The 60,948-nt window shown below is 40.4% G+C and overlaps 2 protein-coding genes across 2 annotated transcripts; one reads left to right on the top strand and one right to left on the bottom strand.

Moving 5' to 3' along the window:
- Nucleotides 1-377: 377 nt before the first annotated feature.
- On the bottom strand, nucleotides 378-49,223 carry iqgap1 (IQ motif containing GTPase activating protein 1). The gene is made up of 37 exons (XM_034116213.1): nucleotides 48,962-49,223; nucleotides 47,661-47,763; nucleotides 28,800-28,956; nucleotides 28,171-28,248; nucleotides 27,338-27,414; nucleotides 25,741-25,808; nucleotides 25,257-25,370; nucleotides 23,444-23,622; nucleotides 22,811-22,898; nucleotides 22,552-22,709; nucleotides 22,367-22,451; nucleotides 22,125-22,288; nucleotides 20,715-20,875; nucleotides 20,458-20,582; nucleotides 19,697-19,860; nucleotides 14,712-14,802; nucleotides 14,435-14,602; nucleotides 13,458-13,600; nucleotides 13,207-13,377; nucleotides 13,029-13,112; nucleotides 12,360-12,431; nucleotides 11,973-12,042; nucleotides 11,515-11,879; nucleotides 10,560-10,723; nucleotides 10,241-10,465; nucleotides 8,862-9,002; nucleotides 8,667-8,751; nucleotides 7,066-7,298; nucleotides 6,819-6,951; nucleotides 6,564-6,666; nucleotides 6,060-6,195; nucleotides 5,881-5,968; nucleotides 4,559-4,768; nucleotides 4,310-4,476; nucleotides 2,160-2,276; nucleotides 1,649-1,757; nucleotides 378-1,157 (listed from the first exon to the last, which is right to left on the bottom strand). Exons 1-37 carry the CDS (start codon nucleotides 49,005-49,007, stop codon nucleotides 1,044-1,046), a joined length of 4,956 nt encoding a protein of 1,651 aa, XP_033972104.1. The 5' UTR covers nucleotides 49,008-49,223; the 3' UTR covers nucleotides 378-1,043.
- A 7,796-nt stretch (nucleotides 49,224-57,019) lies between these two features.
- cartl (cocaine- and amphetamine-regulated transcript-like) lies at nucleotides 57,020-59,250 on the top strand. The gene is made up of 3 exons (XM_034117007.1): nucleotides 57,020-57,250; nucleotides 58,340-58,417; nucleotides 58,930-59,250. The coding sequence occupies exons 1-3, from the start codon at nucleotides 57,128-57,130 to the stop codon at nucleotides 59,035-59,037; spliced, it is 309 nt and encodes a 102-aa protein (XP_033972898.1). The 5' UTR covers nucleotides 57,020-57,127; the 3' UTR covers nucleotides 59,038-59,250.
- Nucleotides 59,251-60,948: the final 1,698 nt, after the last annotated feature.

Raw genomic sequence — 60,948 nt, 5'->3', positions numbered from 1 at the left:
ACCTCTCCTTTAATAAAAAAAGAATTGAACTCAATATGAGCAGGATGCAAATTTTGTTGCAATGTCTTTTTTATCACTTATCAGATTGCTATTTAGGGAAAAATGTACTTAATATGTTATTATTAATAGGTTATTGTTTTTATTATTATTAATATCATGTTCTTTGGATTTAATGCAAGAGAAATTTAGTAAATTATATAAAAATGAAGTAAAAATATAATACCAAATATTTTGTGATTTTACAATGCACCATCAGAAAATTCATTTAGAAAAATTGATTGAAGACATTTATAAAAACAAATAAGGGTCTTTCATTTGATTGAATTGAAGATTTTAACGATCTTCTGAAACCTTGGTGTGTTAAGTATGCGTTCATGTGGGTCAAATCTCAAGAGAGTTTAATCATTTTCCAATCAAAGCATGTGAAAAACACTTAAATAAAACAAAAACACGAGAAGTAATCTTCTCTAATCTTGTTTTTTCCCTCGACAACTGCTCCATTTTTCTGTCCAGTTTGAAGACACGAAGTGGCCCAGAGAAGGTTTTGAATCCAGCCTGACCGCAGCCCTGCTGAAAAGTACACTAGCACTTTTTTTGTGTAGTTTTGGTGGAGGAGATTTTCTGAAAGCATTTAACATTCAGGTGAGCGGATAAACTATCAGCTAATAAAGACACAAAACGTTATCTCTTTACATAAAACGTACATTTTATAATTAATCAAGGCCCATGCACGAGATTTTCATAATATTTAAAGCAAAACATACAAATCTTAAACCTCTGACCTATACGCAGTTACAGACAAAAAGACAGTGAGAAAAAAGACTCCAGCAAGCTTCTGTGGCCTACTGGCTATTCTATTAAGAATAAAGCACATTTGGTGATCCACATAATACAAAATAATGCACATACATTTGCATAAGGCACATGAGAGAAGTGCAGAAGGGAATGTGTAGGAAGCAGGGTGGTTCAGGTCAGGGCTTTCTGCAACCCTCAAAGTGGGCCTTGTGGTTTGAATCAGTGTCCGTAGCCCTTTTATCCTCTTTCTATTTCCCGTAAAATTTCTTGTTGAGCAGGAAAATGAGCAGGTTGACATTGATGGTGGCTCTGTCGAAGAGCTTCATCACCGCCACACCTTCATACTGCAGCTGGAGGAGATCCTGAAAAACAGACGGGGAAAGAACAAATTAGCCACAATAAATCAACCAAATGTGTTTTCAGGTTTCAGACAGAGGGTGAAAAGAAGTGCTGCAGCACAGGCAGTATGAGAAAAATAAAGAGCTTTTTGAACATTGAAGCATGGAGACATGTCACAGTAGAGACACTAAATACAAATATGAACCTGAAAATGAGCATAATAGGACCCCTTTAAAAAGAAGTCCTAGAATTACTGTAGGTACATTTAATTATTGACAATAAAACGCACTCAAGGCAGAATCGAGCTCAATGGATTCTTCCACGCATTAAAAGTGGTATTCTCCATTGAAGTCTTAATTAAGCTAAATCTAAAGTGTAAATCTGAAAAAAAGCTGGATAGGTAGTTTAACAGTCACCAAGGAGTTTATAATGAGCTTACATCAATGAATCCAATTCAGTTAGTCCATCTACTTCACTGGTGGAAAGATATAGAGATATGAAAGCGAAACAATACCTGATATTCCAACTGTAACGTCTCCAAGTGCACGCCCATGAACTTGGCCTTAACCTCGAACACGCCGACAGTCTCTGCTGGAGAAATCTCAAAAATAGCATTTTTAAACCTGTGAGGGGAAACAGGAAGGACAACATATCATTAATGTTGAGGAAAGATAAACCACACAATAAGAAACTGAGCAATAACAGCCATCTGATTTTTAAATTGTCAATAATTTAACTAAAAACTACTGACAATTTTTCATGAAGGTCTATGACAGCAGTTTAATATGAAATTCATGTTTTGATATTTAACATAAAAAAGGGCTTTAAGTAGCACGCTGTACAACAACTGATTTTATTTTCCATAGGCAGTTTTTAAACCTTTTCAAACAAATCAAAAGTTAAAAACAGTAATTGCCTCAAAAATACTGTCCAAAATGGCAAGTAGGAACTATTGATTTTGCTGGAAATCACACATTTTTGACCGTGACGTGTAGGTGTTCATTTTGACGCCTGGCAGAACTCACTGGTTGGGCTGCAGATCCTCGATGGCGATCAGCACGCCCTTCTCGTGGAGGCGGGAGGCGGTGTATTTCTGTGAGACCTGTTTACTCTTCTTGGCCTTGTTGTTGCCTGGTTTCGCCCTGAGAAGAAGACAGAGAAAGACAAGTGTACAGCTTGATACCATCTCTCAGCACTTAGTGTGAATGATTCTTCGAGTCTTGTTCAACATGTTTGGAAATGGGGTTTTCCAGAATGACACTAATGAAAAATGAACCAACCATGTATTCTGGCCTTCATCCGGTGTTTACTTTGCAGAGTATACACTGTGGCTCTCTGATAAATACACCGTCAGCTGTTTCATGTGTATGTGTTTTGCTGACACAGAATAATTCCACCTCTGACTAACAGATGCCTCATAAAAAGGAAGGATGATCTACTCTGAGATCCTGCTCTTCAGTTCCCACAGGTTTCCTATCTAAGCAGGCAGCAGCTGAGTTGAGTTGCACTCTGCACTCCAGCAGTAAAACGGCACTGGATTAGAAGTCCAAAATCAAAACCAGCGGGAGTCCGAGGATTAACTCTGTGACCCACAGCCTGTTACCCATGACCCAGTTCAGATTTTTGGCACAATTCGGCACGAAGCAAAATATGCTTTGAAAAAAAATAAAAAGAGGATCACAGAATGCTATATTTCGTTCATTACGTATGGGGGAATAAGTCTGATAGAGGTCAGATATCTACATGTACAGTGTAGGGCTGCACAAAAAATTGTTTTTATATAGCCATCTCAATATTAAATTGCGTGACAAACACATTGCGAAAAGCCTTAAGGGACTTTTTTTTACGAATTAGAGTAGAAAACTGCCCTTTGAAATATAACCTATATTATTAACCAATATCGGTTCATTTGTGCATTTGTGTTCGGTTCCATTTGTTTTATTTTATTTTTTTAAATCAACAACCAATGTGTTAAGTGTTAGGGAATAATTTGCTTAGGTATTCAACCTTTGACACAGTTCATCGTTTTCTCTTTTCACTGTCTCTTTTCCAATGGCAATTGTTGCTATCTCTCTTAAGGAGGGGCAGCTTGGGATCCTTGTTGAGGCCAGTCTATGACAGAGCACAGCTGCCATGAGGTCGTTTATTGTTCAGGAACGTAGGTTCCCTGGCGCACATTCTTTTCTATGTACGAGAGCTCTAGTTAGATTCAGGGTCCATATTTGTTTAGTCTTGCTGATGAGGAATGTTGATCTCCGAACTAGTTAAAACCTCAAACTACAGAAGAGTTCTTCAGAATTGGTTTTGCAACCAACCGCTGTGTCACCTCGTGGCACAGCACATGTCTTGTCAATTTTCCGGCCGTAACTCCATAATAAACCATCAGTGTTTGCCATCAAAGCTCGAGCTCTCTCCGTGTCTCTCTGAGTTCGTCTCCATTGTTTCAGAAGTTTCCATCACAATAAGCACCAAGCAGTATACTGAACGTAGCATAACGGCAGAACTGTGTACACTACAATATCTGTTTTGTCCCAAGTAATATCATTGTTGCAATTTCAAACAATGTATTTGCATATATTCCCTGATATAGAGTGGTGCAGGAATAAGTCCTAAAACCCGGACATGAGTTAGCACTAAAGCACCTCCGGTTTGCTCGTTTCAACTTAATTCTTTGTTTTGGGAAGATGCCTCAAATAAAGTCTGTGGTTATCCTTAAGAGATGTTAATGTTATGATTTATGACATAAGATACATCAGTAAAATACGCCACTTCTGAATGTGTGGAGAACAGTCTCCTTTGTGCCCTAAAAATGTTGACTTAATCTCATAACGCAGGACAGTGTTAATATGTGAAGACCCGCGTGTTTGGCACAGAGCTTATTTTCCACTTCAATCCAATGGAAAGTAGGACCTCCACCTTGGATGTAAACACCAGCCCAACCCCAGCTGGAAATATAATCCCTGTCTTTTTGTGTAAAATAAAGATGGTAACCGTTACTGCTTCTGTCTGCAGTTCAATCATGCACACATGTGGGTTGTTTGGCCTGTCAACAGAAATCCTATATGACCCATATTTCTACGGTATATGTAAACAAGAAGCCAATAAATAATAAAATATGTTAAAGAAAGTTCTCCACTGCATTACATTTAATTTAAAGCTAAAACAGGTCACTCACTTGCCCTTGCTGGCCAGGTTGTCCATGCAGGTCTTGATATACTGATTGTAGGAATCGATCTGGACATTGAAGAAGTTGGTCTTTGAATTGAGGGCGGTGTTGGTCTGCTGAAGTCTCACCAGCTCGGCTTTCCTGCGCTGGCGATACCGCCTCTGATTCCTGATGTCCTGTAACACACACATCACATTTATGTTAAACACTGAAGAGTTGAATTGTCTAAATCCAGGGGATGATTCGATGTTTTCTTACCTTGGCTATGTCGTTGATGAGGTCCTGGTAGCGGTTCTCGGGGTGCACCTTCCCCAGCTCGGCGAGCCTCTGCAGGTTGCTCTTGATCTTGTCCTTCTTGCCCTGCAGCGTCAGGCTGTCGTCCACCACCGGCTTCACCTGCTTCATCTTCTCGGGGGTCTTGGCGTCTCTGATGGCCCTCCTCTGCATGGCGCGCTGGTACTCTGCTTCCTGTCATCCAGGGAAACAGGAGGAATTAGTCCATGTTAGTCCATGTTAGTCCATGTTAGTCCATGTTAGTCCATGTTAGTCCATGTTAGTCCATGTTAGTCCATGTTAGTCCATGTTCCCATTGAATGAGCTCTAAAAAGCACTGTATCTTTAAAGTGCAGGCAACTATTTCAACACTGTTTGCAGCTTACACCTTATTTACTTAACATTAAATGAGTTATGGCAAGTAGTGTCTATGATTTGGCTGATTTGCTACAGCAGCTAACAGATGTCCGTCTCTGCAGCTGCTGCCTGCTCTGCTCCTGGCAATACGAGTTATGTTCACGCTTCCTTCACTTTATAGGCTTTAATTCAATAAACAAAACTTTAAAAAGTCAACCGACTTGAGTTCTGTAAATATGCACTCACTTGATCCTCCTTAACAAATGGATGTGTGTCTCTAAAACCAAACTAAATTGGAATCACAAGAAATTAATTTGGAAATAAACTGTAATGACAGTTACATTTCCAGGCAGCAACATATGAATTGTATTATATTACACTCAGTTTTCAAGTTTATTGGGGTTGAGTTGTCTCAATATTTATGATTTGCTTCATATTTGTAACCGTAATTTAAACAATGTTCTTTCCTAAGTGTCACATTTTGGATGTCTGCTAAAACTGCTTGCCATTTGTACTTCCCCAATACATAAATAAAATAAACATTATCTATTATGAGGAATTGGTGTTCTCATAGTTAAACAAATAGATTGTGAAGAAAACAAATGTTAGCAACAATACACCTATCTGGTATTTTAGTAGTATCATTAGCTATAATGATGATATCTAATATTGCCATTGGCCCATAAACACAGCTGCATGTGTTACAAAGAGGATTTTGCCATTGAGGTATTTTCAGTTTGTACAAATTCCGTGAGAAAAATAGGAAATAGAATAACCTTTTCCTGTTTTGTGCCATAAGAAAAAGCAGTTTGTACACCTGTGAAAAAGCTACAGGCTTACCATCTTGTGGTGAGGGTCTAGAAGGTTTACATTAATTATAGCAATTTCTTCACATTTTCACTCAAATATGATCAGTTGTCGCTTCTATTGCCCTGAATGGTTTGTCTGACCTGCTCTGTGCTTGCTGACAGGTCCAGGATCTCAGTGAGAGTGTCCCCAGGCTGGAACCTGATCACATCCACGATGAGCCTCTTGGTGCTGAAAAGAAACATTTATAAGAAACAATTAGATTTTCTGAAACAACCAAATACAAATCTACTCCGATAGCCATGAATGGACAGTATCTTACTTGAGCAGGAGAGTCCGGGCGTCCATCTCTGCATTGGCCTCACCAGGGAGGTCAAACTTGTTAGTGAGGGTGAGAGACACCTCCGTCTTCCCCATCAGCTCTTTGTTGGGGTCGTTGGGAGGAAGAGGATTCTCCCCTGAGAGTGGATCAGATGGAGAGAGATGTTGATTTACAGTAAGGCAAGTTAGACATTCACAGGGCATTATATGACATAACATGTATATTGTTAAAGGTTAATGGGATAACAAAAATCTCTCAGTTACAAATGTATTCTTTCTGTACCTCAATCTTTTTCTATCAGAGCATTTAAGTACATGTTTCTTAAAAAGTATCCAATTTTCCCAAATACACATGATTTAGTTCATCTTTATCGCTCTTTAATGAGCTTGTAGCGATATTTGCTTCACTACCGTCTACTTTTTTACTTACGTGTACTTTAATGTTGCACACTGCGATTTTCATTGTTCTTAGCCTTATGACAATAAAGATCCAATATATTCTCACCGATGAGGGACTCCACGGTGGGAACCTCCCCCAGGTCCTCCAGCAGCTCGTGGATGGGGTCATTATGCTCTGGAGCGATGGCGTCCTGATGGTCCAGCAGCAGCTAACAGGAGAGAAGAACAGGCAGTGTGTTAGCCAAACTTAAGAAGACCAAACCGTTCAAAAACATCTGATCATGAAGAATCCAGGCACCAATTGATGAGAATACATATAAGCAGTTGGGATAACATGAGGTGGAAGGAGGTCCAAACTCACAGTGTGAGTGTTGATGATCTCTCCAATGGAGATGTAGATGACAGGTTTGGTGACGGTCACCAAGTCAGAGTACTGATCCACATTAAACTTATCCTCCAGCGAGGGAACATCACAAGCTGCCAGGAAGAAACGCCTGCGATGAAAGAAGGAAGGATAAAGTCAGATGGTCCAAGAAACAAAAGGGACGAGGTAAAAAGGAAGGAATAGGATTTCTTGAAAGGTATCTCTACAACAGCTAACAACAGACCTGAACTTCTGGTAGGAGTTGCTGAGATATTCATTGATGGGGTTGAGGTGGGCGTTGTCTCCCAGGAACATCTTGTTGGAGGCGGCGTGCTGCAGCATCTTGGCGACGGAGCCCAGGTTTCTCCGCTGCTCAGTGGTCAGCTGGCCCCCCGCCGATACCTCGATGATGTCGAAGGCATCGGGGGCCACGATGGCTGGGTTCATGTAGCGGTAATACAAGAGGTTCCCCACAATCTGGAAAGCCGCAAATAGAACGAGTTAGTTAGTTTAAATTATAACTATGAGATGTATTTGACTTCTTTTTTGTGCTTAATGAGAACAATGTTAGGAGGAAAAAATAGTTGAACAAGCATATAAAGGCTCTTATGATTGGAAGTATTACCTAACGGATCAAATAAAAACTCAAGCAATGTTAGTTCAGTTATATTAAAAAGGTGTTGTTTTGTATGGAAGCCCTGAGAGGCAAGTTCAAAAATAAACATTTTGGTGAGAGCATTTTCTCAGTCAAAATGGTTTTATCTGTAGGTCGTAAAAGTTTATTTTCATCTGTGAAACCACAACATTTTTGCCTAGTGAAAATAACTACTTTTGGCAAGATCATACTTCAGGTTATTTATATGATTTACTCTGTCAAAACAAATATTTTTTTGTTAGAATAATTATATTAGTTTTTGCTGTTGTCATATCTGGAAAAAACACAAATGCTTTTTATCTCATTTAAAACATGGTGCAGTTCAGCCTAGTGTGGCCAAAACGAGTATTACAACAACAAGCTCTGTCACAGACCAAAAAGGAACTTCGAAAGAATACAATGCCAAAGATTTTTACCCCATGTAATTAACACAGGTCATAAAATCATTTAGATCAGACTTACAAAATCAATAAATACAAATGATTAACTTTTTTGCCTCTCTGGGCTCCCGTAGTAACATACAGCCACACACAAATACTAATATATGCAGTATCACTGAATTAAATAGGCAAACAAGTGAATAAATCATTGAATTAGGATTATTTTCTAAACATTTTAACTTTGCCATTCAGGGAGTGCACTTGTTGTCATTCAAAACAAGGAGCTGCAAATGACATATTTGTTGGCATCATTCTATTTAATTACTATTCAGATTCATCTTGAATTGGATGAGTTGAGATTAAGAGGTTGGTAGGTTCTACAGAAAAAAAGGAGGAAAGGCTCTTGACCATGTCAGGACACAGCTTGTGGAGGAAGAAGAGGAAAGCCAGGAGAGTGTCAGGGCTCGCCTTAATGTCAGCAGACACCCCCGCCCCGACAGACAGGCTGCAGCTGGTCCAACAGGCGGGTAAAGCAGAGCGAGAGCAAGAAAGGGGAAAAAGGAGAGTCAGGTTTAAGAAACAGTGAAGAGGGAGCCAGGCAGAAGATGGGAAAATACTTTCAACAAAGAGGCCAGAGAAGGGAAGATTTCAACACAACTTCTTTCTATCTCAGTATGTTTTAAACTATCTGTGGGCTGGTTGTGTCTGAGTGGACTGGGAACATAAATATATATATTGTGTGATTCGAGTGAACTGATCCTTACCCCTAACCCTATGACAAGTATAAACACTCAGAATAAAGAAGCGAACCTTGAGCAGCTCGTCCTCAGTGGCATCAGGGAATTTCTCATGAAGGGTGTCTTTCAGCACCTTGGAGACGAAACGCATCCCGTATCTGACAAACAAAATAACAAAGTGTGAGACAGGCAGGGAGAACAAATAATGATTACTGCTTTGAGAAAGCTGATGAGGATGGTGATGCTGAGGACGCAGGGAGGAACGTACGGGATTTTATCCACCGAGACGATTATGGCCGACAGGAATTTGTCTGTGATCGTCTTCATGTTCTTGATGGACGCCTCCAGTCTTGTCCTCACCTCCTCGTGGGCCATGGCCTGCTCTGGAGTCACGTCGTAAGGCAGCTTACTGTTGAGGACAGGACAGCAAGAGATGAAGACATATAGAATCTAGTGCTCATAATAACCTACTGAAGACTTATGTGCTTTACTGTGTAGTACTGTAGACATTGAGACAGCATTGAAAAACAAGCAAAATTATTGCCAGTATCAAACATTTAACATCTTTTAGCAACATTGAGCCCCATTCACAAACTGCTTTTAAGAAATGTATTCGTTAAACCCTCTTTAGCATAAGATTGTGACATTCACTAATGTTTCTTATCTAAGATATGTTTTAACAGGAGCACATTTGAGAGCGGACCCGTTTTTCCAAAATAATTGGTTATTGCATTTTCTTTAATTAAACATTTGATAATAATAATAATAATATATTCGTTAATTTAATGTTGCGACCATGCAATCACTTTTTGCCAACTCTAGCTGTAAAACAGATGAAATATCTTGCTTAGAAAAAAAAAAAACAATGCTTTGGAACAAGTTTGATTAATGACTGAATGGTGCTTCATGAGAATATTAAAGGGGCCCTTTTATGCTAATTCTCAGGTTCACATTTGTACATTCCATTAAATGTACAAGCTCTACATATACTGTACCATGTGTCTCCTCCATCTGACAGTTGTTGCACAGGCAGTGGAGGACTGTAACTACATTTACTGACTCACTGATGCACAATTTTGAGGTATTGAAAGGGTCCCTATTCTGCTAATTTCCAGGTTCATAATTGTATTTTGTGTCTCTACTCTGACATGTCTCCATGCTTTAATGTTCAAAAAGCTCTTTATTTCTCTCACACTGCCTGTGCTGCAGCACCTCTTTTCACCCTCTGTCTGAAACCAGAGCCCAGTCTGCTCTGATTGGTTAGCTGGCCAGCTCTGTTGTGATGTTTAACCGCTTAGATATGTCCCGCCCCTTAGCCTATCACGTACAATGTGTTGGAGGGCTAGCCAATAGAAGCGCAACTGTTACACAGTGATGTCATTATGTAACAGAAGTCAACTTGGCAGTGTGACAGACAGGGGGGGGTGGAGAGAACTCCTTCTGGAGGGAACTTTAGGATTTTAACCTTTTCTCGACCATTTACATGCACCAAACCTATATAACACACTACAGGAAAGGGAACCCTCCAAGAATAGGACCAATCAATATAGACAGTTATAGACCAATGAATTGCTTTCCTGTTTTTTAGCATTGATATTGCAGTTATGTTTTCCATATTATGAAAAAACATGAACCCCTCCGGCTCACCTGGCCTCTCCAGTCTGCGTCTCCATCTGGTTCACCCAGCTCTTGTAGATGTCCACGGGGTCGGTCTTTATGTTTAGCGTTTTGTCATCCATGATCTCCTTGACGACGGGGGCCAGGATCTGCCGCAGAGCGTTCTGTCCCCGCGCCCCTCTGTGGAAGCTCACCACCATCTTGATGACGGTCGGGTTTCCTGTGATGATCTCCTTCATCTCGTCCACCTTTGACCTGCGAAACAAAACATGATTACACAGTGTATTCATCAACCAGGCCTCGTGATCCTGTGGGTATGAATGACTGTGTTTCAGTGTCTGCTTCTCACTTGATCTCCTCCTGCAGGGCAGTTTTGAAGAGCTTGGTCAGCAGGTACTCCTCCCTCTGGTTGGAGGCGTAGTTATACAGGGTGAAGATGACGGAGTCCATGAACTTAGTGGACTTATTCTGTGGCATCTGGAAGATCAGCTTGGCGAGATACGTGGGGTTGGTCTAAAAGGAAGGATTATTATAAGAGAGTTTAAGACCAGGATAAAAATCTGCTGTGAGTCTGTTGTTCAGAAGACAAAGGCTCCTTTCACATGTGCAATGCAACCTTAAAAATATTTAGAAATGACCCGGAGGAGCTGTATGTGAGAACAAAAAGATCCTTATCGTTCTGACAGGATATTAAACAGGCTTTTCACAGCCAGCTTCCTAGTACTGAGTCTGAGTCATGTTCAATGTGTGAATAGAGACCCTTATAGCCCAGAGAATACATAGAAAATAAATGGCTGCGTTGATGACTTTTCTATCGTGGTTGGCAAACATATTGAAAACACAAACAAAAATACCTTTTCCCATTTTGGGAATTTCTTTCTTTAAAAGGCTGACAATAAAACATTCAGACAATTTTAAGGAACAGTAAGAGACCTGATTGTTAAGGACAGGGGTCTTTAAAAGGGGATCCTGAGTGTTACAGCAGGGGCTCCACATTCCTTTTGTTGGATAATATTTGTATTTTGAACATCATAAATAAAACATAACATTGAACTCTTACAAAGGTTGGAAATTAACTCTTTGAATAAAAATTGTACCGTCTCTTGAAATATTAATATTGTTTGTTGGGCTGTTGAATGAAGCTAATTTAACAGCTACTTGTATATTTTACCAGCATTTGGCTGAAGCTAATTTCCGAGACTGCTCTTATTAAAGGGGCCCTATGATGCTCATTTTCAGGTTCATATTTGTATTTTGTGCCTCTACTGTGACATGTTTCCATGCTTTAATGTACTGTAACGTACCTGTAACAGATAAAAGAGGAACTGGTAGGCCTCCAGTTTGACCCTCTTCTCCTTGCTGAGGGCCTTCAGCCCCCCCCTCTGCTTGTTCATCATCATCATGTTGGACAGCTGGCCCTTGTTCTTCCTGGTCAGCTTCTTGCTGTGGGACACCACCTCCTGCAGCGTGATCTTGTTCTTCACCAGCAGGCCGATCTTGATGTCCATCAGGTTCAGGTCGTTCTCCAGCTGCTGGTTGGAGCGGATGTTGGTGACCACCTCCTCGCGGAGATGCATCAGCTCCAGCTCCTCCTGGAAGTCCTGGTCGCTGTGGTCCAGCAGGTGGACGAACTTCCTCACCACCGCCATCGGAGGATCCTCGGCGCTGACTGCGTGAGGAAGGAGATTTAGAGAGTCAAACCACCGCAGACACTAGAGAACAATCCAAAGCACTATAAAAGGTCTGTTGGGATGCTACTCACTCAGCGTCTTATAGTCGTCTCTGGCCTTGTTGGCTCTAATGAAAGCCTGAATCTTCACCACCTGATTGATCTGCAGTAGGAAACAGCAATCACTTGGTTGATCAATTGTCTTCATTAAGCACAGGAATGCACTGTGAGCTCAAGTGGAAATGACTTCGCTCATGGCAGAGTGTTAAATGAGCCTCCCTCTAACCCCACAGGACACAGACTAAATGTCAACAGATGTCAGGGGAAATGTATGCACAGTGATTTACAGCTTTTATTAGAGAACACTGCGATTTTACTAAAAACCCTAACAGACCATTTGTCTTGGTTCTTTGTTGTTGTGCAAAACTCAGTTATCTGTGATCTCTTAATAAAACATGGTGTCAGGCTATGAATACTCACGTGATCTTGGAAGTACTTCAGCCTATCCTTGTATTTCTTACGAGCTTGGTGCATCCGAACCATGGATTGGATCTGAAGGAGACAAAACAAATCCTTTAGTCTTAACTGTATTTATACGAGCAATGATAATATTCAGATTACATAAATTGCTAGGACTTGACAGAAACTTTCGAAACTTTGAATTGTATTCATATTGTTTACAACCAAATACTTAAATCATAGATTTTTTGCAGGCATTTCTACAGTACACTTATATTATTAGCACCTTGCCATTTGTAGAATATATTCAGTGGTGGCTGCATTGGATTGTTTATAACTTGTGTGACAACAGTTTGCAATTATTCCAGAGCTTTGTGAAGTCCAAATGTCAGAAAATTGAAAAACATTTTAAAATTCCAGAAATGGATTTGAATGTTTAAAAACATGCTGCTATCCAGTTTGTGGCTAACACAGGGAAGCATGCACCTGTATTAATGAGGCAGTCTGGCAGCAATCCAACAGCTTCATAAATCACATTTATATAACAAAATCTTTTATCTTTTTTTAGGCTGATGACATCAGTTAAATATAACAATAGACATTCAAATCTCCATTTTGAAAAACTCAAGAGAAGCTTTGAATGTGAAACAGTCACACTCAGTACATCCTGACATTGTGTTATAGTTTTACCTTGACAGCCTCATCAGTGTGGTCTTTCAGATACTGCTTACGGTCTTTGAACTTCTTCCTCTGTTTGTGGCCTTTCCAGTGAGCCTGACGGTAAAATAAATAAATAAAATGAAGATCAGTTGAATAATAAGTCCTGATAGCAGACAGGAGTTAGCATTACTCAGGATGATATGTGTACCTGTATGCAGCTAACAGCTGGTTCTTGGGATTTCAGGAAGTTAATCCTCTCCTTTTGGCCATTCCTCACCAGGTAGCCACGGCAACGAGCTTGCAGCTTGGCGATCAGAGTCTCGTTGGCCAGCCACAGCTGCTCGCGATTATAGGCAGTGGTTACCCCGGAAACCACCGACTGACAGGGGGAAACAATGAGTTTAACGTGGTGCTAAAAAGCTGCGCTGTTGTGCTGCAATCTCAGCGGCCGTGACCTACCTGGATGTCCTCCTTGTTGAGCTGGGTGTTGTTCTGCAGGAAGCCCTCCGGCTCCACCCAGGTGCCCTCCTTGCTCTGCAGATTATAGTAGTAGTTGTGTCCTCCCTTCACCCAGTGCTTCATCCACTCACTTCCATTATCACCTGGACAGACAGCATTACAGAACAAAAGGGGACAAGATGGAGCCAGACGTTAGCAAGAAGCATCTTCCATCCATTTCCAGTTTAGAGAAGAATTTCTTGATTATAATAATAACGATTATAAGGGAAACTAAAACTATTTTCAAAATGAATACACTTTATTCCTATGGTCTAAGACAGAGGGGAATCTACAGCCTGTACGGAGAACTTTTTCTGTTTCACAACACACAGCACTAAAGTAGAATTAAACTTATTTGGGTAGAAAGAAGCAGAAAAAAATCTCCAGACAATATACTTGATGACACAAGTTTGAGACAAACTTTGAGTGCGAGTAGCTCATGTTCAACTAAGTCATGGAAAGAAAACATCTGAATTTATTTATAAGGTGATGTTCGCCTTGAATTTTGTTTTGAAATCAAAATCAGAATTATAGAAACACAGCAGGCAATGTACATTTTGTACAGCAAAGGGCACAAGTCAGATACAAAGTCAAAATACAATAGTAGAAGCTTACATATTATATAAAGAGGCCATCAGACGTTGATGAAATAAATTCAAATTCATACACATCTAGGTAGAAAAATGATTTGCAGCATTATGAAGTAAGTAATCTAATAAAGGTTTCATGTCTTTCATGTCACAGTATAGGGAGCTACTACCACTTAAACGTATGGCAGTTGTAAAACCCTAATCAGGCCAATCTCTGCATCCTTTAAAACACTGGAAACCGCTTAAAAGATTCATCATTCCTCCAAAATGTAGCAAAGTTGTCGATGATCAGCACAGGGCCACAGCAACTGTCACATCAATACTTTTACCACTGACTATTCTCCTCACCTTCTGCCTTCTTCTCCTCTTTGATCTTGGACAGGTCGTCCTGGTAGGTCTGCCCACACTCAGAGGTGACCCCGTACAGTCCGGCCCCGGGGTTGCGCAGCGCCGCCAGCGTCTGAGCCGGGTCGCCACTGTCCACTGCCTCATTCACAGCCTGGATGGACTGAGAGACTGCGGGTACAAACGCAAACAAAACATCAGTCTTTGCTGCTCTTCTTCTCATTCTGCAGACTTATAACTGAAATAGTGTACGGTTAATGAAAACAGAGTGTGCTCTTACACTGTAAGGCCTCCTGGGTGTCCTGGTTTGCCTTCAGAACAGCATCCTGGATCTCATCCAGCCACACCACAGCAGACGGGTCTTGGGTCTCCTGGAAGGAAACAGAACAATATGTTTTGAAACAAACAGTGCACAGCAAGCAAGCAAACACACACACCATCTTTCCTGGAGTTAATCATGGTTGTATCAGAGAGCTTTTGTTTTCTCTTCCAAAGCAGGAGCCTAACACCAAAGTTGTATTGTTTGTTTGAGTTATAATATATTATTAAAAACAGCATATCAGACTTTTGTAGTACTCAAAACCCCCTCTGTAGTAGGTCCTGCTACAGTATTCTATAACCATGTTGCATCGATTCGACTTCTCTCCTCATATTGTGATACTTACAGACTCACAAAGTAAAAACAAGGTGCAACTGCTTACATTTTGTCTTTGAATATGTATTTAAAAAAGACCAGGTACATCTTCCTGCCAGTTCTTATATCCTCAGTCCTAGTGTGGATAGTAGTGGGACAAGGAAATCCTCGACTGTACCATAAAGATAAGCAGCTGTGGGTTAAATGTGCCGGATATTTAATCACACAGTGTTCAAATTGCAACATCTCTTAGGGTTGCATTATATTCTGCTCCGTTTCCTGCTAAGTGGGTGTCGACATCCCTCGCTCTGTATAGATTTCTACATTTGTGATAGAAAAGCTGTTGCTTGTTGATTATGAGGGGCTGACACATCATCGCTGTCACATTTAAGCTGCTGTAAATACGCAGAAAGCTGTAACACCTTTTACATTTGGCCAGTAATAAAAAAAAACACCACAAACAGACCTATAAAGTAATAAATGTCACTCATAGATGTTTTTGTTGAAAGTTATGTCACTTGATTCCATTTGCTTAGACAACACCAAGGCCTTTATACTGAATGTAACACTATATTATTATGGACTGCAGTTCTACCTAACTACAACCAGATGGCGCACTCTGTCTCTGTATATCATGTGGAAGCTGTCTACCGCGTAAATCAGGCAACTCATTTTGTTTCAGCCCCCCCCTCCTCCATGTGTCCCGCCCCTGTATGCTGTGCTCCAGGGTAGATGAGAGGAGGTGTGTGCATGTATGTATGTATGTGTGTGTGAAAGAGGTGGGCGTGTATGACTGATACCCGATCTTGAAGGTTTCTGATGTAAGGGGAGGGGGAGCTAACATCTGCAGCAGCATGCAACACCAGGACTCATGCCGTTTTAGTAAACAGAGCCCTACCTGTTGATTGCTGTTTGCATGTTTGCACTCGGCAACATAAGTGGCATGTGTGTGTGTGCGGTGATGAGGAGCTGCCCTCAGCTGGCAGGAGACAGGGTGTGGTGCCGGGTGGATGGTGGGTTGGAGGAGGACTTGGGCCTGACTTTGTGTGGTTCACACGTTACAAGCTCATCATGGAAATAGAGGAAGTGAAAGCTGAAGAGGCTGAGTGGTTGAAAATTCAGCTTTTTTTTTACTTTTCTTCTGCAATTTCTTTGTCAATTCCATAGAAATCATGAGCAAGGTTTCAAAACCACCTTAGGAACATTGATTACATTTTTCTCTTTTTAGTTTTCTAATTTTTAATACTATTTTTAAAACAGTTTATTGTATGTCTTTTATATAAGGTATATAAAGATGTATTGTCAATACTAATTTATTTTAGGTCTTTTTTATTAAGTATTTATTTAAATTTGCTCATATTTTCTCTTTATTTTAGATTTTTTGTTCATGTCCTAAATGTACATTTTCTTTCAATGTAATTATTTACCTCATCTGTCACACTGCCACTAAAGGACACCAGAGGCAGAAATGTCGATTGCATGTATTTACTTTTAGTTTTCTCATTTGATATACTGCCCCGTCCTATATATTCAATATCATGCGTTTCATACAGTATATAGAACATCACGTCATTATCAATGAAAAATTCTTGTTTACAGTATGAATGGAAATGAGCACTGGCACAATGATATAATGTATGAGTAATCTTCTAAGGGCCAAAAACAATTTTGAAAAAATAAATAAAAATAAAAGGAACCCATGAGCTCATTCATATGTCTATGGGCCAAACGCCTGAAGCATGAAAACACACATACAGAACAAAGCATGGCTACACTGAAACCCACACAGTCCCCTTTGCCTTAGTAGCAGTTACACAGCAATAACCTTCTAAAGAAGCGCACTGTAGTGGACTACATTGCGCTTGTTAGTCAGTGCAGTCTGGGCCGGACTTCCTGCTGTTTATCCAGGCACAGCCCTCAGCCCAGTCAGCACCGGCCCCTGCCTCACTGTCTCTGACTAACTCTTCTAATACTGCACAGTTAATGAGGCGACACCAAGAAGCCAGCCACAAATTAAACCACAGGCGGAAAGACCGTTGAGGCTTGCTTTTTCTCTGAACTCCCCTTCCCTCGTATCACCTGGAAACACCCCCTCCTGCAGCCGGACTGTATCTCCACCATGTGGGTCTTCTCCTCAGTTAACCCCCATCCCTCCTCTGTGATCCCCCCCCCCCCCCCCCTCTCTCTCAGCTGGGGAACATCTCTTCTCCTGCAGCGCTTTGAAACCCAACAGGAAGCTCACACTGCCCTAACTGCTTCCTCTCTGTCTTTAACTAATGGCCTCAAACAGAAACATGCGCTAATCAACAACCAGAGGGAGGTGTGTTTGCGTGTGTGTTCGTGGTGCATGCATTACACTGGTCAGCTTTCTGCCCTTTTATGGAAGCAAAACACTGCTTGTTATTTCCTATGCCTCTGAAATCAGCAGGAAAATAGTCTTTTTTTCACTCCCTTGTTTTTTTACTTGTGTTTTTTGTTCTGGGTCCCGTTATGAAAGTGTGCCGAGTTCCCACATGATGTATTCCAGGGTTTGGATATAACTGGTGGCTGTTGACATTTCAAACAGTGTGGGTAGCGGCCAAGTATTTTGGAGCCCAGACTTGATAAGAGATATTTTTGTAACTATATTTACACAGGATAAAAACAGACTCTAGTCAAATGGATTCACTGAAGCTTGTTCCTTTTAAATACATTTTTTTTTAAAGAAATCAAGTGAAAACTAGTGCTTGTTTAATCATGTATATTATTTATTCAATTGTGTTTGTTTTAGTCCTGTGTCAAAGGTCAACCTCATTCTGTTTTTTGTTTTACATTTATTTAAAAGTCATGGTAATTAAGACTATCTCAAATGTTTAGGTCTAGTTTTAAAAACATTTGATATTGTAGTCTTTTTTGTCATCAGATTTTATTTTGTATGAACATTAAACTCGGAGTAGTGTTAATCCACTTTATGCTTATTAGGGCTTTTCACCTCTTCTGCACCTTTGTGCTCTGTGGTGAAACTGAATCCACCTCCTGCAGTCTAACCTCACCTACAGCTGCGTTGGCTTTGCTCCTCCTACGACAGGCAGACAAACTTAACATGGCCGCCTTCCTGTGAAATCCGATGCAAATGTTCTGCACGTACAGAAACCACGATCATCAGCTTGCCTCACTCGAGTAAAGATAACAAGCAAATGAGGCAGCGGATGATCCGCCTTCAGGAATGACTCTTCAATATCATGTCTGGACTTAGACATGCACATGGGAAATAGGGAGAGGTAATGCAAAGATAGGTGAAACCTCAGAGAGCTGAAGAGACAGAGAGCAGACAGACAGGAAGTGAGCGGGGGGAAGAGATGATCACACCATGACATCAGGAGTCTGGTGGTGTCATGTGGAGCTCAGAGGCCTGAGTCACATGGAGACATCTGCTACAAGCATGGGTCTACAACCCCATTCATCTGTGACCACACATCACAATAATGCTTCTGCTGCAGACAGTGTGTGGGTATTTAAGGTCAATTGATTTAACCCATAATGGAATGTTTTGTGTTTTTAACTATTAATGGCTTTAAGGTGATGTGATGCACCCTGCCCTGTATAGAGGCTAGATGCTTCTTAAAATGTTTGAAAAAGCTCAAAGTTAAGCATCAGGATATCAAAAGGTATGTTTTTTTTGTCCAATTTCAATATGAAGGCTTATATAAAAATATAGAAAATGCTTAAATTAAATAAAAAAAATGATCCAAAAAAGGGTTTAAAAAACCAGAAGCTAGGGTAAGAATTTTGGATGCAAGAGCCCAAATTCAGGGGCCTCTGGCACATTCTAATGACACTGTTACATCTTATTCCCTGGTCTGAATTATTTGTATTGAGTATGTCAACTCGATTGAAAAAGAATAGTGCATTTTAGTAAAGGAAAATTAGTCGCATTGAACATACAAATACTAATCAAAGTAGTAATATTTAAAACCAGGACGTTTGCTTATTTATTTATTTATTGACACCTTCACTGTAGGGGGTTAATCCTGACATGCCACAACGATAGTTAGTGAATTGATTCACTGTAAACCGAAATAGAACCTTATTAACAACTATTTGTCAACTGGAGAGTACTCTGTACTTGCCAAGGACACAGGTTTCAATAAATTAAGGGTATAAATTACTATTTCATAACAGAAATCCTGATTGTAATTCAGTAGTATGAAAACAAATTGCCTTGATAACTTTCTGGGGGTGTGTGCAATATTTTGGAGACAGATATGAGTGCTTATCCAGCAAGTCACTGCATCAACTAAACCAAATATTGAATATCGCTCCATATTTTTGGCTCCTCACATGTTTCATATGCCCAGTTATACTGTATTGTTTCCTTACAGTTATCAACGGTATGAGCTGCAGTAAAACGCTTTTAAAAGTCTCCACCTAACTGTAGCCAGGCACGGTTTGCATATAATGTTTGCATAATGCTCACCTGAATTAGATACACACAAAAAGAAGCAAATAACAAAAGGGATGGACCCGGGCTCAGACACACTAACCAGAGTAAACATAATAATCATCCATACTTCATATTTATTTTTAGATGATAACCTCAACATCAGTTTCTCCATCTCTACATGAAAAACGTGTCAATGTTTGTGTCTTACGTGAGCCTTCTCTCTGCGGGCCTCCAGCAGTTTGTCGTGGTAGTGCTGAGCCACAGACGGGTCCACATCTGTGAGCTTGGCTGAGGGGTTCTGCAGCATGGACAGGGTCTTCGTGGGATCCCCCTCATCCAGGGCCTCGTTGATCAGCCCGATGGCGGCAATACCTGCAGAGGAAACGGATCAATTAAAACTCTGTGGGTCCAGCACCACAATACAAGATGAATTGGAAGATATGGACGAGAGGGAACTTTCCAAAAGTGTAGAAATGTTCTCATGGAGCTCACTAAATAAATCGTAACTGTAATCCTCTGCATTAATACTTTTTCCAATGTATTTTATATCGCCTACGGATGGGATAATATTTAATAATAAGAGTTACAGTTAAAATGTTTACCATCGAACCTTGGGCAGGTTACTTGTTAGCATACAAGCTATTAGCGACGACAAGGAGGGTGTGTTTTTGGAAGGGTTTGTCTGTCAGGAGGATTATGGGAAAACTACTGGCCTTATTTTCATAAAACGTGTTGTAAGAGTGAAGCATGAGCCATTCAGAAGCTGTCTAGTTTGGGAGCGAATTAGAATCATGGGGGAGATATACTAACTTATTTTCAATTCTGTTAACATTGCAAGATATGGCCTTGGCAGAGATCAGTGCTTTCTGATTGCCTTCCTAGTTATCTTTAGTGGCAACCATTTTAAAACAGTAAACATGAAGACATTTGACATATTTGGGCGTGAATGGATTCCAATGTGTGTCTTACGTTCATGCTCCTCATGCACAGTGAGGTTGACTTGGTCGATGCAGGCTTGGATATCATTCCAGGTGAGATAGTCGCAGCCCTCCTCTCTGGCTGCTGCCTTCAGACGCATCAGTTCATCCATGTACCTGAGGAACAAAGGTACAACATCATCAGCCTGCCTACGTCCCATCAAGAAATACACAAAAACCTCTGACAGCACTTATTCAATGTGTGTGTGAGTGAGTGAGTGTGTGTGTGTGTGTGTGTGGTGTGCTCACCTCTGTGCATATTCATCCTCCACATTACTGAGTCCAGTGACGACGCTGGACAGCTGTTTCCAGAGGGCGGTTCGGTCCCCAGCGTCCATCGCCTGGTTCATCAGCACCACCGACGACAGCATCTCCACGGCAACCAGCAGTTCTGGGTGGGACAATGAGCCCTGCGGGAATCACGACACACATTTACCTCATCTGTCACACTGCCACTGAAGGACACCAGAGGCAGACATGTTGACGGCATCTGGACTTGTTGTTCCACAGTTCAATCAGAGGAAACATGGCCGAATTGAAACATCAGAAACACACTCTAAAGCAACAGGTGATAAAGTAGTCAGTTATACGACCAATACACTGCTTTTAAATTAGCTGGATATGTTATGTACTGTCTGCCTTACAGAAATACATTTTAGTCAGTAGTAGTAGTAGTTAGTTTCAACTAATAAAAATGCTCTGCCTTCCAATAAGTAATATCCTTGCAGGGCTTCAACTAATTCATATTTACATTGCTGACTCATCTGTTTAGTCTTTAAGATGTCATAAAACAGTACAAATAAAAGTATCCCATAATAGTTCCTTGATTCTCACAGAATGCCTTCATGTTGCAATGAATCCAAATAACAAATATATTTAAAAAGTCAGAAATTATATATATATTTTAAAGATCTTAAAAGCTGGATTCTAGCAAATGTTTGGCGTACTGTATTGATTTTCTGTTAATCGCCTCATTAGTTTATAAACTTATTGGGAATTATTCTAGTACAAGATGGAACATGATATATGTTTTCTATCTGAAGGTGGAATAAAATGACTCTGGAAATCTGTTACAAGGTGTTGGCTTGTTTCAATAAATTGTTAAAACAAAACCTATGAATAGGAATTGGGGCTCACTCATGAAATGTCCAGTGGGGTAGCATTTACTAAGGCCTTGCATTTATTCAAATGTTTATTCTGAACTGTGAGTGGTTTAGTTTATGATTGTCTAATCAGCATATTATATCTACCAAGATGTGATTGAAGTACCTTATCAACAAGTTAGCAAACAGAACATGCTTTACTTCTGTTATATTCAAAGTCTGCCTTTTATATTTAATGGGAAGTGTATGTCTTTGTATGTTATGTGGAAAATACAATTAACTAATTGCTTCAGAAATGTTATGTTAAATACAGGAAAGTAAAGTGTGGTGCATTTAATGTATGTTATCATTTGTAAAACTAGGCGATAAGGTAGGAAGTTTGTTTTTCATTTATCTGTAGTAGTATAAACATACCGAAGTATAAACTTTAGTATGGTACTGACAAGATTAGTAGATTTCATTTTTTAGATTAACTCATCCCTTAATTTCTCCTGAAAAGCCACATAATGGATCAGCGTATCTCCTTTTGTGCGAGTGTGTTCCTCGCTGTGTGTACCTCCGGGCTTTGCTGCTGCAGGCAGACCAGCTCCCTCTGGTAGAGGTCCGCAGCGCTGGGGTAGACTTCAGGCAGCTGAGCGTCAGGGTTCATCAGCTCCTCCACCGTCTTCTCTGGCACCCCCGCCCTGATGGCAGCGTTGATGCGCTCCACTGCCTTCAACACTACACACACACAGAAAATGAACACTTGTGCAGATAGAAAGGGGGAAATAATAATTGTATAAGAAAGCATGTGCATACTCTTTAGGTAGCCTGCTGCAAACTCATTAGACACGTCCACGCCTGTCTGCAGCTCATCTTTAGTCAGGGCTTCTCCTGGAGATACCTAATAAGAAAGAAATTAAGTTGAGATTATACCGAGGAGACAAAGAAGCCGCACCATTTTCTTGAAATAAATACAGCTTGTTTTTGCACTCTGTTCCCACCTGGTCTTTGTTCTCTCGGTCACCCTGCAGCTGTTTGAGGTACCAGCCTTTGTTCTGGACCTGCAGGTTCTGGATGCCCATGGCTTTAAGTGCCTCGTATAACTTATCCTCATCGCCGCTCAGCAACGCTTGCTCGGCTGCACTCAGGGCGGTGGCCACTGCAGGAGAGAGGTTTACATTTTAATACAGCACCATGGAAACCCAAGACAAATGAACAAATCGGTGAATAAACGTGTGCGTGTGTCTTTGCGTGTCTTACCGTTGACCTTGTTGACGTTGCCCTGGATTTCTGCCTGGGTGAGAAGCTCGTCGTAGATATCTCTCTCTGCTTCGGTGTTCTCCATTTGCTGTGTGGCCAACAGCAAATCAAACATAACAGCATTACACATGAGCATCACTTATCATCACATCCCTGCAGGACACGAGAGTAAAACATGTATCTCTGCGGTTATTTTCTTCTCCTTTTACCATCTTTAGGGTAATTCATTCACTCTGCCTGTTGGCACAAATTTACATTATAAAATGTACATTTATCTTTCATTGTAAGGACATGCTGGCAAATCTGATGATGGAGTGATTTTACTCCTCCGTCTACCCCCACCCAAGCTCATCTTCCAGCCTCCATTCTTTACTTTTGTGGCTGTTTTCATTTCTGCTGCCCTAGTGGTTTGCGTGGATTCAGCATTTTTACTCCTCTCTTCTGCTTGGGGCTACATGGTTCAATTATCCTCTAATCATAAAGTGGACAATGGCTGGCCCCTTTTTTATTTTACGGCCATCTGATGATCTTTCAAGGATAACGTGCCCCAGGCTAACATTCCTCTCTGGCCATCAGAAACCATCTGAATCCACAGCACACTATCTGTGATCGCTGAAGTTTAAATCTGCGTACCCGTTTGCGGGAGTTGGCCACCTTCTCTCCCTTGGCCTGGTACAGTATGTCGTGGTACTGGCGAGCAGCGTTGGCATCCAGGTTGACCAGCATGGCGTTGGGGTTCTGCATGGCGGCCACCGTGCCCTCTGGGACGCCGTGGTCGATGGCGTCGTTGATGGCGATCACAGCAGCATGTACTGAGGATGAAGCGGAGTACGGGAGGAGCCGGATTTAATTACATTTGGGGGGCCATTGGATCATTTCAAGTATCAATCAGTTAATATAGTTCTCCATCTTGTTGTTCTGATAAGGTATTGAAAATTAAATGGTTGGACATTCGTAAAGTGTGTTTAGTCGCTCTCTTGCTCAGATGTAGATACCACTCTAATTACTCTTTTTATTCAACTAATTCATTATTAGTATACACAAGGAACAGCAAGTAAACAAAGGAAGTTGAGGCAGGAGAGCAGAAAGCATAGCATATAAAGGAAATAGCCCTATGGTGAGTTACATAAATGGCACCGCAAGGGAACTGTTAGCTTAGCATAGCTTAGCATAAAAACAGCAGTTCCCAACAGCTAGCCTAGTTCTGCAGAAAAGAAAATTCCTACATGCAACTCTAAAGCTCACAAAACAATAGTCTAATAATGACAAGTTCTAGTCTTTTTTTGTATTAATAAATTAGACACAATATAAAGTTTAAAGTGGACCTATCATGCTATATTTGAAACATATATTGTAGGGCCATACCTATATAAAACATGTCTGTGAAGTCTTTTTTTCAAAATACCAAACAGATCATGCATTTTAGCCATGCCTCATTTCGCTCCATTTGCTCTTTTCCAGCCCTGTTTTTGCAAGGGCTGATTCTGTGAGAAGTCTTCTTCGCTGCTTTTGTGGCAGACTACAGCGCCACTTACAGGCCTGGCATATGTACTACAGCGTCTCCAGCGCTTTCGAGCGGTCTCTCATTCCCCTGATAGGTGGAGAGTTGCCCATATAGGCGGAGCACCCCTTTTCTGACGTCAGAAAAATTCAAATAATAATCAGCTCTGTTGCAGCCCCATTTTTAGAGATTTGGGTATGGAAGAAAAGAGAGAGGGTTGTGTTTTCTGACACTTGGTGAGTTCCCTGACACACCGGGGACACATATTCATGTATAAAAGACGTACAAAAGTGCATTTTGCATGATAGGTCCCCTTTAAATGATTGAGCTTCAGAAGTACTGGTAAGTGAAAAATGTCCACTTTTGGAAAACAAAAGCTAGCAGAAGCTATAGCGCTGTTTCCAGTCACATGCTAGGCTAAGCTGAGCAACCAACTGTAGATTAAAATTTTAACGGACAAATCCGAGATAGTATTCAATCCTTCATTTAATTCTAATGGCAAGAAAGTGAAAAGATGCGCATATCCAAAACGTTTTACTTGTCTTGTCATGTGAGTTTAGATTCTTCTGGATTTTGCAGCATAGTACATACAAATGGATATAGTTTGCCATTGACTTACTTGATGCAAAGAAGAGGGGGAGAAAATTAAGTACTTATCCTCTAATCAAAGCAGAAATTAAGCCATTATCCTCGCAATTTAGGGGAATCTTTTTCAAATAAAGCTGTCTTTGTCTTTTATTTGACTGATAATAAATGTTACTATGTAACAAAAACAGAGTTGTAGATAAATTGAATGCTTGAAGACTTTTGTGGCTGAGTTTTGTGACCTCCAGAGGGTCGAGGAGATTAGTATCAGTTTTATTATGGAAGCATTAATCAACTTAACTACATAATTTGCAGCTATGACATCCCACCCTCTCCCCATGACATCTGAGCCCCACTCACAGGCAGCTTCATCCACAGAGAGCTCATTGGCCAGGATACCGCCAATCTTGCTGAAGGCGGGCATCTGGATTCCATACTTTTCCAGCTCGCTCTTCATGTTGTTGATCTCCTCCTCTGTGGGAGAAGACAGAGAAGAAGGAACATATCAATGGAGGGAGCAGACATGGTGGTGGGGGGACTGGGTTAGAGTAGTAGAGACTGTGGAGACAGACTGTTCCTGGCTAATGTGAGATAATCACATGACTCCGGCTCCGGGACAAGGAGCTACGCGGGAACACAACTGACAGGAAAAGCTCTCACAATTACTAATGACTTTCACACACTGTGGCCTGCTGGGTAAAAAAAACTCTGTGTACCAAAAACATTTTAAACTTCTTGTTAACCTTGGCAGCACGGTGACATTTGTAATGCTCTGGATTTAGGCTGACATAATTGGGTTAACAGGGACAGAATGAGGAAAACAGATGCTCATTCTCGAGCTTACCAGTGAAATCCACTTTTCCATACAGATCCTGGATCTGGGGGGCCAGGCCGAGCTTGAACAAGTACAGGCTGTAAGACAGAGACAATAAAGAATGAAACATTGCAGAATGGGTAGTAGCAGAGCTGAAACCTCACACAAAAATGGCAACAATACAGAAACTGAAACACAAAAATCTATTTCATGCAGGTTCATTTGCTCAGGGTTAAAACAAAATTGAACATAAGACAATTTTAGTTCAATCTAATCACCACAATAAAGAGAGGAAAGTAAGAGGTTCATAAACAGACCACAAGAGTATCAGAAGGCAACCCTGTCATTTCACAGTAAGACAACAGATGTTTCTAAATGCTGCCACTTGTTTGACGTTTTTGCTGTGGATGGTGGATAATTCAAACACATGGACGATTATTTTTTTTGTGATTGGCTTAATAAATTATTGCAGGTGCCTACTGAGGTAAACCATGAAAACTGTGCTGCTTATTCTCAAATTACAGGCAATAAAATGTTGCTGATTGGGACTCCCTAAAAACTTGTATGGGTGTCTTCTCGTTGGGTAGTCTTTTTAGCTAGCGGCATCAAAAAAAGGTTCTGAAATATTGTGAAATAAAATAAAAACTATACTAATATTTGAACATTTAATCTACAGAACACCTTACGCGTAATTGTACCTCACAACATATATCATTTTATCGTTTCAGACTTAACTCTCCTTACTGCTGTACTGGCTGCAACTGAAACTGGACTTCACTGCAGACTTTCAAATGACTTTTACCTGACTGTTGCTAAATTGACAATCATACAGAGATAATATGTATCACTAAACAGTTCTAAAATGTATTTAGATGGACTAAATTATTTCTGACAACATTCCTCAGATAAACTAATCTCATATTTTATGCATGTATTATTCAACGGAGCGTACACTGCTACATCCTGCAAACTTTAGTTTGTTTTGCAAGACAAAGGACGAAGTTGTTAGGGATACCCGAGCCTCTTGTTGAAGAACAAGACGGGAAAGGGCATAGGACGACAAGAGAAAAAAGGAGGAATAGATCACAGTCAAACAGAGAATCATGTCTAGACCTGAATCCCACAAATAATAATCTTCTCTGTTTTAAAAAGGAAACTAAGGATTCTTCATATTCTAATATCACAACAAAACCCTGTTGATGGCTTCTTGATCTTTCAATGAAAACGGGTAAAGAGCATGTTTCTGTGGCAGTGCTGTGGCATCTGGGTGTTACTGGTTTGTGTTGGGGCCAGTTATACAGCCACCAAAGGCCCCTGCATCCATTTTACCTGAGGAGGAATGCTATATTAAAACAAACCACTTCATTGCTTGTACCACTGAAGGCATTTCTGCTGAAAAACTGCACTGTTCACCTCATAAAAACGTCACAGGCTTGATGCATGCTCACACCACTGATGTGTGCGTTCTACAGGGAATAAACCAATGAATGAGTAATTCATTCTACAACAACATATATGTTTGTTGAGCTCATTTAGATGTTGTTTTTGTGGTTTTCTGATTGGATTGTGTCCAACTTCTGACTTCGTGCTGCAAAAGCCACATAAGAGGAAGAGAAGCAAAAAGTACCTGAGTGCATGTATGCAGTAGATGCAGCGTGGCATGTTCTTTCTGTCATATATGTCTGTGGTTTCTGGGTAGAAGATCTGAAACAGAGACAATACGTTTTCAGCAGGTCAACGTTAGCATGTCAGCGTGTCGCAGCATGCTTGCAGGAATGATTCAAGCTAGCAGCTCTAATAAGAGGATTTCATCATGTGAATGTGCGATCACACGCCCTGGCAGTGTCTTTGTGGTGCAACTGAAATGGACGTTTTGAAGGCAGTTACTTATATTTTCTGTTCAAGCTGCCAACCAGTGATACTTTGGGCTGATTCTCAATTTTATTTCACAGCAGCATAATAACAAGAATTCAGAGTTTCCACAGAGCTAACACAGTGGAACATTTTTAGAAAGGACATTTACTTAATAGGCAACTAATCACTATCGGAGTTGAATTTAAAGGAGCATTTCAACCTTATAACTACAAAACACAGTCAGCAAATCCATTTAGATTGGATCAACAGTATGCTGTGGATGATATTAAGCATAACACAAACTGTATGATCTGCAGTAGATAACCTAAATCATGCAAAACTGACAAAGCCAGTGAGACCTGTAACACATACAGGCTATCATTTGCCTTGTAAAACAAATGAATACATAGAAAGCCCTGAAGGAAAACCATTTTTAAAGACAAACACACATTTCCATTGAATGTTTTACTTAATGGTACTGGAAAATGGCTGCCAGATGTAAAGAAAACACAAATATTTATTTAATAAAAGTTTAACACTCAGAATTCCATTGTAGGTACATTTGCATGTGAGAGATAGTATTGGAGAGATGAGAGTCACGCTCACCTTTGGCAGTCCCTTCTCTGACATGGCGTTGAGCCACTGGATGACATTATCTGTGTGTCTGAAATGGAGACCGGTCGCCTGTAGGAGAGAAAACAAATGTCAGAACATAACAAATATGTACAGTCCCAACTCAAAAACTCAGATCCAGCCTGAGGTCCCGTTCATCCAACAGCTCCATACACGTTACAACACAAAGCAGGGAAACACATACTGACTCCACAAAGGTTTATAGTGTTGAACCATAGACCACAGTCACATCTCAAACCAAAATAATGATTTTTGGCTAACAGAAGTATGGGTTGCGGGTTGGACTGATACTAGCCAGGTTTCAATCCAAATGTATCGCTTGTTTTTACTAGGTGGAAAAGATTGCATATCAGTTTGATTTATGTCAAAAAGTGAGGAAGATTACATATAGCTTTCATCGTGGACATTCTTTTCCCAAAACTTTCTATTGCCAATGTCACATTTTGCTTTTCTACCTCAGCCAAGCAATAAATAAATGTAGAGAAGAAGAATTGTTTCAGTGAAATAAGGATGGATTCATTGTTGTTGAAATGCCTTTTAAGATTAGAAAATGGTGATTTTAACTTTTTGCCGATATATAAATACAAAATACGTGTTTTTACCTTGTAACGCGTCTGTTCGCGGTCGTAGATCTTCTTGAGGGAGACGGTTTTCGGGGCGAAGAAGTTACCCAGTTTTGCCAGATAGACGCCATTCCTCAGGCCCTCCTCCAGCTCTGTGGTGGGGGGCAGCTCCTCGTCGAGACACGCCTCCATCCATCTGCAAGACATCACATATCACAGTCAACACAAAGAGGAAGAGACATACATCCATACTTAAATAGATAATTACTGTGTTTTTTTAAACTTCTAACATTTCATTTTTTTAAGAAAGCCCAAAACAATCAAGACAGAGATTGAAAGGGGTTTTATTTCAAGAAGGTTGTCCTAAAAGTACCTATGGTTGATAGTTACTGATGGAAGATGCTCGAAAAGGTTTCACAAAAGTTCAGCGTGCAGTTAGTTCTGGCAATGTTAAAAAAAAGTACGGCTGTATGAAATATACTGTTCTGATTGGGTTATTATTTAGTTACATGTGGAGCAACTTAGTAAAGATTATATTCATCTAAATGTATTTGTGCTCAGTTTAACTGTATCCTATTTAAGTAGTACTTCCCTTGATCAAGTACACTGATTGCCCAAATTAATCCATGCTTCCTGTTGTTCCAAAGCTAACAAGATGTGGAAAAAAGTAGCTGTGGAACTTGCTAATATCATTGTAACCTTGTTTACTTTGGTGTTACAGCTCCCTGACTTTTCCTCTAGTTTCAAAAATAGGTTAAAGTTGCAACTTGTCCAACACTTCAGTTCATGACTTTAGAAAAACGTTAAAAGATAAGGCTCAAAATCCTTTTAGCCTTCACCATGCTTTAAAAGTAATGCTAGTAGGCTATGCTAAACTTTAACATATTAGTCTCAGCCATGCTTTGACATTAATGCTAGTATACTTTAACATACGAATGCAAACAAATCATGCATGCTAGTGTTAGCATGTGCAGCTAAGACTGACAAAGTGTAGGTTAGACTAATGAAAGATAACAAGGTCTGACCATGTAGAGCTGATCATGAAATGCCTGGAAATTGCCACTATAATAAATCTTCTGGATTTAAGTCACAGAGTGATTTCTCTTTTGCAAGGTTATCTCTTTAATTGTTGACATTCGGTCAATTGATTATTTTACTTTTGCAGTGATTCAATTCCAAATGTAAAACACAGGACTACATGACAACTTATTATCTAATCATTATTGAAATGTCAAACATCCTTTTCATCACAAGATCCCAGAGAAATGATGTCTCAAATCGTAGCAGTCTTAATATTAAGGATTCAACCTTGAGACTAAATGGAAGAAAAACAGCACTGCTTCATTTACAACCATTATGGATTCATTATTAATATTAGAGCGGCTTATCTTCATGTTGATGCACTGAATGATTCATCTGCAATTACAGTAAATAATGAGCCCTAAGGGAGGATCACTCGTTATTGTTTCCCAGATTAAAATGGTGTGGAGTCACTAAGTAAACCCACATGGAAAATATTAGGCAAGCACAGAACTAGCTCTCACAGGTTTGGATTGCATACATACAACAACTCCTCCACATGCCCTCCTGTGATTTTCATAAAAACCAACCTTCTCTTCTGCACCACTAAAACGTGTTGCACCTGACCTGGCCTGTGGTAACCTCTCCTCCTGAGCACATAGTTCCAAGCATTCCTCTTGTGTGACATTTCATTTCTTTTAGGTCATATTGTGGAGTCACATTCCTGCTGTGTGCCCATGTCAGCTCTGGGCCGCAGAGGAGACACGCTGAGCTCCCATACTGGGACAGGCCTGGTGGATTAGATTCCTCCAGCTCATGTCATGGCCGCCCAGCAACTACAGAGGAAGTCGGTCCAATTTAGTCCCTAAAAATAAATCTGAGACAACCATCTGTTTAGAAGTTGTACGTTTCTTCTCGAGTGGAACCACTTTTATCCAATGTGCTTCAAATATTCAAGATTTTAAAAGATAAGAGGGCATGAACTCGCCTCAGGTGGTATAAGAGCGCCTGAACTTAGAGTAGCTGCATTGTGCGGTATGGAACCAACGTACCATTTTATTTAAGAGGTATAACATTGTTTGAACATTATGGCTTTCACTGTAGTAGCACTGCAAAGCCAGAATTTCCGGGTGTCTTTTCCTTTGAAGATACGATCATCTCAAGGCCAATTACAGTACAGTACATTCACTGAATACCACAACACAATTTGGAAAACAGGGCCACAGTTTACCGCAAAAATAAACGTTTAAGGAAATGTACTTTTTTTCTTCTTAAATTATACTTTATTTACATTGCATTTTAATTTGATTTGAACAGAGCACAGATCGGATATGATTGTTTAATCCAATGAGGATCCGACGTTCTGCCGTTGCCTTCCCCACCTCAAAACAAAACATCTTCTTTTATTAAAGATCACATATCTTCTATCTGGTTAGGAACTGTTTATTTCGGCCTCCAAATATCAGCTCCGATTATGAAGACCTTGAGTTTATCGTCGACTATGAGGAATTTCACAGAATGAGGACAAACTGAAGGAGGTCAGATGAAATAGGCAAACAGTCTTTTCATCTGCCGAGCAAACACTCCCACTCTTCTGTAGCTAAGGTCTTTGTCAGGCAACAACAAGGTTAACTACCTACCACACACACACACACACACACACACACACACACACACACACACACACACACACACACACACACACACACACACACACACACACACACACACACACACCACACACACACACACACACACACACACACACACATCACACACACACACACACACACACACACACACACACACACACACCACACACACACACACACACACACACACACACACACACACACACACACACACACACACACACACACACACACACACACACACACACACACACACCACACACCACACACACCACACACACACCACACACACACACACACCAGACATACCACACACACACACCACACACCAGACACACACCACACACACCACACACACCACACACACACACCACACACCACCCACACACACAGCACACACACACACACACCCACACACACACACACACACCAATTATTTTCAGGACATTAGGTCCTCGTACAAATATATGAAAATACACACAAGCCAGCTACACCCCAGCTGAAACAACTTCCCTCCCAGGAAGTCAGGACATGGGGTCTCCACACAGGCCCGCTATTGAGGCCGAGGTGACCGACCCGTGGCGCGAGGCCTGGGCATGCCGGTCGGGAACAGCCCCCTCCTTTCACTCCGCACTGGAGCAGTCAAAGGCTCCATAAAGACGGCTAACTAATGGCTCTTTTATCAGGGCTACACACCCTTTCCAGGCTAGCACAAACACAGACACACCCTCCACTTCACCAGCCAGCAATGAATGGGATTTTTTTTTATGTCGACATCTGGATTCCAACAACGGCGGAGAAGAGCTCCAAAGATGTTTTCATGTTGTGATAATGGCTTTAGGCATGTATACGATCAAATAATAGAGACAATTATGAAAGCATCGTCTGGAATTAATCTGAACAAATACCAGATGAGAGATATGAAGGTGCGTGAAGGCTAATGCGTTCATGGCATGCCATGCAGATCTGAATAACCAGCAGCCTTGTAAAACAAATTCCAATATCTAAACAAAAGAACTACGGGCCAACTGGCTGCAAACATCCAAATCAAATCGGAGTTTAAAACAGAACTAGCAAATCAAAAAAAGGAGCAAAACATTGTTTCCATTTGTTTTCATTATTTTATAAAACCACTGCAAATATAAAAAATGATACATTGTAATGGTGTGACTACATGGGAACGCAGGATAAATAATGCATACCCACCAACAACAAACCTACCACGCAGTACCTGGATATTACTCAGCCAGACAGCAAAGATTAAAATGTATTTTAAAATATTTTAATGAACAAACTTTAGAAGGATAACTGCTCCCAGGGTGAGGGTTAGTGAGTATGGATATGATTAGAGAGCCACTTCTTTATTGCAGGCAGAGAATACACACATACCATTAATCACCACAGACATAATGGTGTTTACGTGCTCCAATACCCGATCATTTTTAAATTATTGCACAGTGGTATTCAAACTATTTATGCCCAAGGGAAATTATACTGCAATTTTTCTGGTCATAGTTTAATCTGCAAAGAAAAAAGTTCAAACGATCCATTAATCTATAACATTTAAGAAAATAATAAAAAATGTCCATCTTTAGTTTATAAAATTCCATGGTGATCCTTTAAATGACTCATTTTGTTGATCCAAAACACAAATACAGTTTTTTTCTGTCAAAGGATTAATCGTAGAGTAAAAATCTAAATCTAAAATAGCACACCAAAAAAAGGTTATACCAATCGCATTTAAACTTCACCGGAAGCCAATGAGAAGAAGCTTCAATTAGTGATGTGATCTTTTCTGGGGAGGGGGGGGGGGGGGGGGGGTTCAGGGAACAGATGTTTAAAGTATGTGTGAACAATCATTTCCCCATTCATCTACGGACGGCAGCAAGGTGCGAATGAATCATGAAACAGTTATGGTTCGAAATCTGGTCAAAGCTGAATAGACAAGCAAATGAATGAGCAAAATTAATACTTGAAATCTTGTTTTGGAAATGGCCGATTTCAGAAGGTCTTTTGATCGATTATACTGTAAGGAAATATGATCAAAATCTGCAATATAACAGCCAATTTGGCCAATGTAGGCTTAACCAACAGGCCACATAATATATGTAGACAAGCTGGAGATTCATAAAACCTCCTATCTTTGATTCAATTATTGTTTTAATAAACATCAATGAAGCAGCCCTCAAGTACAGGAAAACCTGGAAACACCACAAATCATTATCTTATCCCTCCAGTGTGCCGACAGGAAGCGGAAGTCTGGGCCGAGTTCAGAGGTCAGTCTCATAGGAAGAGCTCTGCTACTGACCGCTGTCTCTGCAGGAAGACTCGCAGGCACCTCGCCAGCCGCCGTGCATCCTCTGCTCTGCACTGTTTACCTTATAAAACCTCCTCCGACCTACAGCATGGATTTACTGGGACCACATTTTTTGGCAGCAGGGGGTCCGTTAATAAAGTCTAACCCTTGAAGAAGAGAAAACTTTGGACTTCAGTTAAACACTTCCCCTTTCCAGGTTTCACTGAGTCACAGACACAGAGCTTCCTCTGCAGTTCATCTGTAATAGCAGTAAGCTTACACTAGCAAACCACAAGCCTTGTTATTGTAATGTTAAGAGGTATTGTTCTCATGTCCCTCTCTGGGAGCGGCCTGATCTTTCATAGTTGTTTACAGACGTTGGACCAGGACTATAAAGAAACAAGGACAATCTGTGTCCAGCATCCAGCCTTCTTTAATGAAAGTAAAAGCTGTGATGTTTGATGTTATCAGATTGAGCTGAGCCCTGATACCAGGTTGATCTCAAGGCATCTAAAAATGTTAACATCAAGCAAGTATAAAATGGTTAAATAGTCAAGTATAACACGGTCATGTTGAAACAATAGTTAACCTGGGTGTCCAAGAAAACCTGTCAAAGCTATGCTTCCTGAAAAAAATTGCATGGATATGGAAATTGTCTAGTCAGCCTCTTTGTCAAATGTTCTTAAATCACATGAAACGCACACAGTAATTGGTGTTAATGTAACTAGAACTACACACAATCCATTTATACACAGTTCAGTTTATCATCAGAGACATCCCAGGAACCAGATGCAAGATTCACTTAATATTGGGTCTTAGCCAACACATATACCCTACCCACCACTTAAACCTTGAATTAAGCCAGGGAAATCCCCGGTGTACATGTAATAACACTAATCTCACCAGAAACACCCACAACAAGCATCATAAAGCCAAACACAATGCTAAGTGTAGACAACAATGTATTCGGTGTTGTCCCTGGCATTATAAATAGATATTTGTCAGAAAGGGAAAGAGAAGGACCCCCCCCAAGTTTCTCACTAACCACCCACCTTCCATTGTGATGATGAACTTGAGTCTAATTAAGGACTGAGTTTTAAGAAAAGTCTTTGTGAGTGTTTTTACAATCCAGCAGGACTTCACAACCTCAAAAGTAATAGTTTCATGAGGCACAAAGAAAGTGATGCAAGAAAACGAGGAGAAGAAGGACAAAAGGCACCACGCAAAAAAGGGATGAGTGTGAGCCAAGTTGTCCATTACATGCTTTAATGCAACGCTGGAATCTGAGCACCATCTGACCTCGTCCTCTCACACTCAAACCCCCCGACAGCAGCTGGACAGACACAGTGCACGCTGACTCACTGTGTCAAATCTACGCCGAGCGTGTTAAAGTGGGGGGGAAAAATTGACCCTTTTTTTTTCAACAAGGTTGGGCTGTGCAATGCAACACATATCCCAGGCTGTGACTCAGACTTCTTTGTTAATGTCGTGCGAGAGCTTGTGAAAAAAATACATGTGCTAATTAAAAGTAATTATCTTGATGTTCCACCATTATGCTGATAAATCAAATGTTTAAATCAGTATTTCCCAAACTAGGGGTCACAAGATCAACCTTTCTTTAAAAAATAATTTGTAGGAATTTGAAAATGTATTTTTTTGTTGTTGCTCATCTATACATTTTTCATATGAAATACTGGGAAATCTTATTCCAAAAGTCATAGACAGTGTACACATTACTGTATTTAATGGGATCCCGGGTAAGAAAGCTTTGGAATTACTGTTTTAATGTATTTATCAATAAACTTACTATAATAACCGCCTAGTGGTTTTGTGCCTCAGCCAACATGTAAAGGTGCAGTTGAGCATTGGATGCATAAAAATGCAAATAGCCAAGCGGTTAGGGTGCATATATTGGAGCAAGTGCCCTGATAAGCAAGTCATGGTTTAATTCCAAGCTGCACTTTCAGACCCCATTTACACGGGTACGTTTACACACCGTATGCGTTTTCAAAAAAGTATTCCGTTCACACGCATTCGGCTCAATTAACGTGTCCGTTCACACGAGAGACTGCTGGAAACGCTGGAAACGCTGTAGTACATATGCCCGGCCTGTAAGTGGCGCTGCTGCCGCCACAAAATACACCAAAAGCAGCGAAGAAGACCCCGGAGTATGGTTGCCCTTCTGTTTATTCTCCGCGGTGGACTGCGTGTGCTCCTGCTGTAAATCTCTAATTAATAAACATAGCCTCTCTTTTCCTCCCCCTCTTCTGACAGCCCAGCAGCTGATCTCTGAGCAGGAGAGGTGGGGAGAGGGAGGCGTGGGGAGAGGGAGGTGGGGCTATTTCATCGTTATCAGAAAATGATCGTATAGAGGCGTACACACGGAGCCGTTTGCCCCCCCAGAGCGTTCCGTTTGCAGATCTACCCACCTTGGGACCCGTTATCGTTTGCGGGGTCCGTTTCTATCGTTTTGTTACGGTCTCGTGTAAACGAAAGGGCTATACGAAAGAGAAACTATGCGGATACAACCCGTATCGTCCTCGTGCAAACGGGGTCTCAGTTTGCCGCATGTCACTCACCTACTCTGTTTACACACGTCCTATCTAGTTCTACTATCACTTTCAAATTCAAGGCATTAGATGTCCAAACAATGATAGGATATGATAAAAAAAATCCTTCAAAAGTTTAGTTGAGAAAGGGATATATTTTTGCTCATTTTAGGTTCATTTTTGTATTTTTTTCTTCTACAGTGACATGTCTCCATGCTTTAATGTTAAAAAGAGCTCTTTATTTTTCTCATACTACCTGTGCTGCAGCACCTCTTTTCACCCTCTGTCTGAAACCAGAGCCAAGTCTGCTCTGATTGATTAGCTCTTTTGGAGATGTCCCGCCCCTTAGCCTATCACGTAAAATGTGTTGAAGGACTAGCCAATAGAAGCATGAGTATTACGTAGTGATGTCACTTGTTCTGTACGTAAACATGGAGGTGTTTCAGGCAGAGGGGGGAGTGTGTGGGAGAGAAACTCCCTCTAGAGGGAACTTTGCAGATCATTCACATGCACAAAAACCTATATAACTCACTACAGGAAAGCGAACACCCAAAAAGTATAATAGGGCCATGACATGGCCATTTCTACTGATCATAATTCCATTGTTGAGGTCTACTAGAATAGATTTACAATGTTCCAAAATCACATTGGTTTCTCATACAGCATCTCTGTATAGTATGTCTATTCACTCTCTGTCCTACACACATCCGAGCCCACTGTGCTCTGATGTGTGTTTATGTGTTACAATGGTGTTTGTTAGCAACCAGAAAATGACACCAGTAATGACAAACAGATGAGAACGCTGCATGGGGTCTGGGTGCCGTGTTGGCGGGATGTTGCGGGGCTCGCTGCTCCGCCCTTTGAGGCTCGAGGAGCGGACTGTGTGAGCTGAATTACTGGTGTAATTTCCTGGTTGCTGCGTGGGGTCTGCGAGACAGCGAGACACCGCGGAACTCAGCCTGAGCACACACACACACACACTCACAGCCAGGCTGTGAGTGTGTGTGTGTGCGGAGATCCGCGGAGCCGCGGCTGAGAAAAGATAAGGCTGAGTGAGTGTGTGTGCCGGCGAAGCTCCGCGGCTGAGATTGGTACATTTGGACCTGGGTATCGTTACGTCACTATAGAAAAATCTCCAACGAGGCGTTCTGGGGCCTGTTCCTCAACAAAAACACAGCACCATCATTGGCTGTGACCTTTGACCCTGGAGGCTGCAGGCCCTCTGAGGTCAGTCATCCATCACATGTGACCTGCAGCATTACAGCCATTACTGTCTACAGCTGAAGTTATCTAAGAGCAAATACCAGCTGAGTGCTGTCGTACAGAGACGTAATAACAGAAAACCAAGCCGGCCTGAGACAGTGAGAGTCAGGTAGGCCTGCTGATCAGGTGGGGGGGGGAGGGGTCATTGTCAGTCAGATGCAACTGCTGTATCAGCTCAGCTCTTGACAGGTTTCCTCACCATGATAGATCCAGGGAGTGTTCCCACGCTGTGACGGAGATCCAAACTGGAAGAGTAACTTGTGGTCTCAGGTTTCAGACGGCCAGGTGAGCGGCTGTGGAGGAGGGGCGGGACCTGGACCATTCCCGCAGGGCCTTTGTGGAGTACTGATCCCTCTCTCTTTCTTTCCCTTTTCCCCCCACATTCTCAACTGTCGGAGGTGTGACTCAGGCCTGTGTGCTGGGAGGCCTCAGCAGGTAACATTTACACAGCAACTCAAACACAGCCTGCAGTGTAGCAAGGACTTCAAAGCATTCAAAGCAAAATAAGTTTGAAGGAAAGAGGCCCTATTATGCTTTTTGGGGTTTTTCCCTTTAATGTAGTGTGTTGTATAGGTTTTTGTGTATGTAAATGGTCTTCAAAGGCTTAAATCCCAAGTTCCCTCCAGAGGGAGTTTCTCTCCAAAACACTCCCCCCCCCCCTGCCTAAAATGCCTCCATTGGACTCCTTTGTTTACTTCAGGAACATATTGACCTCACTATCTAACACTCATGCTTCTATTGGCTAGCGCGTACATTGTACGTGATAGGTTAAGGGGCGGGACATCTGTAAGAGGTTGACCAATCACAACAAAGCCGGCCAGCTAACCAATCAGAGCCGACTGGGCTCTGGTTTCAGACAGAGGGTGAAAAGAGGTGCCGCAGCACAGGCAGTAAAGTGTGAAATGAGCATAGAAGGGCCCCTTTAAACAGCCAGACCACAAGTGTTGGCCTTCTTCCCTAAAAATGTTTTTAATAACAATGCAAAAATGACCCCTTCCTCCAATATACTAAATCAGATTGTAATTGCAATAGGTCAAAAATATTCACATTCCATTGATTAGATTCCACATTTTTCGTGCTCTAACCCTATAGTTAGCAGCTTCGTCTTGTTTACGGCTGTGTTCCTCCCTGTCATTATGAACAGTCCTTTAGTCCAGGAATATCTTTACAGATCAGTCACCTGAGGTCAGATGGTATCACTATGAAAAGGCTTGAAAACATCACTCTTGTGCCATTGTTCTCCTCGGAGCAACTCAATGTTGGGGCATTGAATTACATCATATTCATTGCGGCAGTGGCTGTACACAAGAGTGTTAAGAAACAGTTTGAAAACAGGAAATTACAGGCAAATGGCCAGAGCAGGAACTGGGGCGGTCTGCAGTGAGGCGTGACATTTATTAACACATTTAGAAAACGGAGCTTTAAACTGACACTTTCTGTGTATTACATCATAAATAGGGTGTCAAATCTGTGATCCAACTTATTAAAGCCTGAGAAAAATTTGAAAACTGATTCAAAGTTATAAACCTTTTACTTCCATCTGAGTCTAGTTTCCCCGTCATTGTGCAATGCATAAAGTGAGTAATCCTTTTTTTAAATGTATACATTTCAAAATATTTTAGGTCCAAACTTCTTCTTCCAACATCAACGTGGCACAAAAAACTGACATGGTTTTGACGGTAAAGTTTGTAAAGTATCAGTTATTATTTCTTGAGAGAAGTTGTTTTATTTTAGTGGGTGTCAGATAACAGAGAGGAAGGATTACAGTGTAACCACACTCAACTCTGCATGATGGATTAGAGATAAAAAAACAGAGATTATCTTTCCGTTTACTCTGATGGATTATCTCGCTCTCTCAAAGTCGTCTTTTTACACAAACGCCTTCTCTTGAGGGAAGATTAAAATATGGAGATGTAGCAGAAACTAGCACACTCCCATACTTGTGTAAAGTTATGACGCAAGTAGTGAAATGGTGTGTGGAAACTTTGGTTTTCATGTCATAACTGGCAGAAACTGCTGCGACTGAGAAGATGGGCCAGTTCTATTACTGTTATTAAAGCATGTCATGGTCACACTATAGTGTTTAACTGTGACAGTGGCATGGGGAATAAGTTGATGATGTTTGAGAGAGAGGTGGAGCAGTCTGAAACAAGCAAACCCACAAGAATGTATAAACCAGGGTTCCTGTGGGTTTTCTCCTGGGAAAAAGGGAGTTTGGAGAAAACTCCTGATAAATACTTGTATTTAATGTCCCAGTATTTAACCCTAATTATCCCTTTTTATATGTTATAGCATGGGAAAATTCTATTTATCCTGACAATGTGTATAAGTGATTTGTAATACATTGTATGGTGGCAAACACGTTACAACAGCCCAAAACACTTACATTAGGAGAAACGCGCTGCACATTCAAAAACTATATAAATATAAAAACACACATTTTCCAAAACACGTGCAAATGAAAAAACAGCTTCACCAACTTGACAACACATGTGCAGCGATTACTAAAAAAACGCTGTAAATACCGAACGCTGCAAATACCGAACGCTGCAAATACCGAACGCTGCAAATAAAAAATGCTACAAGAAGCTCAAAACACAATGGAAATGGGGACACTAAAAAGTGATGCAGACAGCTGGGACCGAAGAGGTTGTTGATGTTTGGGGGTTATAAAGTTGGCACATTTGTTAGCTTGGAATAGAAATGTGTTGGGCCGTTGTAACGCGTTTGCCCCCGTCGGCCACAGTACATTTGGGATAAAAACTAAAATGTTACCAAGACATCAAAACCTCCAAAAGATTTCCACCCCGAGGTAAAAATGTATTAAAAAACAACAGCAATTTGTGACCTAATTTTCAACTGTCACTGATGTAACTCAATGAAAAATGCCACTGTGGTATTTGTGCTATTTGTCCCAAGAGTCTGGTCTCGGGTGAATGCTGATCATTCCTAAGTGTCAGTTACTTTGACGCAAATGGAAGAAAACAATTATAATTCTGCCATTTGCCGAGAGCGACCTCACATAAACGATAACACTCTCACTGAGATCACCAATCTGTTACTAGACAAGAAAAAATATCTTCATCGTCTCAGAGCACAGTGTCAATAAAACACTAGCGTGTCAGTCAGTCAGTGAAGAGGGAAGCTGCCAACCACAGGTAAACTGTGCTGTTGCTAGGCAACACTTGCAACACTCATCACAGAACTGTATTGATAAAAAAAACTGTAATGTAAACAGCATTGGTCCATTTGCTGTGACCCACATCAGGTGATAGTCACAGTCATCAAAGTCAAATAAAGATCAATGAGCAGACACAAAAACGTACTATTTTTGAGCTTTTTGGAACACAGTCATGAATCCATACAGAAGAAATAGTTACAAACATAACTAAAATGGTCGGTAAGAGCAATATGTCAAATTAACTGAAGAGGAAAGAGAGGTAAGAACCCCAATTACCTTTAGGACAAGAACTGATGCCACTTACATTCTTATAAAGGTGTAGGCAGTTGGGTCAAATGGAGCATTACGCTGCACTAGTTTGAGTTTGAACCACAAGGACTCAAAAGTGACACGTTTTGGCCATCAGTAATTGTATCTTTCCATATCAGAAAATCACATTTATTTCAAACCTAACACTTGTGCTAAATCAACACAAACTCTACCCCAAGAGTGGTGTATATTCGTAATTTATTTTTTCAGAAAATACTTTCAAGACCATTCATTTTCAAGGGTCATGTTCTTTTTCTCAAATCCTTCAACATTTAGGAGAAAATCATGGTTATAGTGAACCCTGTCATTTAAAGAAATTACACTAAACACTAATTAGACACTATTTAAACTCCAGATCTGAATGTAACCCTCCCTGTCGAAGGAAGGATGAAGACCACAGATGGCAGTGATGTGGTCGATAGGGAGTTTTTATGGAGTTAAGGTAGTATCATCCTTCCTACCTTAACTCCATAAAAACTGTAGCTCTCTGAGACAGACTTTACTTATCACACATCACGTAAATCAGGCTGACGCTGGAGTAAACCCTGCTGGTTTATACCTCAGCCCTCCCTCGGCAGCAGTCATTACAGGACTTCACTCAGTTGAGCACCGTCTAAACAAAGACTCCTACAGAATTACAGCTGTGGGCAGGGCGGGAGAGCACAACAACACAAACATAGTGAAATTAATTTATGAAAAGGTCAATATTTTCCTTATGCCATCAGCTTTACAATGCAGCTCAAAAGAAGAACAGTTAAAAAATAGCTATTTATACTGCTGGTATTTGAATACTTGTTCTCTGTTCCTTGTTTTAACTTGAGTGTGTCAATTAACTACATTTTAAGTGTTTCATGCGTTTTTTAGGGGCCAAACTAGGAAAAGTCGATGCCAGCCACCAATCAAAATTGGTAGGATCCTTTTAAAAATTGAGGGCATTTCTCGTTTGATAAGGTGTTTGGGTGTGTCAAATTGGCAAGACCACGCCCCCTAAACTGGAAAATTAGCAACTAACAAATTAAAATAAAATGATGTTTTGCATGCATTTGTATTTCAATCTAAGCTCAGTTCAAATGTTCAAATGAACTGGTCTTGGGCCTAATTTTCAAAGTTGTGGTCTCCCTCCACATGGTGTAAATTCATGCAGAGAGTTATTTAGCATGTTGAATGCTGGCATTCAGAAAATGCGTTTACACCACTGGAACCAGTATGTCCAGTCAGGCAGTGACACGAGGTCAGACAATCCCACAGCATGTAAACAATCCCCCCCTCCAAACACAAACACAAACACACACAACTATTGGCACCAGAAACTGAAAGTGAGCACACCCAAACACCTGTAATCCTCCTCCACAGCAAGGAATGGAAGGAAAGTTTAACCAGGAAGTGACGCTACAAAATCTAATGGACATCTACAACACAGATTGGGCAATAATACTATACGCTTTACTTTGTTCTTCTTCTATTTATCCTACTTTCTTTCCAATTGAATAATACAATAAAAACAAGTTCTAGTTAAACATTCATTGCCAGTCTCTGTGTCTGCTCAGGGAGTTCACAGATCTTATCGTATTAGAAATACCACATGAAATATTAATCTCACTCACTGCACAATTGCTCTCTCCTCCCCTCCCCTGAAGACGAATCAAACGCTCCTGTTCACTTTCACTGTGCTGTCACTCTGCTGTCTGATCCGGCAGGAATCCGGTTCACCTGAACTATCAAAACCTTCCAGCCACCCCCCCAAAGAAACCTACGTCACCCTCTAAAAGAAGGAGTTATTTACTACCAGCTTCAGTGCACGTGGCGCAGGGTGTCAGGAAACTTAATTCTTGTATGAGTCAGTTATCGCCAGAGAATCTACAGCGAAACTACTTGAAACTGTTTTCTGTGCACTGATGTGATGAGGAGGGAATGTGCAGTTAGCAGTGTGCACAGATCAATAAAGTGAAGCATCTCACTGAAAACATAACATGTCCAACTGCATTCTCAGAGACTGAAGCAGCCAACTAGGATATACAGAGTAAGAGGGCCTGTTTGTTGGAATAGATTCAGAGTATAAATACCAATAAGTTCTTTGAGTACTCTAAACAAAAATGCTGTTTACATGATTGGTTGGTGAGAATTTGTGATTAGGTAGTCATTTAAGTTAAAATGCCCAAATGTTCTCATACCAGCTCAATCAAATGGACATTTGCAGCTTTTTATGTTTCATATATTGGTCAATTAGACCTAGGATCCTAATTTGGTTTATTGCCAACAAGGTTGTAACGTGCAAGGAATTTGGTTTGGCTCTCGTGCATGACATAAACATAGTAGGAGAAAATGAAAAACAAAAATGGAAAACAAAAATTCCAATACAAATGTGAAAACAAATACTACACAACATATAAATAAAAATGAAAAAATCTCAAAATTGTTGAGAAATGTGCAAAGTTATCCAATAATTAATTGTAAGAATAATCAATAAAGAAAATAGTAAAAGCTATAGCCAAAGAAAAAAGCTTAGCAGCATTACAACATATTTGAAAAGCCAAAAGAGATGAACAGGTGACCTAGAATTTAAATATGGTGTGATAACGCGCACAGCAGGCCTCAGACTGTTTCTCAACATCTCATGGGAACATGAAAATAAGAGTGATAACACATACTTTGCATCTCTGCAGAGTGAGAGTATGAGTTCATGAAGTGCCATTATCCATGTAGGCCTTTTGTGCTCAAACACACACCTGTAGTAGTCTTAAAGAGCCACAATGCATTGCAGCCACCCCCACAGGGCATCCGGCTCACACCCTGCTGTGCACCTGTCAGAGGCATTCCCATCATACCACGCAGCTGCGACACACACTCCCAGCATTCCTCCTCCAGCAGCCATCCCCCGCAGTCTCAGGTGTTCCCCACATAGAGCTACCTGAAAATCTGCCTGAGGGGAACACCATCGACCAATCAGGACGCTCGCAGGGTGAAAGAATTGCATCAACATCAGCAAATAACAACAAAAGTGCTTTGCTGTTCAATGCTAATTATTTCTGTTTCAGTGGATTTGGCAACACCCTTACTCACTTGAAACAAACTTTAATAAAAGAAAAATTAGGAAAAACCAAGCCCCCAGGAAGTGAGCTGGATATTGAAAACATTTCAGTAGTGGCCAAACGGTTAGTCTGTCTTTGACGTCATTCTTTTTTTTTGTTGCTAAATGAACTACCCAGTATAGGCACTTTAATAGCCTCTATTTAAATCATTAGGTCCTAAATGTTGTAAATGCGTCAAATACCGAATCCAGAGTTAGTTTGCATATATACATTTTACTGAGCGTGACCCTCAATGACAGAGCTGATCGGAGGCGGGGCTTAGCCAAAAGAGCTAGTGCATGTTCTATGGGCCCAAGACCCCATGATCTGGGCACTTTTGTTTTTGGGTCAGTCCTTTTTGGCTTAATGCGCCACTGGGCATCTCTCATAGGAATGACCCGCCCCGCCCCGACGCCTTATCCAGTTCTCTTTATACATCCATGGGAAAAGCTAACATTGTGATTATTAAAGTCTGCACAATCTTTTCTGAATACTGCATGTGTGTGCATGTCTTCTCTTTCTATTTTCTGAGATACAACCAATTGCTCATCATACTTTATTTACGTATTGTCTAGGCAAATTAGACTTAAACTATAACAACATATATTAACAAACAGTCGTCTCAATGTGCCCAAAGACTGAATATAGTATAATAAGAAAAACTCACTTTTCAGGTTTGACCATTTAAGAAATGTATGCTTATGTAAATTCAAAATGTGGGCTGTGGCAACAAATGGTTGATAGCAGACTCTTCAGTTCCCATGAAAACAAGCCCTGGACCAATAACAGGAGTTAGCAGCCATACTCTGCTGGAAGTAGAGCAACAGACCTATATGGCTACAACATTATCAAGCAGTAGCATATTTCTGAAAAACAGGATTAAGTAGTCCATCTTCTGTCTTAATTACACAGCCTTACACTAACCCATGTAATCAGCTTACTCAACAGCCATCAAACTTAATTTCATAACACAGTCATTCATCAAAGTAAAATCCTAATAAACCATCAGACGTGTTCGATCAGACTCTGTGGGTTAAAGACGCTAGCTTCAACAAGAAAAAAACCCTTCCTTCCTCTGAAAAATTCTACCCTGACATGCAAATTTTGGTGGGAATCCCCATCACACCACTGTCAGACGTTTGTGATGTGGTGTGTTTAGGAAGAAGAAGCAGGGTCATGAACATGAAGAACCTAGGAGGAGAAGAAATGAAAAGCACATACTGGAAGTGTTCTTTACATTTCTCTTCACAAGTGTTCTTCTCTACGAGATATTTCAACACTAGCAGGAACAAAGATTGACCAAACTGCAGAAACAAGTCATAAAGAGTTTTGACTGAGGCCATCTTTTTTTTGGCTGTAAAATATATTTTGCTCTTATTTTATTGAGAAACGTTCAGGGAAACTTGCATGGTTTAGTTAAAGTTATTTTGGGGAATAACTGTGAGAACAAACTGAGGTATAAATCTCAGGTGGATGGAAAAAATGGGACCAGACAAAACAAAAGCCTTCCAGGAATGTCCTGAACATCACAGGTGGATGGTAAGTAACAACCGAGCAGGAGAGAGATGCCGGACATCAAACAGCTTATTTTTTTTATTTACAGCAGAGCGCACTTACACCGGAACCTGTCGCTATGACAACTGTCGGTTTCTGTGGCAACAGTGGGAAATACTTTAATCAACAGGGACTGAGTCACTTCCTGTCTCGTACGGTCCTTCCTCTTTTTGCAATCCGTGAGTCTGCAGCAGGGTCGGCTACAGAGCCACTAAAACACGTTAACACACTGCAAACACCAACACACAGATGCATAAATGTGTGTGTGCGAGACAAACACAATTCATCTACTTCTTCATACATTCCAATTCCAAGTATCAAATGAGAAGTTTGGCTTAAGTGTGAAATATAAAGTTAATTGTGTGATGACACACATGATATTATTATCTATTGTTGAGGAAATAATGTCCAAAAAATCTCAGAAACCTTTCATTTTTATCGTCACGTCTTTGTTATTTAGAAATGTCTAAAAAAAAAACTTGCTATCAGTCACTAAAGAAGTCAAAGTTCTCAAATGTTGTTGTTGTTGAAACACAAGCAGCTGTGTGAGGACTTTGGCAAAATAGGATATGGAAAAACTGGAAAGACTTCATGTGGAAATATCAGACCACAGAAAAGGAAATGGAGATGAATCTGTCCAAACATTGAATTCTAACTCAAGACTTGTCATGTTCTGCTTCACAGTCAGTACCAAAACACAGAGCCTAATAACCAACTGTAGCTTAAGCATCAGTGGTGATTAAATGATCAAACTGACATCCGCTGCACTGAACTGCTTAATACAACTGGATGGACTTCCCAGTTGTTCAGTCAGATTGAGGCTCACAACAAACTCTGCGAAGTAGATCTTCCCATTGAAGAGCACCAATCCATCTCCACAATGCTCCCTTTTAACCAAAAGATATATAGAGCCAACTGTATGATACTCTTTGGAAACTTTGCTTGTAAGGCAACATGAGACCAGAAGTTGCTGTTGCACTCAAACCTGAGTCAGCAGCCTGCTGTGACTGGATGTAACCAATGGAATTAAAACTGAATTTCATAATGACTAAGAAACAGTATATAAAGTGCATGGGTCACATCATGACCAATACTTGATCCCCTTAGTAAGGTCAAGAGCGTTGAATCTTCATCAAAATTGGCCAAATGTATCATTCAGATCACAGAATAAGTAAACATAGAGAAAGAAAGGAGGTCCTATACCCAGCTCTATCTAAGGTATCAACAGCAAAATTACAAAAAGTGAGTAAGTGGAGGTCAAACGAACAAACTAAAGCCCAACATGAAGCCATATTTGATAGATTTCAGTTCCTATCTATCAACACAAGTGCATGACTTCTGAAGTCCAAGCAACCAGTAATTTCATTCAGATGCTGAAAAATTCATTCTTAGCTGAATTATTGAGAATTTCCTTCTTGTCTTAAATGTTTTTGACAGTAAAACTGATTATTTTGGGGTTTTGGTCTGTTGGTTGGACAAAAGAAGCTTCTAGGAATCTACGATTACCATTTTTCAAAATGTACTGACATTTTGTAGGCATTTTTTAACAGAATGTTAATGAAATTGCCAAAGGACCCCTATTTGTTGTGGATTGTTCATGCCATGGCCAATACATGAACCCTTGGTACGGTCAGTATTGGTGCCAATCCGGTGAACTAAATCAATGCACCTGGTATCTGTATCCTGAGGATTTCCTTCTTTTCTTGTGTGTCTTTGATAGAAAAACTGATTATTTTGGGGACTGGTGGTCAGAGGAAATAAGCAATTGGAAGACTAATCTTTGGCCTCCTAATGGCAATCCTAAATTGAAATTGTTCATACTTTTCTGAAATTCTTGTGGGCATTTAATGGATAAAATATTCCGTAAATGTATCGATGATTCTGATAATAGCCTGTTGCAGGCCTTATTGCAGCTCTATTTCTATTTCTTTGAATCATGACCGGCTTTCCCCCTTTTGAGAAGCCTGAAGAGGTTTAGTCAGCAGGTGAATCATCTTTCAGCTCTTACCTTTTGGCTTCCTCCAGGTGACACAGATACTCGTAGGCCATGTTGGCCTGCCGACGCTCATCCATCTCCTCCGCTGTGAGCCGCTCGACCCCATCCAGGACCGCTGGAGCCCAAAAAACATACACAAATGACTTTCAAACTGAGGCAAAAACAGGAGTTATTGTACAAAAATATCTGAGAGAACACTGGAACCTTTAATGAATTGACCGCCAAAGTCAAGAAAGAATAATTGTGGATTGTTGTACTATTTTTTTTGCTGTTTTCTCCCTGGTTGCATCACCAGGAGAAGTTTCCATCTCACTCCCAGGCCTCTCCTATATACTGAAGTGTTTTACAAAGGAAACAGGCCTCATTCATTAGTCATCTGTGTAGCCAGTTAACAAATGAGCTCAATGTGGCTCAGGGCTGCCAGACTGTAAGATGAGGGCAAGCCTTTGTCTTTAAATGGCATGCTTATTCATACGCCGCAAACAAAAAACAATGCAGGGGAGTTTATGGGGTCGATTCCCGTGAGATTACACAGAGTGGAGCCGTGATCCCGCTTGCACTCAAATGTTCCCTCAAATAAGTTTTCTCCCAAATGATAGAGCGGGGGGATGGGGCACAGGAGGGCGCGCAATACAAAGAGGCCCCATTTTAGCCTCCTGTCCTGTCACATCAGAGGTGGGTCAGCAGGCATCATCATCAACAGGTAAATCCTGATTTCAACAAAAACTGACAGCACATGCCTTAGAAATTCACAAATCACCCTTCAGCCCCAGTTTCTAGGTTCACCACTAAAATTCAAAAATGGAATGTTGGCATGTGCCTGCTAAAAGAAACTACTTATTTTGTTCCATATTTGATGGGTTATAATGTGCAACCAAAGTGAAATATGGAGGCCTAATATTCACACAATCTCCAAATTGTGCACCCAAGATGTTGTTCTAGTTTCTTTTAGAAAACTAACCTTGCATTTGGAACATTCTGCCCTGGTTTTAATACTTGGCGTGCGTAGGTAACCACTTGGACGTTAAAAACTAACGTGTATGTGGAAACTCTGAAAGCAGGCCTACTCCCTCTTCACACTGCGATGCATTATTATTAAAAACGCGGAAGTCATAATTTAGCTGTAGCCATGCTGTCAGAAATAAAACCCACACTGAGCATTTAGTTCAAAAACTTTTCAAAAACGTTTGGGGGGCGTTTGCATACAGCAGAGCGGGGATCCGGGGCTCTTCTCCCCGGTAGAGTGAGGGGAAGCCGCCCGCCCGCCTGCCTGTCCGCCTGCATGTCAAGGTGAGCAGAAAGAGATAACTTACAGCCATATCTCGGCCGGAGCCCGTCTGCCTCGTCAGAAGTTGACATCCTGCGCTCTTGAGAAACGCGGCACTCTGCGCTCCACGGTTTGCTTCAGTAAAGAAGAAAAAAAACTTTACGCACAACTTTGGACAGCTTGGTTCCTAAACTCTCCGGAGTCACAAAAACACTCAAATCCGACAGAAAACCGGGCAGGACATTTCGGCCCTCTTGTTCCTCCTCTGCACGTTGACTAGAGACTTTTTCTTCTTCAAACCTCACTGATGTCACTGGGTGTGTTCTTCCTAATCCTGAAGTATGCGTTTCAGGAAACAGCTCGGACAGAGAGCTGCCGCAGCGCCGCCTGCTGTCCGCTGCAGGCAGGGGCAAAGGCAGGGCTCCAAGCAGGGCTCCGGGGTCCTACCTGGGTCCTACTGAGGGACCCTAATTATAAGTTATTAGTGTTTAGTGTTTGCATTATTTTATAGTAGAATATTGTATCATCATTTTATTATCAATAAAATGTTTTTTACTATGAGTGTTTAATACATTTAGGGTAGTAAAACGTATGATATTGGCCTCTAAAATGTAATGGAGTAAAAGTATAAAGTAGCACATAATTGGAATAAAGTAAAGCACAATTATGTCTTAAGGATATTTACCTGAAAATACTTCTGTACTTCTTCTTAAATAAGTATTTTACTTGTATTGGGTATTACTACATAGACTATAGTATTTCTATTGTTACATAATTAACATTAGTAGCCGACTTCAACCTCTGGATGATATTAAAACGGAAACAATGTTTGAAGATGAATTAGCGTTTATGGTTTACTTTCTGCAAAATACTTTTCAGTGTAGGAAAAATAATATGCATGATCATTTTCAATGTGTAAAATAGTTTAAAGGGGCCCTTTTCTGCAAATGTTCAGGTTCATATATGTTGTGCCTCTACTGTGACATGTTTTCATGCTTTAATGTTCAAAAAGCTGTTTATTTTTCTCATACTGCCTGTGCTGCATCACCTCTTTTCACCCTCTGTCTGAAACCAGAGCCCAGTCTGCTCTGATTGGTTAGCTGGCCAGCTCTGTTGTGATTGGTCAACTGCATAGAGATGTCACCATAGGGGCATTTTACCGAATTAGTACAAAGTGCGGTCCCACAACAAGAAAAACTATTTAACAAAACAATTAAGTATTCAGACATAGATATTTACTAAGAATATGTTATGGTCTATTTAAACATAAGGCATTAAATTAGATAGTGATAAGCTTAATATATACAAAAACATCATTTATAGGGTACTTTCTATTGGGAAGTAGCTGTCCCCAACCCATCTAAATTTCAATTTCTGTAAATAACAATTTTTTAAAATGTAATTCAATGGTGTATTTAGAAGATCTTTATGATTACATTCAAACAGAAGTTGGAATATTTAGATTTATTGTGGGTTTAATTTTTTAATAAAAAAACTATACTAAAAAAATCATGTCCCCAGTTTTCATGTCACTACCGAAACACAAGGGGTTTTAGTCCAATGGCTGAGCCTGGTTTTTAGCCACACCCCTGCATTTTTGACAAGGCAGTGACACTGTATCCCTGTCCCTCATGGCTGAATGGCAAGTAGCTATATCCCATACTTTTGATATAAATCTGTTCCAAAATCTGAAAATCGGCGTGTAACCTTAAGAATTGTCACTACCAACCGAACACATATTATCTTCAATTAAAGGGGACCTATCATGCAAAATGCACTTTTGTACGTCTTTTATACATGAATATGTGTCCCCGGTGTTCCAGGGAACTCACCAAGTGTCAGAAAACACAACCCTCTCTATTTTCCTCCATACCCAAATCTCTAAAAACGGGGCTGCAACGGATCTGATAAAAACTGATCCAGATTTGAACACGTTACTGACGTCAGGACGGTGGCGCTACGGCTATTGGGCCAACTCTCCACCTATCAGGGGAATGTGGGGTTGGGCCACGGCCGGCTATTGCCGCTCGAAAGCGCTGGAGACGCTGTAGTACATATGCCAGGCCTGTAAGTGGCGCTGTAGTCTGCCACAAAAGCAGCGAAGAAGACTTCCCGCGCATGGTTGCCATGGTTGCCCTTCTGTTTATTCTCCGCTGTGGCTTTTTTTCTCCCTCCCCGAGGCAAGCATTTGCTCCTGCTGCTGTAATTCAATGCAATCCCTCCCCGTCGAGGCAAGCACTGTAATTCTCTCCGGTTAGTCCACCAGCAGATGACAAACACCCACCTCTCCGCCTCTTCCAAGGAACGAGGGGACCGTGCGGCAGAGTTTCAGTTAGGTTTTTTTTCGCCGGTCAAGATGTCCGTTAAAGTTTAAATCTTCCGGACAAAATTAGAAAAGTACCGGTCAAAGGTCTTCTTTGTTATTTATTGAGCTTTAAAACAAATCAATAACGACTCTATATAATAATATAATAAAACACGGAGGACGGAGATCTCCCCCTCTTCTGACAGCCCAGCAGCTGTTCAGAGCACGCTCCCCTCTCCTGCAGGGGGGCGTGGTCAGCTGCAGCTCACAGAATCAGCCCCCTGCAAAAACAGTGCTGGAAAGAGCAAATGGAGCGAAATGAGGCATGGCTAAAATGCAGGATCTGTTTGGTATTTTGAAAAAAAAACTATATTTATATACTTATATATAGGTATGGCCCTACAACATATTGTTCAAATATAGCATGATAGGTGTCCTTTAAGTAAACTTGTTCGGGGTTTTATGCAAAGCATTAGGTTTTTATGTGTGTAAACCTCTTCAAAAACGTGTATGCTAGCATTCTTTAGTTATGCTCAAACTTAGCTAGAATCGTCACTACCGAAACAGTCACTACCGAAACAGTCACTACCGAAACATATGGTTAAGTTTCGGTAATTGACATGATCGTTTCGGTAGTGACAAAATGGAATGGTAAGCAGGTAAATCTCATAGTTTTGAAATAAATGTGTTTTAGTGTCTGAAAATTAGTGTGTTACTTTAAAGGTCTCTTATTATACTATTGTTAGCAGTGGCGGCTCCAGGGTATGGCTGGGGTAGGCTACAGCCATACCAAGAAATGGCTTAGCCCCACCATGAAAAATTATGTTAAAGTAAGCAAAAAAAAGTCTGCCAACTCGTGCCGAGTAAATTGCACAGGCAGCAGCTAGTAAGATGAGTTCAGTAGCCACTTGTCTGGAAATGCCGAAGATTAGAAACGGTTTTGAAAACTTTTGTCACGTAGTGATCGTCTTCTCAATAAAACATCTTTGATAATGTCTTCTGGCCAATCAGAATCACGATAACGGCGTGGTGTTGTTGCAGGAAGTCCCGATAGAGAATAATTTTGCGCTAGAACTACTCTTTATACATCCATGGATACAATATTACGTGTTGATAGAAATCAACACGTAATGAAATAAGACCCCACGGTTTGATGATTGATAGGTGTGTGGGCTGTCTTTCATTTTGACACACAGAACAATGAGGGCTATCCACCCTTATCCACAATGTAAAGTAATGCACACAGCCTCTTTCCTCTTCTCTCAGTGAGGAGCAGCAGGTTCAGCTTTCAGAACAAAGTAACAAAAAACAAAAATGGCATTCATTTTATTTAAATATGTCGTGTAGTAATAGATTTATTTATTTTTCTTCTCAAGAGAGTACCAGAATGTGTATTTTATGTTTTTATTTCAAAAAATCTCCTGGGGGAGAATCCCCCCAGACCCCCATGCAGGGGTTGGGTTTTCAGCATGTCAACTTTTTCACCTGTGGGGAAATTGCAGGATTGGCTCCAGGTCGCCCTTTTGTGTGCCGTTTTATTTCATACAGTTCAATTTGGATTGAGACAGGGAAGTAATCTAAACCTCACGCATGGCGTTTCACTGTCAAGGGGGGCGATATAGTGTGTATGTAATTACATTGCAAATACTGACTTGAGCCCCACCACTGTATGGGTTAGCCCTACCATAGATTACCTAACAAAAATACTCTGGATTGTTAGGCATATATTATAGGTCTCAGATATATAAAAAACATGTCTATGAAGTGTTTTGCTCAAAATACCAAACAGATCACCCATTCTAGCCTCATTCCCCTCTATTTCAGCCTGTTACTAAAGTGCTGATTCTGGGTCAGTAACTTCAAACACTCACACTTCAACATAAGGCATGGTATGAGTTAAGATTAAGCAATAAGGTTGAGGGAATATGATACAACCTTGAGAACAAAATACTGTGGTCACTACCGAAACACTGGATGTTTTGTAAAAATTAAGTATATTGACTTATCAACTAAGATTATATGATACTAATTGGTTTAATGTATGTTCTATTTCAACAATCATCAACTCTGGAATCAATATGAGTATTATGCATTTTACAAAGAAAGTTTGCATTATGATTTTTATGAATTGTATAAATTGAACTTTGAAAATGGGTTAAAAATGTAATTGCATTGATTTAATTGTGAAAACCCTTGAGAATTATTTGTTAAAATACTATTTAGAGAAGGGAAGGTAAAACAATCTTAACAGGTTAATATAATACTTTTTTACTATAGTGTATGTACTATGTTTCGGTAGTGACCATTTTTGGTAGAGGAAGAACATTCCAATACAGTCTGAAAATACGATATAAAAATGTACGGTTCTTTTACTAGATAAGTGTAATTTAGATATGATACAAAATATATATGGACAAAGTGTTCCAACCTGACTGAATGGCCCATATACTACTATAGAGGATGTCACGTACAATGTGTTGGAGCGCCAGCCAATAGATGCGTTAGTTTTACATAGTGATATCACAATTTTATTGAAGTAAACAAAGGAGTCCAATGGAGGCGTTTCAGGCAGGGGGGGGGGGGGGTGTGTGGGAGAGAAACTCCCTCTGGAGGACACTTTGGGATTTGAGCCTTTGCAGACCATTTACATACACACAAACCTATATAACACACTACAGGAAAGGGAAAACCCCAAAAAGCATAATAGGGCTTTGATGTTTTCAGCTGCCATCCTGGGAGTAATATTACTTTTCATCACATCTTCATGAACTGAAGAGAAACTGATGATCTTATCACAGTTCTGTTCAATTGTTATTTGTCTCTATCTTATCAGACATATGTTCAGTATTTCTAGGTCTTACTATAGTTCCAGAGACTCAGATAGAAACTGGACCTTGAGAAAAGACTATAGTCAACATTTTAAAACCTACTGCTGCAACCTCAAGTCATCCTAATAAATAACATTTTAATCTGGTTTTCATAGCAGTCACAAAACAAACCTGACTGATTTGATCTGATTGAAATTTTAGAAATATGTAAAGAAAAAATGTATTGATAACTCAACTTTCAAAACTAAGGAAGAGGAATATATAGCCACCTTTGGAAAAAATGTTTGGTTCTCACTTTAATCTCAGAATTCTCAGAAAAAAAACTATTTTGGTCAGATCTCCAAATCATTTCCACATGAGGCCCTAATCCTCTTCCGGAAAAAAAATAAAATGTAAAAGACACATAGTTTGCCCACCTGATCTCCACAAGCATGTCCCCACAGTCTTTGAATCTCTGCAAAGGCTTTATCACCTTTGTGTAAGATCTCCATCTTGGAACAACAAGGAATGATGCATCCAATGATCCGAGGACACAGGAAGAGATATAGGGCAATAAACGGTCTGATTAACAACTTGTCCTGAGGCCTGCATTAGTCCCAAATGATCCGTTCCTGTACCTACACATTAGGCACTTCATTAAAAGATACAGAGATGGTTAAAAGATACCCAACAGGTATCGGACTGAATTTAATCAAGAAAATAGAAAAACACTTGCAAGTGAAAACACCATCTCAGACATCTACGGATTCTAAACAGCTGACATGGCAGAAAATAAAGAGAAATGTCAGTAATCCATATTTAGGACAGTACTTAGGAGTATATACTTGAACAACCACACATTTGAAAAGTCCTCAATATAAAGACTTGTATTTGAGTTGCGGTGTTTAATAAAGAAATACCATCTGTCACAATGTTATGTTCCTGACATTTCAGGAAAGGTCACATAGTGTTAAACATGTAAATGTAATTCCCACACTGTTATCTGCAGAGTTGTGCTTTTTATTTTAAAGATATCCTAGACAACTTAAAGTGCTTATTTTGCCTTTTGATTGTCCAGAAAATTGCTTTTAACGAAAGTAAAAACACTGAATAATTTTCCATCTGCTTCAATTTGGCATTGAAACTACGAGAGGGATTAAAAATACATGAAAGCCATCCTCCCCCCCCCCCCCCCCATCTCTTCTCCGAAAAACATGGTGGTAGAGTGACCTGCCCCAAAACAAATAAAAGCAAATGCTTTGCTTTACTCTCTGTGTCTGTTTACATCTGGTGATCCGAATTGCAATGTATTTATAAAAACAAAAAAACGAAAATAAAATCTGTTTTTAAATAAAGAATGTAAATGCAACTGCAGTACAAAGTTTACTATTTACGGAAAAGGTTTCTAATTTTTAGGTTTTCTGAGATGATGCTTAATTTATTAATTTAACAAAATGTAAAGTGAGTCTGGAGTCATGAGTACGGTGGCTGACAGGGGCAAATAAGCTACAACGGCCCAAATCATTGGAAGCGCTGCATAAACTATAGTTTTTTAGGTACATTTCCAGTGACAGGGATTATTGGCAAGTTTATCCCCGAACGTCAACAAGCGTCCGGTCCCAGCTGTGTGCATCACTTTTAAGAGTCCCTGTTTCCAAGTGTGTTTTGAGCTTTTATTTTTATTTGCATTGTTTTGTGTCTGCGACACACACTTAACCCTGTGAATTGTTTTGTCGAATTGGTGAAGATTTTTATTCATTTGCATGTGTTTCGGCATATTCATGTTTTTATTTCTGCATTGCTTTGTAAAGTTTCTCCTAATGGGCCGTTGTAGCACGTTGGCCCCTGTCAGCCACCACAGTTGAGGCTTCAGCTTATACCTTTCATAAAATAGGGAATTTCTTTTCCTGATGAAAGTTCAGCCTTTGGAGTAATTCAGCTTGTCAATGCAAAAATAAACGTTTTAGTAATCATGCATCTTGAATCAGATAGCATTTTTAAGTCAATTTAAACTGTGATTCCATGCATAATGATTAAACTCTTTAAAACAAAAACATTAAATAGCACTCTGTTTCAATTATACACTAGCAAAATACCTTCACATTCAAAGAAAAAGTTAATCTTATATTAAATATTCTAAATGGATTTGTGTTGCCTTTCTTAAAGGTGGGGTAGGTAAGTTTGAGAAACCGGCTCGAGATACACTTTTTGTTATATTCCATGGAATGCTCTTAACATCCCGATAGCAATGAATATCTTAAGTGCTTTGACAAAAAATCCATAAAAAAATGTCATCTGTGGAAGCCGTAGTACTGTAAAAAGCACGACCAATCATTTTAGCCAGCCAGGCTAAAATAACTGGATGGCCTACCTGACTGTCAGCCTTCCATCTGTGCACAAACTTATCTTGTGCCCTCATTGGTCATGTGCGCGTTCGTGTGTGTTGGAGGAGGGGCTCTGTAAGGAAGTGGCAGATTTCTTCCGGTTGTGTATTTTCAAATTCTAGCGCACTCGAGCTGGTTTCTCCATTCTTACCTACCCCACCTTTAAGCAATTTATTGGGCAAATATATGAATCGTAATATTTTAACACTGAATGCCTTTATTTATTTTACTTACATTTTGTAGTGTATTTCTACACTATCCCATAATTAAATATATAAAAGTGCTGTTTCCGATCTTTGATAGATTAACTTGTTCATTACAGCTAGAGATCTTAACCTATTATTCCATGTCAATATCTTTAAGTATTAGTTCCTCAGTCAGTACCTTACTTTAGTACAGTACTTGAGTACTTTCCACCACTGCAGAGAAGACGAGTTTCCAATAGATATATTCACATATCCGGAAAGCCAATATAATTTAGAAGACAGAGTGTGTTGGAATTCCCCACCCTGCAGCCCAGGCTCTCCTGCATGTTCCTCCTGCAGTGGCCTCTCGGGCGGGGCTATGCGAGCCCATATAAGAGTGGTGCATGTCCGGTGGTTGGAGGGAGATCTCCTGTGGACCTGCAACGACTCTCTGCTCCACCACCACTGATCTGCTGCCTCTTGCCAGGACCCCCGCCCTCCTCCTCCGGCAGCACCACGGATAGCTCCGGGATGCTCCGCGGGATGCTGTTCCTCGGCCTGCTCTCCGTCCTGTGTCACGGCCAGGCGTCACAGGAAGTGTCCGCAGAGGACTTCGGAGCGGACAGACCCGAGCCGGCCACAGACAGAGACCTGGTCAGTATCTGGACATGCTCCACCCGTGTTGGTTTATGGAGAAAAGTTAATAATGTGGTTCAAAAGATAAAGATCCCTGAAGCTAAACTTTTGCAGAATGAACAACCTGTTGAAGATTGTGTATAAGCATGTGTCTATCAGATTTAGCTTTTTTTTGCAAAAGTGTGTGCAAAAAGCCTTTGCACATCCCCTGTTTATTTTCTTTGGATTTTATAGAATATTTATTTCCCTGCAAAATAGGAAACATTCACAGAAATATACCATTATTAAACCTATGTTTTATACACAATAGATTTACAGTAAACGTTTTATGATAGGAATTCAAACGTTGGTTGTACTTGGTCTTTAAAATGAGGATGCATGTGAAGTTTTCATTGAAATGTACTCATGTATTGGTCAGAGGTTATTTGTTCAACCTTATTTTAACACTGATTTTCCACCTAAACTCTACCTACCCATCATACTGCAGCTAATCTGTTCAAACCCACACTCCATTGTTTTAACTTCTGGTACAAATCCATCAAATGGAACTTTGGTAAATGTGTGTAAAAGATGAACAATATATAGAATGGCACAATGGTTTTAATTGGGTCCTCAATAAAGAATTACAGACACAGAACACTGGCCTACAGTTTAAAAAAGTATATTATTAATTGAAAGAAACCTAACTGGACCCTCCTGTTGTGTTTGTCCCCCCCCCCCCCCTTATTTTGGTGTTCCCTGTACATTTTGGCCATTCTGTTTTAACTTCTCTAAATGTATTAATGACATTTATCATCAACATATTTTCACAACACCCTTTTAAGCTGTAAACTATGTCTCAGACTACTGGTGTCCATGAATAACTGCAGTGAATATACAAAATCAATGTTCTATGTTCAAATGCCTGCTGTGGAGGATATCATAAGGCCTTGAAGCAATCAAATGTAAAAGACAATATTTATGATGATGAAAGTAGTAAATATATCAGATTTGACCCGAACCAATAGGGTTACGTTGATATTTCAATGTTTTAGATATGAACTTTCACAAACAGCTTGAATTGGATACCTTTTTTTTTTTCTTTGCAATCTATTCTTTGCTGAGCAGATCGAAGCACTGGAGGCTCTGCTGGGCAGGATGCATGACCGGAGTCCTTCCACTGAGAAGAGAGGAACCATCGCACTGGTAACGTCATTATTTATGGGATGCAGCAATTACCTTATGTCCCTATAATTTTGTAATTTAAAGATTAGTGTAAGACATTCCTATACATTGTGTGCATTACTCCATCACTGCTGTTTAATTAAACCAGTAATTAAAAGATAAGGAGAAAAGTTTTACTTGGCGCAATTACAGCCTTGTTGCCCGACTCCAATTAGCTGAAAGAGAGCAATTTAAAGCTTTAATCCTTCTAAATGAGACAAAACCAGCTAATGAACAAGACTTAATTATTCCTCTGAAAAATGCTGGAATGATTAACATGTCACCCTCTTTCTCTTGTGTCATAAATCAGAAGAATAACTGAGAATGGAAACAATGACTCAAATCTAATATACTGTATAATGGAAAGACCTTAAGGTGTCAATTAATATTAATAATGAAGTACTTCCTGCCAGTGTTGCCAATCTTCTTTGGAAATTGAACAACCTTTTTCAAAGTTTTTATTGTTTATTAATGTCCTCTCCACCTCCCCTCAGTGCGGGATGGGGGACCGGTGTGCCATGAAGTTCGGGCCCCGCATCGGGAAGCTGTGTGACTGCGGCCGAGGAGCCAACTGCAACTCCTACCTGCTCAAGTGCATCTGAAAGACTGAGGACTTTCATTTTGTTTTCCACAAACCCAGCATCACTTGTGCAGGACAAAACATCCTCTACACCCTCAGGAGGCTTCAATAAACTGAGTGGAACATCATCTCAGTGTCTAACTTCATCATTTATATCCGTTATGCAGCGTCGCTGTTTGGGCAGCTGCTTGCCTGAGGATAAGCATGGATTTTGTAATGATGACTGATAATTTACTGCTGCATGTAAATGTTTTATGTTCAATAAACACATTTATCAACAACTCTTATGTTTTTTTATTACTCAATGTTTACTCGTAGGATTGCAAGCTCCATTTTGCCGTATTCATTTGAGGGATTAATCAAGTTTTGATTGCCTAAAACACTGTTGGAATTATACAGCTGTTTTAAAAAAAACAAACATATATAAATTCTGAAATGTTATGGTAACTTTTTATCCATATTGGGGCTTTAGACATGGCATTTTGGATTTGTATTAAACTATTTTCTGGTGACCCTTTTCTTAAAATAAATGGGATCAAATACAATAAAAAACAACATACAGTAATATAAAACTATTCAGCAGAAAGCAGATGTAATTTGATATAATCTATATAATAGATATTCGTTTATACACCACAACACAACAATGTTTCAATTATTTAAATGCAATTTAATGGTTTAAACACATGAAAATGCTTTAGGTTTTCCATTAAAAATGGGAAATGTCAACATAAATGCTTTGACCTCATGAAAAGTTTGCACTGCCCCCATAACAGGATACATGAAGTGTTCAGCTGAAATGTAAATGAGAGCTTTTGACAGTCTGTCAGTAATCCTGCACATGTCTGTCATTTAGAAATAATAATCATTATTCTGCACACAAAGTCAGCTGTCTCAGGCTCCTGCTATCACCTTTTGAAGGCCTTTCAATCTGCTCTGTTTTCTGAGTGATCACTTCAGAGTTAAGTTTCCAAACTGGCTTATGGCAGAGCTGGAAAAGGACTTAGATACTCAAAGGCTTTCTCTCTTGCCGGTTATACCACAAGGTGAGTTCCTTTTTATTTCCTGCTTCTTCACACACATGCTCTCCAGTACAGGTTAGCTCTGAGTGTTACCGATGCTAATGTAAACACCGACCATATTACGTCCAAAACAGTCGGGCATTGTTTCTGATAGCAACTTTCTGATAGTGCCGTGGGTCCGCCGCCGATATTACGTCATATCGGCCGCAAATCTGGATCAACTCCGTTGAATCCCCGTTTTTAGAGATTTGGGTACGGAGGAAAAGAGAGAGGGTTTGATTTTTTGACGCTGCGTGAGTTCTCTGACACACCTAGGGATGGGTATCGAGAACCGGTACTAAGTCAGTACCGGTAGCCGATTGGACGGTATCGGTATACCGTTAAATCGCTGGACAAACGGTGCTGCTATCGGTATATGAATTACGCTACTTCCTTAGTTTAAACAATTCTGGTTGGTTGGGATCCCTCATCCCGTGTGACGTATCCGGTTTAAATACCACTCTGATTGGCCACTGTGAATGCCACTCGTCATCTCTCCTAACAGTGCTCTTATTATTGTGAGACTCCCGGGGGCAGACCATAGGGGCAGACGCAACATCTTGCTAGAAACAGCGTCTCAAGGCTTCTTAACATTTAACAACCTATTAATGATGCATACCCACTTAACGGGAAGAAACTCAGCTAACAGACGATATTAACCATTTTACCTACATGGAACAGAAGTCCAACACCAAGAGTCTAAATCAACACTTAGCAAAACGGGCTAACGGGGCTAACGGCTACTTTAGCACATAACTGGCAAAAGCGAACTTTTCTACGTCATGTTTTCTGCACAAACGACATATTACATTACATGTCATTTGTTAGACGCTTTTATCCAAAGCGACTAACATACATTCAGTATTGTGGAC

The sequence above is a fragment of the Trematomus bernacchii genome, unplaced genomic scaffold (assembly GCF_902827165.1).
Source record: "Trematomus bernacchii unplaced genomic scaffold, fTreBer1.1, whole genome shotgun sequence".
Classification (NCBI taxonomy): domain Eukaryota; kingdom Metazoa; phylum Chordata; class Actinopteri; order Perciformes; family Nototheniidae; genus Trematomus; species Trematomus bernacchii.
This window is presented reverse-complemented; position numbering and strand designations above follow the sequence as displayed.

Coding starts and splice junctions, on each gene's coding strand:
- iqgap1 (XM_034116213.1), bottom strand. CDS start 49,007: ATGTCAACTTCTGACGAGGCAGACGGGCTCCGGCCGAGATATGGCT. Junction 25,371..25,740: donor TGGAAAAGTGGATTTCACTG/GTAAGCTCGAGA, acceptor CTTCTCCCACAG/AGGAGGAGATCAACAACATG. Junction 9,003..10,240: donor ACGCAGACTGGAGAGGCCAG/GTGAGCCGGAGG, acceptor TGTCCTCAACAG/TAAGCTGCCTTACGACGTGA.
- cartl (XM_034117007.1), top strand. CDS start 57,128: ATGCTCCGCGGGATGCTGTTCCTCGGCCTGCTCTCCGTCCTGTGTCAC. Junction 57,251..58,339: donor CGGCCACAGACAGAGACCTG/GTCAGTATCTGG, acceptor TTTGCTGAGCAG/ATCGAAGCACTGGAGGCTCT. Junction 58,418..58,929: donor AGAGAGGAACCATCGCACTG/GTAACGTCATTA, acceptor ACCTCCCCTCAG/TGCGGGATGGGGGACCGGTG.